The sequence below is a fragment of the Arachis hypogaea genome, chromosome 17, assembly GCF_003086295.3.
Source record: "Arachis hypogaea cultivar Tifrunner chromosome 17, arahy.Tifrunner.gnm2.J5K5, whole genome shotgun sequence".
In the NCBI taxonomy this organism is placed as follows: Eukaryota; Viridiplantae; Streptophyta; class Magnoliopsida; order Fabales; family Fabaceae; genus Arachis; species Arachis hypogaea.
The window spans coordinates 101,302,571-101,374,659 of record NC_092052.1 but is presented as its reverse complement, the minus strand read 5'-3'; the positions used below and the strand labels follow the sequence as shown (position 1 = coordinate 101,374,659).

The following is a 72,089-nucleotide window of genomic DNA, read 5'->3' as shown; positions in this document are numbered from 1 at the left end:
ATGAATGCCAAAGAGCTGGAGGATTGACAAAAAGGAATGAGATGCCTCAAAATTTCATCTTGGAAGTAGAGCTATTTGACCTATGGGGCATTAATTTCATGGGACCTTTTCCCCCTTCTTACTCTTTCAGATACATCTTGGTAGTAGTAGAGTATGTCTTAAAGTGGGTGGAAGCCATAGCCACAACCACTTGTGATGCACAGATTGTCCTTCAGTTCCTTAAGAAGCAGATTTTCACTAGATATGGAGTGCCCAAGGGCCTTGTCAGCGATGGTGGTGGTCACTTCTGTAACAAATAAATAGAAAAAATCCTCCACAAATATGGAGTAATCCATAAAGTAGCCACACCATACCATCCTCATACTAATGGCCAGGCTGAATTAGCAAATAGATAGTTGAAGAAAATTTTAGAAAAAATAGTGGGAAGCACAAGAAAAGATTGGGCTAGGAGGTTAGAAGATGCACTCTGGGCATACAGGACAGCGTTCAAAACTCCCATTGGAAAGTCCCCCTTTCAGCTATTATATGGAAAATCTTGTCACCTCCCTGTAGAGCTTGAACATAAAGCTTTTTGGGCCACTAAACTCCTCAACCTTGATTCTCAAGCAGCAGGAGAAAAGAGGCTGCTACAACTAAATGAGTTGGATGAGTTTAGACTAGAAGCTTATGAGAGTGCTAAGATATACAAAGAAAAAGCTAAGAGGTAGCATGACAAGAAAATCTCAAAGAAAGAATTCAAGCCAGGTCAGTAAGTGCTCTTGTATAACTCAAGGCTCAAGATCTTCCCTGGCAAGCTCAAGTCCAAATGGACAGGTCCGTATCTAGTAACAAAAGTTTTTCCTTATAGAAGTCTTGAGCTGCTAGATAAAGCTACACAGAGCCACTTCATAGCAAATGGGCACAGAGGAAAGCCTTACTTAGGAGGACAATGAGACAAGAAAAAAGAAGTTCAGAATCTGAACTGAACAAGCATAGAGGATGTTAAGCTAGTGACAATAAAAGAGCGCTTGTTGGGAGGCAACCCAACCTGAGGTAGTATTCTTTTCATAGCTATTTTAATAAAAAGGTTAATTAGCCTTATCTGTACTGCAAGAAGCTAAGTTTGGTGTTGCACACCAAAACAATATAAGAGAGAATGAAGGATTCTAAGTTTGGTGTTCCACCAAAATCTCATCATGAAACATATTCTCACCTTTTGCATAATGCTAGCTTCACGCATTTAGATAAACTAGTTAACTATTCTGCTGTTTTCTAGTTATTAGTTTTATTGCTTTTGAAAAAGAAAAAAAAGATTTCACATATAATTTGTTGCATAAGAAACACTGACAAGGAACTAAGTTTGGTGTTCACACACCAAAGTAAGTCCAAGAGCCCACACATAAGTTTTGCAGATTAACTGGATACCTAAAGGAGTTAAAAAGCAAGCAACATTTGAGGAGTATGCAGGAAAATAGCCAACAGATCAAGGAACATTTACATTATGACTCACAAGGAGCAAACAGAAGGAAGAATGAAAAGCTGCAACCCAACAGGTTGTATTTATACTTGATCCTTGTTGATTGTGTAATGATTTAATTCAGAGATTCCTTTATGTCTGGCTGGAATAATCATTTAGTTGCAAGTGGAAATACATGCTAAAGAAAGCTATCTGCATAATTTTTGCTTGAAAGATTTTCTGCATAATAAATGTCATCCTTCATTAGCTTGAATACTTTGCTTTGTTTCCCTTGCTGTTTGAATAAAAGAAAGATGTTTGATTTGGAAAAGTAATTGTTCAATGTTGCAAAAGTTAGAATGAAAGTTAGTGGTGGTATGTGCTTGATTTAATTAATAGCTCATAGAATAAATGCTACAAAATGACTTGTTACTTGAAGCTTAAGCTAGTTTGCTGCTATGATCCTTCAATTAATGAAAATCCCTTGAAAATAAATCAAAACAGAAAGAAAAAGAAAAGAAGAAAAGCCAAAAGTTGGCAAAGAAACAAACAATAAGGCTAGACACCAATAGCTTGGACCCTAGGACACATGCCTGTGGTGTTTTTGTACTAGGATATGCTTGGACAAGTAAGTTCTAAGGAGTATTTCAAAACTTGGCCACTTAGATCAACTGATTTGGGATTGCCAACTGAAAGTCCATAATAAAGAGCAACCTAGCTACAAAACACTTAGTTATCCAAAGAGATGCTGGGCATCAATGACCCTAGGAAGAAAAAGGTGAGCCATGTGTCTGTGGTGAAGAAATGTTGAGTGAAATTAAGCCAAAGGCCACTACAATATTTGCCACCAAGCCTTCAATAAGTGATAAGCTCTTTAAGCAAAAGAAAGAAGAAAAAGCTAACAAGGGAAATAAGCAAAAAGTAAGGAATAGTAGCAGCAACCTTGGTGAACCCTTAAGGAAACATTGTTTGTTTTGACAGCAAGTAATAAATGAGCTACTATTGATCTGCATAAAACCCCATAAACCAAATTCAACTATCTACTTAATAAGGACATATATACTTCTCTATTTCATTCTATCTTCTCTTATGTTTAATGCTTGCTTGGGGACAAGCAAGTTTTAAGTTTGGTGTTGTGATGACAAGTCATCTTAGCCTAGTTTTACTAGTCTTTTTCTTTGTTTTTATTAGGTTTTATGCACCTTCTTGCATTATAAGTAAGTAATTTGGAATGAAAATGTATAGTTTCTTTGAATCAAACAACCACCATTTAATTGATGCTAAATCATGAGGTTCAAGCTAAATTTAATTGATTTTTAATGATTTATAAACCTTGTGAATTTGGTGATACTTTGATTGGTTATTTTGATTACTTGAAGGAGAAGAAAAGAAGAAAATAAGAAAGCGTGACTTAAGAAGTGTGGCGCAAGGAAGAAAAGAGTGTGGCAAAGGAAACAATGAAGGATGGCACATGGAAGGAGGAAGCATAGTGCTCTCTTCAGGAGCGGAGCACTCTCTCAAGGAAGCATAACAAAGGACCAAGAAAACAAGGCTTAATGCTCTGCTCCCCTTGAGAGCGGAGCACAATTTGAAGGCAAGAAACAAGGGAAGGAAGAACAATGCTCCGCTCTCCTTGAGAGCATTATCGGGCTTCCACCAAAATAAATCAAAGGAAATTGTTTGCCAAATGCTCTCTCCAAGGATCGAACCAAGCACCTAAGGGGGAGTGGGGAGCGCTACTCACAAGTAAAATAAGCCAAAAATTGGCCAAAAGCATCCTCCAAGGTTCGAACGAAGCACCTCAAGGAAAAGAGGAGAGAGAGGCGCTATTTCATTTACAAAGAAAAGGAGCCAGCGTGCCTTCACCAAGGTTTCGAACTTGGGACCTCACCCAAGCAAAACCAATGCTCCGCTCCCAAGGAGAGCAGAGCACTACTCCTTGGTGCAATGCATGCGAGCTTGACATGGCCAGGACTTGGTGTGCGCATCATGACACGGGCAAGGAAGCAAGGCGCGCAAGACATCCCCCACACCAAGCCAATGCTCCGCTCCCCACAAGAGCAGAGCATAATCCTGGGAGCAATTTTCTCATGGGCTGAAAATTCAACTAAAAATCCAATTAAATTCAAATCTTCACCAAACTAAAAAGCCCATCCAAATTCTTAAATCCAAGAATGGAAAGTGTATAAATAGAAGCTAGTTTGATTTAGTTAGGAGACCTTTACTTCATTTTTTAAACTTTTACCTTTTTGCTTCTTAGAATTTCTATTTTTGTAATTTTGAGCTTTTACTTTGAACTTAGATCTTAGAGAATTGGGAAGGGGAATTGATCTCTCTTCTTCCTTGTTCTTGCTTGAGCACTCTTTACTTTTCATCTTGGATCTTGGGTGGAGAATTGAAGAACTTCTGTTTCAATCTTACCTTGAGATCTCTTGTTTACTTTTCTACATAATTCAATTTCCATTTTTGTTTACTGCTTCATCTTCTACTCTTTCTTCAATTTACTTTTCTTTATTTCTTTCACAATTGTTCTTGTTGGATCAAGGAAGGATTTGAGATCTAGACTTATTTTCTAGTCTCTTCCACTCCTGAGATCTTCAACATTCTTTTAAATTGCTGCAATTAAGCATTAGTCACTTTCTGGTTTACTTCTCAAAGCATTTTACTCTTCTGTTTGAGATCTACTTCAATTCAATTCATATTTTGCCTTTCCCCTTAATACAATTTACTTCTGCTTGTTTAAATTCTGTAATCCCAACTCCCAATTCCTTTTACAATTCAAGCAATTTACATTTCTTGCACTTTAAGATTCAGTCATTTACATTTCTTGCAATCTAAGTTTCTGCAATTTAATTTACTTATTCTTTAAGATTCAACACTTTTACTTTCTGTTCTCTTTAATTTACTGCAATTCTTCCCTCTCTCTTTACAATTCATGCAATTTAGTTTCTGCCAAATACAAACCACTCAACCAATACTTGATTCGCTTGACTAAATCAACCACTAAACTAAAATTGCTCAATCCTTCAATCCCTTTGGGATCGACCTCACTCATGTGAGTTATTATTACTTGATGCGACCCGGTACGGTGAGTTTTGTGTTGTATTATTTTCCACACATCAACACCTGAAGAAGCCCAGAAACTCATTGAAATGGTTGCAAATAACCAATTCATGTACACTTCTGAAAGGAATCCTGTGAATAATGGGACAACTCAGAAGAAAGGAGTTTTGGAGATTGATATTCTGAATGCCATATTGGCTCAGAATAAAATATTGACTCAGCAAGTCAATATGATTTCTCAGAGTCTGTCTGGAATGCAAGCTGCATCAGGTGAAGCTTCCCCTGAAGGAAAAGCTTATGATCCTGAGAATCCTGCAATGGCAGAGGTGAATTACATGGGAGAACCCTATGGAAACACCTATAATCCTTCATGGAGGAATCATCCTAATTTCTCATAGAAGGATTGATAAACCACTATTTTATCGTTTATCTTGTGCTCAATGGAGTGGTTTTTATCAACTCTTTACCCACTTATGCATACTATTTGCATGGTTTTACGTTTTCCTTCCTGATTTCGTGCTATGATTGAAAACATGCTTTTTTGGCCTTATATTTGCTAATATTAATCCTCTCTTATTACCATTCGATGCCTTGATATATGCGTTAAGTGATTACAGGGATTACAGGGCAGGAATGACTTAGAGGATGGAAAGGAAGCATGCAAAAGTGGAAGGAATACAAGAAACTGAAGGAACTGCTAAAGTTTTCCAGCCTGACCTCTTAGTACTAAATTGACCATAACTTGAGCTACAGAGGTCCAAATGATGCGGTTCCAGTTGCGTTGGAAAGCTAACGTCTGGGGCTTCGCAACGATATATAATTTCTTATAGCAACCCCGAAGTTAGGTGACGCGGATGCGTGGATGACGCGCACGTGTCGCATCTACGAAATTCAACCCATGCAAACGCGTGGACGACGCTTCCGCGTCACTTTGCTGCGACCTGTACGTACCAGAAATCATTGGAAGCAATTTTTGGGCTATTTTTGACCCAGTTTTTGGCCTGAAACACACAGATTAGAGGCTATAAAGTGGGGGAATGCATCCATTCATGATACAACATACATTCACACAATTTTTAGGATTAGATGTAGTTTTAGGGAGAGAGGTTCTCTCCTCTCTCTCAAGTTTAGGATTAGGATTTCAACTTCATTCCAAGTTTAATGTTCCTTTAATTTATATTTCTCTTCTACTTTTATTTACTCTAATGCTTTTATTTGTATCTGACTTATGTTGCCCAATTGGCTTATGAACTTTTCCATGTTAGGTTTGAATATTCTATTTAATATTAATTGAGGTATTTCAGATTAATGATTGTTTTATTTATGATGCTTTCAATTCAATTTAGATTTATTTTCCCCTTTTGGCTTTGGTTAAGTAATTTATAACACTTGAGTTATCAACTCAGCTGTTGATTGAAATTGAAATTCTTTGCTGGTCAATTTGCACTCCAATAACTCTAGTCTCTCCATAGGAGTTGACTAGGACCTGAGGATCAAATTAATTTGTCCACTTGACTTTCCTTTGTTTAGCAAGGGTTGATTAAAAGTGGGAGAAGAATCCAATTCTCTTCATACCTGAGAAGGATAACTAGGATAGGATTTCAAATTCTTATACCTTGCCAAGAGATTTTTATTATTATCAATTTATTTTCCTTGTCATTTAAATTATTTTCCCCCTTATTTTCAAAAACCCAAAAATATATCTTTTTACATAACCAATAATAAATCATACCTCCCTGCAATTCCTTGAGAAGACGATCTGAGGTTTAAATACTTCGGTTATAAATTTTATTGGGTTTTGTTACTTGTGATAACCAAACTTTTGTAAGAAAGGAATTCTTGTCGGTCTAGAAGCTATACTTACAACGGGAATTTATTTGTGAAAATTCTAGATCGCGCGAGAGTTTCGTTCTTCAAAATGGCGCCGTTGCCGGGGAATTGCAAACGTGTGCCTTATTATTGGTTTTTGTAAATATTTTATTTTACTTGTTTATTTACTTTTATTTTTGTTTTTAATTTTTATTAGCTATTATGAGTTCTCACCTCCGTCGCTTTGAGTTTGGTTCCAATGTTGTTGTAAGGAATGGAAACTATAACGAAAATAGGCATCAAGGTTCGAAGAATCAAAGATGGGAGGAGCCACAAGGATTTGATCAACCCTCTTGGCAACAACCCCCTCCAATGCGCTATAACCAACCTCCACCAAATTACTATGGTCAAGAGCCATTCCAGGGAGCGTACCGAGATGATGAATATGATGGACCCCCTTACCAACAAGTCCCACCATATGCTTATGAACCACCTCCTCAACACAACTCTGGACCACCATACTCACAAGCCCCCTACTACCAAACACCATCACATGATTCTAACCCTTATCCACCATATCAACCACCCTATGAGCCATATGAGCCATACATAGATCCACCCCAATTCCAACCCAGTTATTCCCAAGGACCACCACCTCCATATACACCACATCTATATCCATCAATCCAAGAGCCTTATGATCCTACTTATGATATCTGAGCAGAACAAGAGTCAAGGGATTGTATCAAGGAAACAATGGATCAATTTCAAGCAACCCTGCGTCAGTTGGACCGAGCGGTAAACCGAATGGCACCCGAAGTTTTCATGGCTAAAGAATCTCAACTTGAGAACAAGGAATTAAAGTGTGCTATACAAAAAGTGGAAAAGATGGAGAGTGATGAACCACCCTCTTATCATGAACCTTTCCTCTCAAATAATGAGCCCTCACATCCACCTCAACCTTCAATGCATGATACTATTGGTGTTCTTCTTCAAGGGCAAGAAGATATGAAACGGCGGGAAGTACTAGAATTCACGACTGCCTTTATCAAGGTAGTAAATTGATTAGCTTCCCAATATTTGAGCATTCAAAGTACTCCCATGGCTACATGTGGAAAATCTAAAGAAGAGCGTAGCATGAAGGAGACACTAGAACTTCCGGTGGACAATAAGGAACATGGCTTTGTATTGGAACAAGTGGAGGAAGCCATAACAGTTGCAGAGGAAGAAGTGGTTGAAGATTTAGGAGATGCTGAACCTCCATGGGAATCTAGAATTGTAGAGTACCCTTCCAATAGGATTGAAATTGATGTCAAGAAGGCCAGTGCACAACCTCCATGGCATATTCCTTATGAAAACATGGATGGTATAGATCAAGAAATAAGTTCCCTTGGTGATGAGAATCATGCATCAAGTCCTCCCAGTGATAAATCTACATCCGCAAACGAACTCCTTGAGTATGAAGACTCTTCTCTGATTGAGTCTACAAATGATGTGGAAGTAGAAGCCCTTCGAAAAGGATGGACGGGAGTTGAGTACGCTTTGTCAAGAACGTTGGAGACTTCTCCACCTAGGTTGTCATCTACTCCTTCACTTGAGTGGGTAAAACTTATCTCTGTTCATCTTCCTATCCCACTTGAGTACGGTATTCTTGAAACAGACGGCCAACTCAAGAAGATTTGTGGCATAAAGCGTAAGAAGAGACTGCTTAGTGGTTGGAGTTACAAATCAAGGCTCATCAAGGTTGATATTTCAAGAGATAGATGTAAGGGCTCAACTGGTGATAATTTGGTTAGATCTAAAAGAAGAGTTTGGTACTCCATAGAGAATTCAGATTGCTTGCTACCCGGTTAGAACAATGATGATCAACACAAAGACGGGTGCAAAGGCAAGGTCTGGGATCCCGAAATTCATTCTACTAATCAACTCTCATGGGGCCTTGTCACGCGCTTTAACTTGCTTAAAGGCTTTCTACGCCTAGTTTGGGATCCCGAAGGCCATTGGAATCACAAACATTGGTGGAGATTCCTGGATGAGTTCAAGCATAAGACACCATAACAAAGGACTCCCCAAATGTCCAACTTAAGGACTTTAACTAAAAGTGCTAGGTGGAAGACAACCCACCATGGTATGATCGTTCCTTTTTCAATTTTAATTTTATTTCATTTTGTTTGTTTTTGAGTTTTATTTTATTTTATTTTATTTCATTGAACCTGGAATTACTCATAACATCCATATCAGCATTGCATTTGCATCTACAAAATAATAAAAAAAAAAGCACGCACGCAACGCGGCAGCGTCGCTGATGTGTCTGCGTCACCAGTGCGTTTTGAAGAAAAAAGAATTGGACAGAGAGTCACGCGAAAGCGTGGCTGGAGGCGTGCCTTAGGCACAACTATGATCATGCAACCGTGTCGCTGACGTGTTCGCGTCGTTTGCAAAATAGCCTCCCTACGCGTCCGCGTCATACACACGAACGCGTGGCCCTGCAAATTCGACGTAAATGGGTATATGGCAGAGAGTTATGATGGAGCTGGGCTGGACTCATGCTAGAAGCACAAGCCCTCCCACGCGAACGTGTGTCCCACGCGTCCGCGTCGTTTTGCAATTATGGCCATTCACGCGATCGCGTCACCCACGCGAACGCGTCACCCAAAAATTTTGGCAAAATGAGTTTGAGACAGAGAGTTGCGCGAGCGCGTCGCTGCTCTCGTGCCATTCGCACAAATCAAGTCACGCGACCGCGTGACCCACGCATTCGCGTCGCATGCGGCGCACAGATTATCCCCATCAGCCAAAATATCTTATCTTTTCTTCACCAAATTCTTATTTTTGTTTTCCCTTATTATTATTTCTTTCTTCTCTCTTCTTCCTTCTCTATTCTTTCTCACTTTTTACTTTTCCCTTTTTCTTTTCTTTTTACATCCACTATCAAGGTTCTTTTCTTCTTCCTTATTTACTTCTTCATTATTATTCCTTTTCTTTTATTCATGTCTTCTTATTACTTTCATTATGCATATCTTCTTTTTTTCCTTCTTTTTATTCCTTTAATTAGTGTTGAAAATTTATTTGGGTCATTATTTATTTCTGTATTCTGTTTGTGGATTTATATATTGTTTGACAATTAATATTACTTCCTTAAAGGGTTGCTTGCATGTTCTATCTTATATTTTCCACAACATATTTACCATGCATGCTAAGTGTTTGTGAAAAAGCCCGTATGGTATTGTGTATTATTTTAAATTACTTAATTCTACTATGTTAATGCCTATTTTTCACAAAACTCCTTTTATATTTTATTTATTTAATCTAATTGTTAATACAAACAGATTATTAGTTTGAAAGACTTGGTAATCTAACTTGGACATTGAATGCTTGATCTATGCTACTCATGCCTTTGCCAGCATGCCAATAACACATCTTGCATTTAATTGCCATCACATGCACTTGCTATATTATCTTTGATGAACTTTTCACATGCAGTCTAGACCATGTGTTAACGACATCCTCCTTACAGTGCATTGATTACCACCATAATGTTCGCTCCCTTGCTCGAACCCTTAGCTTTACATGTTACTTTCTTTTTTCCTTTTTAGGATGGCCATCAAGAAAGGTAAAGAGAAAGCTACTCTCAAACCACCAGTAAGGAGAGGAACAAAAAGAGCACTAGCTGCGGAACCACCCATCCACTTGAACATCTTAGCATGCCCCGAGGACGGTGCAATCTTTAAGTGCGGGAGGTCGATACCGATCTCCGTGGGTTAGTACCTTCCTGTCCCAACACCAATGTTTAAATTTTCTTTGTAGTTAGTTGTTGTATTCGCATGTTTGTTTGATTTTGTGCATATTTTACCACCACTTGGTTAAAGTAATATTTTCTTTTTCAAGAAATTATTTTATAATATTTTACTAATTTGAATTAAAATTTTTTGTTAAACTTGTTTGAAGAAATATTATATTTGAACATGGTTTAGAGCTCGAACACACAAAACCAGTGAGATTTTGAGCCTATTTGGATTGGTTGCATTTTATCAACCAATATTTTATTTTTAGTGTGTTGTTCTCTCTAAAATTGTGATCTTTGTCTTGCTTAATTCTATATTTCCATGGTTTGATGTATACATGCACTTATATGATTGAGGCCTTTGTTTCACTGAGCTTACATACCCATATGGCCTTACCCTTTCATTATCCTTTGCCAACCAATTTGAGCCTATTTTATCCCTTTGTTCTTTACTTTAGCACATCATTAACTCTAAGCGGAAAACAATAATATCCTTAATTTGAATCCTTGGTTAGCTTAGACTAGTGAAAGTGCTCACGAATTAAGTGTGGGAAAAAGTGGGTTTGGAAACGTTTGGTTTAAGAATTGGGTGTTATATATATTTATTAAAATGTGAAAAAAATATTTAGGACATGTTCATGCATTCAATACCTTAATCATATGCATTGAGAAAAAAATAAATAAATAAATAAATAAATAAAGAGAGAGAGAAAAAGAAAAGAAAAAATAGCAAATAATAAAAAAGGGGACAAAATGCCCCAAAGTAAATGGTGAAAGCAATGCATATGTACTATACTCGAAATTAGGATGCATGAATATGTGGAAAACATGGTTAATGGATAGTTAGATGTGGATTATCTAAAGCTAGGTGGGAAAAGTTTAAGTTAATTAAGGATTCAGATTTTAGTCCACTTGACCAAATACAATCCTACCTTGACCCTAACCCCATTACAACCCTTAAAAGACCTCTTGATATGTGTATTTATGCATTAATTTTTTGTTGATTGGTAGAAGAAAAGCAAGCCTTAGAAAGCAAGATTAGTAGAGAATTGAGAGAATCGAACCTTAAACACTTGAGTGATTAGAGTGTATACACTTCCAGTGAGGGTTCGATGCTCGATTCTTTGTTCTCGGCTTTCATGAGCTATCTTCTTCTTGCAAGTCTATTTGTACTTCATTTTATGATTTGAATTAGTGAAATCCAGTTCATATTTGTTCTTGAAGAATTTGTTTACTTTTAACCAAGTAGGAAAAAGCATTCTGCATTTAGTTGCATTCATAGGTTGCATTTCATACATTCTACCATTCCCCTTCACTCTTTTAGTTCTCTTAAGCTTAGCATGAGGACATGCTAATGTTTAAGTGTGGGGAGGTTGATAAACTACTATTTTATGGTTTATCTTATGCTCAATTGAGTGGTTTTTATCAACTCTTTACCCACTTATTCATACTATTTGCATGGTTTTACGTTTTCCTTCCTGATTTTGTGCTATGATTGAAAACATGCTTCTTTGGCCTTATATTTGCTAATATTAATCCTCTCTTATTACCATTCGATGCCTTGATATGTGCGTTAAGTGATTACAGGGATTACAGGACAGGAATGGCTTAGAGGATGGAAAGGAAGCATGCAAAAGTGGAAGGAATACAAGAAACTGAAGGAACTGCTAAAGTTGTCCAGCCTGACCTCTTGGTACTAAATTGACCATAACTTGAGCTATAGAGGTCCAAATAATGTGGTTCTAGTTGCGTTGGAAAGCTAACGTCCGGGGCTTCGCAATGATATATAATTTGCCATCGCTGCCTCGAATTTAGGCGACGCGGACGCGTGGATGACACGCACGCATCGCATCTACGAAATTCAACCCACGCAAACGCGTGGACGACGCTTCCGCGTCACTTTGCCGCGACCTGTACGTACCAGAAATTGCTGGGAGCAATTTCCCAGCAATTTCTGGGCTATTTTTGATCCAATTTTTGGCCCGGAACACACAGATTAGAGGCTATAAAGTGGGGGAATGCATCCATTCATGATACAACATACATTCACACAATTTTTAGGATTAGATGTAGTTTTAGGGAGAGAGGTTCTCTCCTCTCTCTCAAGTTTAGGATTAGGATTTAAACTTCATTTCAGGTTTAATGTTCTTTTAATTTATATTTCTCTTCTACTTTTATTTACTCTAATACTTTTATTTGTATTTGACTTATGTTGCCCAATTGGCTTATGAACTTTTCCATGTTAGGTTTGAATATTCTATTTAATATTAATTGAGGTATTTCAGATTAATGATTGTTTTATTTATGATGCTTTCAATTCAATTTAGATTTATTTTTCCCTTTTGGCTTTGGTTAAGTAATTTATAACACTTGAATTATCAACTCAGCTGTTGATTGAAATTGGAATTCTTTACTGGTCAATTTGCACTCGAATAACTCTTGTCTCTCCATAGGAGTTGACTAGGACCTGAGGATCAAATTAATTTGTCCACTTGACTTTCCTTTGTTTAGCAAGGGTTAGTTAAAAGTGGGAGAAGAATCCAATTCTCTTCATACCTGAGAAGGATAACTAGGATAGGACTTCAAATTCTTATACCTTGCCAAGAGATTTTTATTATTATCAATTTATTTTCCTTGTCATTTAAATTACTTTCCCCCTTATTTTCAAAAACCCAAAAATATATCTTTTTACATAACCAATAATAAATCATACCTCCCTGCAATTCCTTGAGAAGACTACCTGAGGTTTAAATACTTCGGTTATAAATTTTATTGGGTTTTGTTACTTGTGACAACCAAACTTTTGTAAGAAAGGAATTCTTGTCGGTCTAGAAGCTATACTTACAATGGGAATTTATTTGTGAAAATTCTAGATCGCCCCAGAGTTTACTTCTTCAAAGATCAACAGAAGCCTAATCAAGGCTTCAATAATAACAATGGTGGAAGAAACAGGTTTGGCAATAGCAAACCGTTTCCATCATCTTCTCAGCAACAGACAGAGAATTCTAAGCAGAGCCACTCTGACTTAGCAACTGTAGTCTCTGATCTATCTAAGACCACTCTCAGTTTTATGACTGAAGCAAGGTCCTCCATTAGAAATTTGGAGTCACAAGTGGGTAAGCTGAGTAAAAGAGTTACTGAACTCCCTCCTAGTACACTCCCAAGCAATACAGAAGAGAATCCAAAAAGAGAGTGCAAGGCCATCAACATACCCCACACGGCCGAACCTATAGAGGAGGGAGAGGCAGTGAATTCCATTGAAGAAGACCTCAATGGATGTCCACTGGCCACTTAGGAGTTCCCTAATGAGGAACCAAAGGAATCTGAGGCTCATACAGAGACCATAGAGATTCCACTAAACTTACTGTTACCATTCATGAGCTCTGATGAGTATTCTTCCTCTGAAGAGGATGATGATATTATTAAAGAGCAAGTTGCTCAATATTTAGGAGCAATCATGAAGCTGAATGCCAATTTATTTGGTAATGAGACTTGGGAGGATGAACCTACATTGCTCATCAATGAACTAAATGATCTGGTTCAACTGAAATTACCTCAGAAGAAACAGGATCCTGGAAAGTTCTTAATACTTTATACCATAGGTACCATGACCTTTAAAAAGGCTTTATGTGACCTGGGGTCAAGTATAAACCTCATGCCCCTCTCTGTAATGGAGAAACTAGGGATCTTTGAGGTGTAAGCTGCAAGAATCTCACTAGAGATGGCAGACAATTCAAGGAAACAGGCTTATGGACTTGTAGAGGATGTCTTAGTGAAGGTTGAAGGCTACTACATCCCTGCTGACTTCATAATCCTAGAGACTAGGAAGGATGAAGATGAATCCATCATCCTTGGAAGACCTTTCCTAGCCACAGCAAGAGCTGTGATTGATGTGGAAAGTGGAGAGTTAGTCCTTCAAGTGAATGAGGACTACCTTGTGTTTAAGGCTCAAGGATCTTCTTCTGTAACCATGGAGAGGAAGCATGAAAAGCTTCTCTTAATACAGAGTTAAACAGAGCCCCCACACTCAACTTCTAAGTTTGGTGTTGGGAGGCCAACATCAAGCTCTGAGTCTCTGTGAAGCTCTCTAAGAGCTTCACTGTCAAGCTATTGACATTAAAGAAGCGCTTATTGGGAGGCAACTGAAAGAGCTGAATATTGATGGTTTAGAAGTTATAGTAAACTCTTGTTGCAAGTATAGTTACTAAACCAAGCAATCAACCTTTCTTGCAAAAGTTTTGGTTGTCACAAGTAACAAACCCCTAAATAAATTGTTAACCGAAGTATTCAAACCTCGGGTCGTCTTCTTAAGGAACTGCAGGGAAGTATGTTCTTATTATTGGTTATCGAGATTTCAAATTTGGAGTTTCAAGAATGAGGAACAAATATGACAACTAATTTAATTGGCAATTAAAAATAAATAAATACTGTAAAGCAAACTTTTGGCAAGGGATGAGAAATTGGAAGTCCAGATTAGTTACCTTTCTCAATAATAAAGAAGATTGAATCTTAATTCCACTTAGTTGACCTTTACTAAAGCAAAGGAAAGTCAAGGGACTAATTAGCTTGATCTTCGAATCCTATTTATTTCCTAAGAAAAGGTTGAGATTATTGAAGTTCAGTTCAATTAGCAAAGATAACAGTTATCAATTATATTGAGCTAAGATAACTCCTGAGTTACTGATTTCTTAACCAAGACCAAAAGGGGAAAAGTAAATCTATTGGAATAAAGATGTCTTCAGAGTAAAAGCAATAATAGCATAAATAAAAGAAAGCAATATTAAACTGAAATACCTCAAATAACATTAATTCAAATAATCTGGAACATAGAAGAATTCATAAATTAAATGGCAAAGTAAATAATCAACTAAAGTAATGAAATGAATAAAAGTAAAGGGGAAGCTTAAAATAAAGGAACATTAAACCTGGGATTGAGAGTCACTCCTAAAACTAAGAGAAGTCTTAAATCTTAAGAGAGAGAGGAGAGAACCTTTCTCAAGACTAACCTAAATCATGAGAAGTAACTAAATTGGCGAGCTCCTCTTGAATGGATGCATTCCCACACTTTATAACCTCTGGTCTATGCCTTCTGGACTTAGATTTGGGCCAAAAAGGGCTTCAGAAATCGCTAGGAGCATTTTCTGCAATTTCTGGTGCGTGGCCTCTGTCACGCATCCGCGTGGGTCACGCGGTCGCATCATTCGGAGCTTTTCTTGTCACGCGGTCGCGTCAGTCATGCGGCCGCGTCATATGTGTTTTGCTTAAAGCGCGCAGTCGTGTCAGTCATGCGGCCGCGTCGCTGTTGATTCGCACTTGGCATGCGGTCGCGTCGTCCATGCGATCGCGTGGATGCCAGTTTCTTCAGAAACTCCGTTTTGTGCTTTCCTTCCATTTTTTTATGTTTCCTTTTTCATTCTTTCCTGCCTTAGAAGATCTGAAACTACTCAACACACTAATCACGGCATCGAATGGAAATAAAGGTAATTAAAAATAATTAATTTTAAAGCATAGAAAACATATTTTTCACATACATCACATAATAAGGAAGGGAAAGTAAAACCATACAATTAATATGAATAAGTGGGTGAAGGATTGAATAAATCACTCAAATTAAGCACAAAATACATCATAAAATATGGGTTTATCAACCTCCCCACACTTAAACAATAGCATGTCTTCATGCTAAATCCAAGGTAAAAAGTAAGGTTAAAGTGGTGGAATGTCATGCAATGCAATCTAATCTAAGTGCAACTACCTAGATGAATGATGCCTCATGCAATTCCAATTTTTATTCACTTGTATATAAAGCTTGCATGTAGTTAAATTAATTCATATTCTCAAGGAGTCATGTATATATATAGCCAAGCCTTAGATAGTGATAAAGTGCCTTTACAATTGAGATGGGAGAGAAAAACATTTTAAAAACTTGTAAGACAACTAACAATTTAAACAGAGATAAATATTAATGAGCTATTGAATCCTCACTGAATTTTGTGTTTACTCTCTAATCACTTAGTGTTTATTGGGTCAATCACTCTATTCTTCTTTTTATTCTTACTTTCTATAACTTTGTTCTTCATCTAACCAATCAACAATCATAGAATATAGTCATACCAAAAATCATGAGGTCTTAAGTAAGGTTGTAATGGGGCTAAGGTAAAGGTAAGGGTATATGTATAAGGCTAAGTGAGCTAATAAGTGAATCCTTAATTAGACTAAGATCTCACCTAACATACATACTTTCTAAATCAAAGCTTCTTTACCTATTTTCCCATATTTTCCCACTTTGATGTTACATGCTTATGCCTCAATATTTATTTTTATCCCATGTGCATTGCTTTATTTGCATTTGGAGGATCCTTTGGTGTCCCCTTTATTCAAATATTGAAAAATAATTAAATTTTTTTTAATGCACATGGTAATTTAATTTCTTTTCACATGAGCATGTTTCCCAAAAATTCTTATTTTGAAACATCTTTATTCTTTTTCAACATTCTACCCTTTGTTTCTATCATCCATGTTCCCAATAGGTTTCCCCATATTTAAACAATTACACAATTTCTATCTTAAGCTAACCAAGGATTCAACTTGGGATTTTATTTTGTTTTTCTGCTTAAGGCTAGTAATGTGGCTAATAGAATAAAAGGGGATTTAAAGGCTCAAGGGGGCTAACAAGGGTGATGTAAAAGGTAGGCTATTTTGGGATTAAGTGAGCTAAAATCAAATAATGGCCTCAATCACTCTCTTGGTATGTATCTACATTCTATAATCGGACATATAGATTAAAACAAAGTAAAGAACACCAGAATATAAAAGAAGGGCGGAACATACAGGAATAAAAATTATGGTTTGAATGTAACCATACAATTAAGCTCAAAACTCACAGGTTGTGTGTTCTCTAACTCAAAAAATCATATATCAGTTATATATGTCATGCAAGTAAAAATTAAGAGTTCCTATTATTCTCAATGTAAATCTTAAGGTGGCTTTAAAGTTTTAGTGTTTCTCCTTGATGAAATGTTGTTAACTAACTAATATGTAATGCTATATACAATGTGTGTGGATTGTTTCTATTATGTTAAAGTCTCTAGTTTACTACCTTTTTATATTTTTAATTTAAACTAAGTTATCTTATGCTAAAAAGGGTAAACTATACTAATTAATCCACATTTTCTATAACTAATAAGTTAGAATTGCAACTAAACTAAATGGATAAAATATGAACTAAAGTACAACATACAGAAATATAGTAAAAATACATGGAAATAGCAATGTATAAGTACTGAGAAAATAAAAAATAAAAAGAAAAATACAGAAAAGTAGTCAAATAAAGTAAAAGAGTCTGTAGTGGTTCACCAAAAAAATACGCCAGAGATGGCGACCTCCCCACACTTAAAATGTAACCATACAATTAAGCTCAAAACTCACAGGCTATGTGTTCTCTAGCTCAAAAATCATTTATCACTTATGTATGTCATGCAGGTTTAGTTAAAAATTCCCATTTATTCTCAATGTAAAACTTAAGGTGGCTTTAAAGTTCTAGTGTTTCTCCTTGATGAAATGTTGTTTAATTAACTAACATGTAATGCCATATATACAAGGTGTGGGTTGTTTTGATTCTGTTAAAGTCTCTAGTTTACTTCCTTTTTCTTTTCAATCTATTCCGAGTTATCTTATGCTAAAAAGGGTAAACTATACTAATCAATCCACAATTTCTATAACTAGTAAGTTAGAATTTCAACTAAGTGGCTAATGAACTAAAAATGCAAAATACAGAAATAGAGTATAAATACATGAAAATATCAATGTATAAGTACTGCAAAATAGAAATAAAAAAGAAAAATACAGAAAAATAGCGAAATAAATAAAAAGAGTATGTAGTGGTTCACCAAAAAGAATGCTAGAGATGGCGACCTCCCCACACTTAAAATGTAGCATTGTCCCTGATGCTCAGTCAAGTAGGGTGTGAAGGGGTGTCATCACTGGAAGGCTGGGTAGCTGGAGTCTCTGTGGTGGTGATCTGAGGGTCTGACTGCTGTGGAGGGGGTGCTGACTGAAGAGGGATCTCAGGGTCTACAGCCTGAACCTGCAGCAGAGCCTCCTGATGGTATGCTGTCTGCTGGGTGCCTGCCTGCTCTGCCTCCTGCTGTGGGTGGGTCTCTGCCTCGGGCGCATCCGCCTCCTCCTCAGATGCCTCAGATGGTGTGTCGGGGCTCGGAAGGGATGTCGCCAGATCGTATCATCAGCTTCAGGTGCTCATAGCGTCGCTTGTTGTGACGCTCCATCTGGTTAAGCCATCGAAACAGGCGGTGCACTAGATGATAGATGGGCTCTGGGGCAGGTGGAGGTGCAGTGGTGGTGGCAGGTGTAGCTGTAGAGGAAGAGGGGCCGGCAGATGGTGTGGCAGTGTCACTAGGAGCAGTGAGGACTGGAGGTCTGTAGCCCAAGGCCAGAAAGTTCCTGCTGTGCGGGATGATCTTCTTGCATTCTGCAGCAGGTGGCCTCTCATCAGCATCCTCCCAAGGCACGTCAGCTCGACGGCCTAGCTGTGTGATCAAGTATGGAAAGGGAAGAGTGCCTCAGACGTGGACCCTGGCCATGTAGAACCGGATAAAGCGTAGCAGGTACAGTTTCTTACCCTCTATCACACACCATAGGAGGGTGATCATAACGGCAGGTATATCGGTCTCGTGAGTACTCGGCATAATGAAGTTGCTAAGTATCTGATGCCACAGCCGAGCCTCATCATTCAAGTATGCCCGCTTGATTCCCTTGGGCATGGTGGTGTTCTGACCCATAATCCAAGGAACGGTCGGGTCAAGGGCTATCCGGGCCTTGACTGCATCCCAATCAATCTTTAGAAAGCGCATGTCTTCCTCAGCTTTCTGATAACCATCTGGCTAATCAGATTTAGGCAGAAGCTTCAGAACCTCTTCTATTGCCTCTTTAGTAACCAGAATCTGCTTTCCTCTGAGGTTCACTGCATCTAGGGAGGTCTTGAAGTAATTACAGTAGAATTCTCTAACCCAAGATGCATTGACCTCAGTCAGGGGTCTCTCCAGGAAGAACCAGCCTCTTTGTTTGATCTTATCAGAGGTGTATTGCTGAAGTTCTCCTGGGATCTTCAAAGTCCTTTCCAGGTATAGGTTCCTGGAGTTTGCAAACACCGGATACTTCAGCTCACAGTATCAGTTTGCAAACTTCACTGGGTCATTAGCAGGGAGCAACTGGTCAGCCTTCTCCTGCGGGGTGAAGTTTTTTCCTGCCAGGAGGCATCATGCATGAGATCTATGATAGACATAGATGATTCTCCTCTTTTACGTTTGCCAGTGGTAGCCTTTCCTTTTCCCTTTGTCTGGGAATCCGACATCCTAAAAAACAGAGAACCAGGATATAATAAAAATAGGAAAACAAATAGGCAAACAGTCAAAAGAAACACAAAGTGGCAAAGGAGAATTAGAAGGAGGTAAATGAGTTAAGTAAATGTGCATTAACGATTGTATAGGAGTTAAAAGGTCGAAATGAAGAATGCACAATCCAAAATGTAATTGAATTCATGTTAAATAGAAAAATTATCATTATACCACGATTAGAGGGTTAAAACAAAGTGAAAGAAAAGCAGAGGAGAAGTTTGAAAGGTTAGGTTGGTTAGAATTGAAAGTGTTTAGAAAGTTAAAATTAGGGAGTTAGTGAAGAGTGGGTTAAAGTAAGTGGCATAATGAAAATATTCCAAGTAACAAGGATTCACAGGTAGGGACTATAAGTAACTCATAACCAAACAAGGAAAACATGTTGATGCTGAGTCAAATAGATATAGAGAAAGCAAAAATTGGAATCAAACATCAAAAATGCAATATATGAACCAGGAAATCAAAGAGAATAAGAATGCGTGCCTGGCATTCATGAATGGGTTTAGGTAAAGCAGAGGAAAGCAGATTTCAAAATGCCAAAACCAAAACATGAATAAAAACATTTTACAGAAATTTGGGCAGCATTCCGGCTAAAATTGGATTGTCCCGGAAAATAAACAGCAGTCAAATAGTTTATATGAATTAAAATTAAAGCTTGCAATTACATATAAGGAATATAATCATGAAAATGCAGTGTAAAGAGCAGCATGAAATAAGAAATCACATCATATGAACAAACATCACAACAACAGCAGAACTGCAAATTTGAGAAAACAGAAACATGAACAGTGCAAGTAAACAGGCCTAAATCCACTAACCACATCCTAGGCTACCTAACAACCTAAAATCCACTACAACATGCATATCTAACTAGCCTAAACATGAACATAAACAGAAAATAATGAAATAGCGACTAAGGAAAGAAGCGTGGCGTTCGTCGGAACCTAGTAGGCCGAATAAGGAGAGTGGGCAGAAAGGTGGATGGGGTGGTGGTGACGGCGTCTGGCGCGGCGGCTGGCGGTGGTGGCTCGGCTGTTCGGGGCAGGGGGAAGAAGGGTTGGCTAGTGGGGTAGGGGGTAAGAGGGGAAGGGAGGGGGTAGGTGTGTGTGTGGTGGATGGGGGTGGCGCGGCTGGGACGGGCGGCGGCGGTGGGCGGTGGTTGCGAAGGGGGCAGTGGCGGAGAGGGGAGGAAGAAGAAGAAAGAAGAAGGAAGAAGGGGGAGGAGGAAGGGGGGTCGGTGGCGGCGGCGTTTGGGGGTGGCGGTGATGGTGGTTGGATGGTGGTGGTTAGATTGGAGGGGAAGAGAGGGAGAAGAGGGTTTCAGGGTGGGCGCGACTGATAGGGTTTGCGTGGTTTGGGGGTTATAAATTTGAATCCACACGGCCGCGTGGGGCACGCAGTCGCGTTGCTTGAGCAAAATGGGGGGGGGTGACGCGATCGCGCGGGTGACGCGATCGCATGGAATGGCTAAAAGAGTGAATGACGCGATCGCCTGGGGCATGCGATCGCGTCACTGGGATTTGTGATAAACGCACGAATCCAGCGTCGTTTCAGCGCAACTCTCTCCCTCCCTTGGGGTGTTCGTGCAATCCATGCGACGCGGTCGCATGGGGTTGGCATTGTGCAAGTGACGCGATCGCGTGGGTGACGCGATCGCGTGGGTCATTTTTGCGAAACGCACAATGGCCGCATGATTCCAGCCTAACTTTCTGGACGTTGGATCTTTACGCCAATCTCCAGGTCACGCGGCCACCTGGATGACGCGGTCGCGTGGGTAGTGTTTTTCGCAATATGACGCGATCGCATGAGTGATGCGGTCGCGTCGCGTACCCCTTTTTTTTATCCAGTATGCAGAATACAATGATTAATATGAATGCGATGCAAAGTTCCAGGTTCAATATTATAAAATAAAATAAAACTTGAAAACAAGCAAAACGAAATAAAAATTGAAAAATGAACGATCATACCATGGTGGGTTGTCTCCCACCTAGCACTTTTAGTTAAAGTCCTTAAGTTGGACATTGGAAGAGCTTCCTGTTATGGCGGCTTATGCTTAAATTCATCTAAAAATCTCCACCAATGCTTGGAATGCCAATAGCCTCCGGGGTCCCAAACTAGGCATGTAAAGCTCCTGAGCAGCTTCAAACAAATTTTTAGGCTCCCGGAATGACGAATGTCGGAATAGATTCCAGGATCCCAAACTTTGCTTTTAAATCCGCCTCCGTCTTGATCTATATTTTTCCATCCGGGCGGTTTAGAAAGTAGATTCTCAACATGGTGACCAAACGTTTTCCGAGATCCATTCGATTGAATATGATACCAATCCGTGCACTTCAAGTTGAAGCGTGGAACCTTATTGAACCTTGTGCACCAGCTCTGAGCACGAGCCATTTCCCTCTTACTCTTAAAGCCGCAGATAGCTCTAAGCTGGCCATCTGTTTCAAGCAAATCGTATTCAAGTGAAAAAATGAAGTTAGAGGTTAAGGATTGTACCCACTTGAAGCTTGTATTGGGTGGTAATGGCCTTGGGGAAGGTGTTTCCGGTGGTTCTGTAAGTTCTACTCCCTTGTGCTCTTCTGTGAATTCCTCCACTTCTTTGCAAGGTTCTTCAAATGCATCTGTGTCCTGGTCAAAGTCTCCTGTGTCTTCCTCATCACTCGAGTCATAGATTGGAGGTTGAGAGAAATCTACCTCTGCATCATCTTCGTATTCATTTGGGGAAGATTCTTCGATCTTAGAGAATTCACTTACGGATGCAAGTTCATCACTAAGAGAACTTGACTTGTGACTATCATCATCAAGGGAATTTGTGTCCTGGGTTATTCCGTCTAGTTCTTCATAAATAACTTGCCTTGGGGATTGTGCACTGTCCTTCTTAGCATTAACTATAACGTCCTTGACGGAGTTCTCTTCAGCTCGGAATTCCCATGGAGGTTCAGCGTCTCCTAGATCTTCAACCAACTCTTCTTCTTGCGTAATGACAGCTCCTTCTACTTGTTCTAGTACGAATTCATTCTCTGTCTTGTCCACTGGAGTTTCTAGTAATTCCTTCATGCTACGCTCTTTGTTAGATTGTCCACATGGGGCTGTGGTTGGTCCTTGAATATTCGAACGTCTAGAAGCTAATAGAATTACTGCTTGCTCCAGTTGTCGAATAGTTGTTTGAAGTTTATTTACTGTTTCCTTGAGGCGAACCTCTGATTCTCGGGGTGATGGATTTGGACATGAAACATAGGGAAGTGGTGGTGCTTGGGAGTGATTGGATTGGAACTGGGGTAAATAGGGATCATGTGGTGGCGAATGGTGAAGAGAAGCTTGTGAGTGTGGTGGTTCGAGGTTATGTTGAGAGATGGTCTATAGGCACGGGGTGGGGCTTGTTGGTAGTTACAAGGTTGTCCACCATATCTATCAGCTGGGTATGCATTATAGAATGGTCATTGTCCATGATATCTTGGAGGGTGTTGTTGCCTAAAGGGTTGATTAGATCCTCTTGGTTCCATCCATCCTTGATTGGTTTGACCTTGATGCATATTCCTGCTGTAACTTCTATTTCCTTCAACAAAGTTAGAACCAAACTCAAAGCGAGAAGGGTGAGAGTTCATAGTAGCAAATAAAATCAAAAAGGGAAAACAGAAATAAATAAACAAGTAAAAGAAAAATATTTACAATAACCAATAATAAGGCACACGTTAGCAGTCCCCCGGCAACGGCGCCATTTTGAAAGAGCTGAAGATTGATGGTTTAGAAGTTATAGTAAACTCTCACTGCAAGTATAGTTACTAAACCAAGCAATCAACCTTTCTTGCAAAAGTTTTGGTTGTAACAAGTAACAAACCCCTAAATAAATTGTTAACCGAAGTATTCAAACCTCGGGTCGTCTTCTCAAGGAACTGCAGGGAAGTATGTTCTTATTATTGGTTATGGAGATTTCAAATTTGGGGTTTCAAGAATGAGGAACAAATATGACAACTAATTTAATTGGCAATTAAAAATAAATAAATACTGTAAAGCAAACTTTTGGCAAGAGATGAGAAATTGGAAGTCCAGATTAGTTACCCTTCTCAATAATAAAGAAGATTGAATCTTAATTCCACTTAGTTGACCTTTACTAAAGCAAAGGAAAGTCAAGGGACTAATTAGCTTGATCTTCGAATCCTATTTATTTCCTAAGAAAAGGTTGGGATTATTTAAGTTCAGTTCAATTAGCAAAGATAATAATTATCAATTATATTGAGCTAAGATAACTCCTGAGTTACTGATTTCTTAACCAAGACCGAAAGGGGAAAATTAAATCTATTGGAATAAAGATTTCTTCAGAGTAAAAGCAATAATAGCATAAATAAAAGAAAGCAATATTAAACTGAAATACCTCAAATAACATTAATTCAAATAATCTGGAACATAGAAGAATTCATAAATTAAATGGCAAAGTAAATAATCAACTAAAGTAATGGAATGAATAAAAGTGAAGGGGAAGCTTAAAATAAAGGAACATTAAACCTGGGATTGAGAGTCACTCCTAAAACTAAGAGAAGTCCTAAATCCTAAGAGAGAGAGAGGAGAGAACCTCTCTCAAGACTAACCTAAATCATGAGAAGTAACTAAATTGGTGAGCTCCTCTTGAATGGATGCATTCCCACACTTTATAACCTCTAGTCTATGCCTTCTGGACTTGGATTTGGGCCAAAAGGGGCTTCAGAAATCGCTGGGAGCATTTTCTGCAATTTCTGGTGCGTGGCCTCTGTCACGCGTCTGCGTGAGTCATGCGGTCGCGTCATTTGGAGATTTTCTTGTCACGCGGTCGCGTCAGTCATACGGCCGCGTCATATGTGTTTTGCTTAAGGCGCGCGGTCGCGTCAGTCATGCGGCCGCGTCGCTGTTGATTCGCGCTTGGCATGCGGTCGCGTCGTCCATGCGATCGCGTGGATGCCAGTTTCTTCAGAAACTCCGTTTTGTGCTTTCCTTCCATTTTTTTATGTTTCTTTTTTCATTCTTTCCTACCTTAGAAGATCTGAAACTACTCAACACACTAATCACGGCATCGAATGGAAATAAAGGTAATTAAAAATAATTAATTTTAAAGCATAGAAAACATGTTTTTCACATACATCACATAATAAGGAAGGGAAAGTAAAACCATGCAATTAATATGAATAAGTGGGTGAAGGATTGAATAAATCACTCAAATTAAGCACAAAATACATCATAAAATATGGGTTTATCAGCAACCCATTGTTATTTAATTATATTTAATTATTTTCCATTGTTATATTATGTTTTCTTTAGGTTGATGATCATGTGAAGTCATAAAAACAACAAAAAAATCAAAAACAGAATGAAAAATAGCATCAAAAATAGATTCCATTCATAAATAGATTTTCTTCCCTATGAGTTCTAGTCTCAATAAGAATACTAGTTTTTACTGTTCATATGTTATGATTTGAATATATCACACCAATTCGTTATGTATGGATGATGAGATTCCATTGATACAGAGCCAATCGTTCTTTTTTCTCTAATAGATGGTCAGAACTGCATCTGGGTTCGAATCCTACTGAGAGGTCTACTAGAGATCAGAAATTGCTGAAGAAAGAATAAGATGTTTCTTTTGTTCGTTCCGAGCGATCGGAAAGTAAGGAGGATAGGCTTACTAGCGTTTAAACGCCAGTAAGGATAGCAGAATGGGTGTTTAATGCCAGTAAGGATAGCAGAATGGGCGTTTAACGCCCAGCCTGGCAGCATTCTGGGCGTTAAATGCCAGAATAGGCAGCACTCTGGGTGTTTAACGCCAGAAAGGGCTGTCTGTCACAGGCTGGCGTTAAACACCAGAAATGGGCATCTAACTGGCGTTTAACGCCATAAATGGGTAGCAGAGTGGCGTTTAACGCCAGGAAAGGTAGCAGGACTGGCATTTAATGCCAGGAGAGGTAGCAGAGCTGGCGTTAAATGCCAGATTGGTGCAGGGACTCAAATTCCTTGACACCTCAGGATCTGTAGACCCCACAGGATCCCCACCTACCCCATTTCTTCTTCTCTCCTCTTTACACCTTTCCATAACACTCTTTCCCAAACACTATTGACCAATCCCATCAAAAACCCAAGATCCCTCACCTATCAAATGCTACCCTCTTCTCCATAATCTCTTCACTACTCACATCCATCCATCATTAAGCCCCACCTACCTCACCATTCAATTTCAAACCATTTTCCTCCCAAACCCACCCACACATGGCCGAATACCCTCTCTCCCTTACCTTATAAATACCCTTCCTTACCACCTTCATTTTCACACAACATACACACTTCGCTCCCTCTTGGCTGAAATACATACCCCCCTCTATCTCCTCTATTTCTTCTTCTTCTACTCCTTTCTTTCTACTTTTGCTCAAGGACGAGCAAATCTTCTAAGTTTGGTGTGGGAAAAGCTAAAGCTTTTTGTTTTTCCATAACCATCAATGGCACCTAAGGCCGGAGAAACCTCTAGAAAGAGGAAAGGGAAGACAATTACTTCCACCTCTGAGTCATGAGAGATGGAGAGATTCATCTCAAAGGTCCATCAAGACCACTTCTATGAAGTTGTGGCCAAGAAAAAGGTGATCCCCGAGTTTCCCTTCAAACTCAAAAAGAGTGAGTATCCGGAGATCCGACATGAAGTTCAAAGAAGAGGTTGGAAAATCCTCACCAACCCTATTCAACAAGTCGGGATCTTAATGGTTCAAGAGTTCTATACCAATGCATAGATCACTAAGAACCATGACCAAAGTGTGAACCCGAATCCAAAGAATTGGCTCACAATGGTTCGGGGAAACTACTTGGATTTTAGTCCGGAAAATGTGAGGTTAGCATTTAACTTGCCAATAATGCAAGGAGATCTTTACCCTTTCATTAGAAGGGTTAACTTTGATCAAAGGTTAGACCAAGTCCTTAGGAACATTTGTGTGGAAGGCGCTCAATGGAAGAGAGATTCAAGAGGCAAGCCGGTTCAACTAAGAAGGTTTGACCTCAAACCCGTGGCTAGGGGATGGTTGGAGTTTATCCAACACTCTATCATTCCTACTAGCAACCGATCTGAAGTTACAATAGACTGGGCTATTATGATCCATAGTATCATGAATGGAGAGGAAGTAGAAGTTCATGAGATCATATCTCTAGAACTCTACAAGGTGGCGAATAAGCCTTCTACTTTGGCAAGGTTAGCCTTCCCTCATCTCACTTGTCACCTATGTAATTCAGCTGGAGTTGTCATAGAGGAAGACACCCTCATTGAAGAAGATAAGCCCATTACTAAGAAAAGGATGGAGCAAACAAGAGAGCCCACTCATGGACCTCAACAAGAGCATGAGGAAGTTCCTCATCATGAAATCCCTGAGATGCCTCAAGGGATGCACTTTCCTCCACAAAACTATTGGGAGCAAATCATCACCTCCCTAGGAGAATTAAGTTCCAACATGGGACAACTAAGGATGGAGCACCAAGAGCATTCCATCCTCCTCCATGAAATTAGAGAAGACCAAAGAGCCATGAGTGAGGAGCAACAAAGGCAAGGAAGAGATATTGAGGAGCCCAAGCACTCCATAAGATCTTCAAGAAGAAGAACTAGCCGCCATCACTAAGGTGGACCCGTTCTTTAATTTCCTTGTTTTTAATTTTTCTGTTTTTCGAAAATTATGCTTTATGTTTTGTCTATGTTTGTGTCTTTATTACATGATCATTAGTGTCTAGTGTCTATGCCTTAAAGCTATGAATGTCCTATGAATCCATCACCTTTCTTATATGAAAAATGTTTTAATTGCAAAAGAACAAGAAGTACATGATTTCGAATTCTATCTTGAAATTAGTTTAATTATTTTGATGTGGTGGCAATACCTCTTGTTTTCTGAATAAATGCTTGAATAGTGCATATTTTTGAATTTGTTGTTTATGAATATTAAAATTATTGACTCTTGAAAGAATAAAGAAAAAGGAGAAATGTTATTGATAATCTGAAAAATCATAAAATTAATTCTTGAAGCAAGAAAAAGCAGTGAATATAAAAAGCTTGTGAAAAAATATACATATATAAAGAAAAAAGAAAGAAAAAGAAAAAGCAAGCAGAAAAAGCCAGTAACCCTTTAAACAAAAAGACAAGGGTAGAAAAAGGATCCAAGGCTTTGAGCATTAATGGATAGGAGGGGCCACAGGAATACAATCCTGGCCTAAGCGGCTAAACCAAGCTGTCCCTAACCATGTGCTTGTGGCGTGAAGGTGTCAAGTGAAAGCTTGAGACTGAGCGGTTAAAGTCGTGGTCCAAAGCAAAAAAAAAAGAGTGTGCTTAAGAGCTCTGGACACCTCTAACTGGGGACTCTAGCAAAGCTGAGTCACAATCTGTAAAGGTTCACCCAGTTATGTGTCTGTGGCATTTATGTATCCGGTGGTAATATTGGAAAACAAAATGCTTAGGGTCACGGCCAAGACTCATAAAGTAACTGTGTTCAAGAATCAACATACTGAACTAAGAGAATCAATAACACTATCTGAATTCTGAGTTCTTATAGATGCCAATCATTCTGAACTTTAAAGGATAAAGTGAGATGCCAAAACTGTTCAGAAGCAAAAAGGCTACAAGTCCCGCTCATCTAATTGAAACTAATTTTCATTGATGAGTTTGGAATTCATTGTATATTCTCGTCTTTTTATCCTATTTTATTTTTAGTTGCTTGGGGACAAGCAACAATTTAAGTTTGGTGTTGTGATGAGCGGATAATTTATACCCTTTTTGGCATTGTTTTTACATAGTTTTTAGTATGTTTTAGTTACTTTTTATTATAATTTTATTAGTTTTTATTCAAAAATCACATTTCTGGACTTTACTATGAGTTTGTGTATTTTTTTGTGATTTTAGGTATTTTCTGGCTGAAATTGAGGGACCTGAACAAAAATCTGATTCAGAGGCTGAAAAAGGACTGCAGATGCTATTGAATTCTGACCTCCTTGCACTTGAAGTGGATTTTCTGGAGCTACAGATACCCAATTGGTGCGCTCTCAATTGCGTTAGAAAGTAGACATCCTGGGCTTTCCAGCAATATATAATAGTTCATACTTTGCCTGAGATTTGATGGCGTTCAAAGTCAACCCAAGGAATTCTGGCATAAAATGCCCAAACTAGCACCAGAATTGGAGTTAAACGCCTAAACTAGCACCAAAGCTGGCGTTTAACTCCAGGAACAGCCTAAGCATGAAAAAGCTTTAATGCTCTGCCCAAGCACACACCAAGTGGGCCCCAAAAATGGATTTCTGCACTATCTGCACTTAGTTACTCATTTTTTGTAAACCCTAGTTTGTAGCTTAGTATAAAAACTACTTTTAGAGACTTATTTTGGGGGAGGACATTTTTACATTTCGTATTGTACACGTTTGGGGGCTGGCCTCACGGCAATTCCTAGACCTTTTACTTATGTATTTTCAACGTTGGAGTTTCTACACCCCATAGATTAAGGTGTGGAGCTCTGCTGTTCTTCATGAATTAATGCAATTACTAATATTTTTCTATCCAATTCACGCCTACTTCTTCTCCAAGATATACTCTCGTACTTAATTCAGTTAAGTCAGAATAAAGGGGTGACCCGTGTCAATCACCCAATCTTCCTTACTCGCTTAGCCAAGGTCGCGTGCTTGACAACCACAAAGCGATCTACATATATATATATATATATATGGGAGGGAACACTCCAGAACACCAAACCCTTGCCAAAAATTCAATTCTATATAACTTTCAATTCGGAGTTTCGATTGACGAGTCGTAACTCAGCCACGCTTCCCCTAATTTCAAAAATTTGAGGTTTTAATTTTGAGTGATTATGTGATTTGGTGTTTAGGATCCAATTAGCCTTGTGGAATTGCCGAGTCTTATCCCACTATAAAAAACCTTAGTTAAAACATCATTAATATTAAAGCGGTTTTGTGAAAACACACAATATTCATGGATTATGGTAGTTTATGTCACTGCTATAATATATTTGTGAGTCAGGGACATTTTTAGTGATTTTGGCAGTACTAAATGTTGTAAAAGAAATCCCAATCTAAACCTAATTGCGAGTAAAAGAGTAGAGCGTGAGCAATGAGGTTCTCCTCCATTGATGCGAGCTTCTCCTCCGTCGAGCTTTTATGTTTTATGTTGTGCGAGCTTCTTACCCTAACTCGTCTTCTCCGTGTTTGTTCTCACTTCTAGGTTTTTATACAGAATTCTCATCATCTTCTTCTTCATCCTCTTTTGATTCATGATTTGTTACTTCCTCTTTGTTTATTACTATTCTTTCGATTCCTTGTTTTATGTGTGTGAGAGTTGCATTGGTGTGGAAAAATTCGAAAACGACATCACTACTGCTCTGCGAGCTTCTCCTCCATCAATGATTCTTCCCCTCCATCGATGTCATATCCATCAATGCTTCTTCTCTAATGGTACATTTACTTCCATTAATGTGATTTGTGAGGTATTCTATTAGTGTCTGTTCTTCGAGCTTCTCTTCTCCTCATCAACCTTATTTTGTTTGATTCTAGGTTTTGATTGTTCTATGCTAACTGCTACTTATTTTATTTAATTCCAGATTTTGATTTTCTTCCTTGTTCAATTTATTTTTAGGTCAGAAACTGGGGATTGTTAGAAGAAATTGAGTAAGGTCTTCACTGAATTTTTTCATAATTATAGGATTGATTAGAATCATGTGAATACTTGTTTTCTCATGGTACTACGTGCACTGTGAACTGCATAGATGTTCTTTTTCATATTTTCTGTTTGCAGAAAAAGCTTTTAAGGAATTTACTTGAGTTGTTATACTTTTAAGCACATCCACCTGCTCTATCAACTTGTTATAACCGTTCCTTGATCATTGATACTATGCTTTGATTTTTAGGCTAGTATTAAATCATATATATATATGGAGAACATATTTTTGGCGTCTAAATTCTGGTATCTAGTATCATTTTAGTGGCCCTATTAATTATAACAACCCTTCATGTTGGTTTCATAAGTAGAAAACTTAATTTGGCTTCCTTGATATGGCTGATAAACTCATTTCAGCATAAAATGGGAGTAGAATTCCAATTTGCAGTTTATTTAGGGATACCAAGTACTTATTTTCATTGCTACTTCATTATTTCTCTTCTTCAGGTGTAATTCTTGACTTTTTTATTTTTTTCTTACTGCAGATTTGTTTTCAAAGCAGAAAATCTTGGTTGGAAAATATTGTCAATTGCAGTGCCTTCTGCTATGGCTTTGACAACTGATCCTATTGCTTCACTGGTTGACACAACATTCATTGGCCGAATAGGTATATGTTCCACCATTAACTCCAAGTTTCCTAGGTGTCTCATAGCATAAAATATAAAAAAGGAGACAGAGATAAGATAAAATGGTCATGTCTCTATTTATATCCAGGTATCTGTCTCTTTCTTTAAATAAGTTTGTGTCGGTCAATATTTTTGTGTTTCTGTCCTAAGATAGCATAATTTATAACAATTTTAGCATAATTTCTGTTTTTATTGACTTGTCCTTCAATACTATTTTGTTGATATTATTTATATGTATTATTTTTTGTCCCTTCCTGTGATTGTGATATTTAGAGCACTTTGTTGGTGTTAAACCCACCCTATTTGTCACTTTGTTGGTGTTAATCTCTACTCTTTCTTATGTTGTAGATATTTAGAGCACTTGGTTATCTTCACAACAGCATTGGAGTTTGTCACAGGGACATAGAACCTCAAAATTACTGGTATATTCTTATAGAAACTTGTTTATTTGATTTCTCATCATGCAATCTGTCTTATACATGTTGGATTAATTTATTCATGTGTTGTTTGTCTCATAATAGGTCAGTCTTCACATCCACCAGCTGAAGATATGTGACTTTGGAAGTGCTAAAATTTTGGTTAGTTTATTCTTTAACCCGAAGTTCTTAATGTTTGTTTCGAATGATAATATTCTGTTATAACTAAATTATGCATACCTTTTACAAGTAAAAGGTGAACCAAACATATCCTTAAGCTATATGGCCAAACAGGATCAGGAAAAACTTACACTATGGTAAAATTCAATTGAAGTTTTCTTTGAAAAAAATGAGATTTAATTTATTGAGCTTATTCTCATTTAAGTTTTTTAATACGTAGACTAGACCAAAAGAAATCACAGAGAAAAGCCAATGTGTGAACTAAGAAAGGATACTTTCCACTATGATGTTTCTGTTCAAATGATTGAGATATATAATGAGTGAGTGATGAATCCATATTTTATGATATTTATTTGCTCTATTTGGGTGGATTTCATCAACTTTTCTTGTACTTATCCATTAAAATAGCACATTTTCAAGATTTCTTCCTAAATTGTGCTTGAAAGTGAAAACATGCTCTTTAGGCCTTTTAATTGCTAAATTTTATTCACTTTAATCCCATTTGATGCCTTGATGTGTGTGCTAAGTGATTTCAGGTTTCCAAGGCAAGTATGGGTTGAAGAAGTGAGAAAAAAGAGCATGCAAAAGAGAAGAAACCATGAAGAAATGGAGTTTGGAAGTTCCAGCATCCATGTGTGCACACAAGCGATGCGTGCACACGCACAAGTGTGAGCTTGGCGACGTGTACGCGTGACCCACGCGTATGTGTGAGGATGATTTTCGCCAGGTGACACATACGTGTGAACCACGCATATGCGTGACCCGTGTCATGTGAGCTCATTGATTGCAAATCACTGGGAGTGAATTTTGGGCCTCCAAAACTCAATCCAACTCATTTCTGAAGTTATTTCAACCCCAATTCAAGTAGAAGCAAGGGGGAGCAATTAGGTTTAGCTTTTCTATGTTTTTCTCTTAGTTTTCTAGAGAGAGAAGCTCCCCCCTCCCTCTAGAATTAGGTTAGGTTTAGTTAATTTCTCTTTAATTTCAGCTTTTAATTCTTGTTCTAGTGTAGTTTCATTTATATTTTCATGCTTTATTGTCTTAGTTCTCTTAGTTCTTCTTCTTAATTTCTCATTTTTGTCATATTTATGTTTATGGATACTCTTGTTAATTTTAATTTTAATTAATGCAAATTTCTGTTTTTATGCTAATTGTTGCTTCCTTTAATTGTTATTATCATTTTCTTGCTTTTGGTAGTTAGATTTTATTTTTAATGCAATTTAGTATTATTTTATTCTCATGCATACCAAGTATTTGATAAAATGCTTGGCTTAGTTTTTACTTAGTTTTTCCTCACTCTTGGCTTGGAATTGACGACTTTGGTGCTCCTTGATTCATTGATGTCCATTCTTGTTTGATACATTAGAGTAGTTAGTTGATTTGGTTTCTATTGACTCTAAGTCTTCCATTAATAGAGTTGACTAGGACTTATGGGTTGAAATCAATTATGCCTATTTGACTTATCCTCGATGTAGGGTTGACTAAGTAGGATTAACTCTTCATAATCATCATGTGTTTGTGGTCAATGGCTAGAATAGGTAACCTTAGCTCCCAATCTATGCCAAGAGGTTTCTTGCACTTGAATTTTCCTTTCCTTGCTTTATTTGCATTTGGTTATAATTGCTTTCATTGAATTTCATGCATGCTTATTTACTTTATTGCTATTTATATTTCTTTCTTCTCTTGCAACCAAAACCCCCCATTCCCCCATAGCCAATAATTAGACACTTAATTGCAACTCCTAAGGAAGACGACCCGGGACTTAAAACTCCCGGTTTATGATTGTTTTGATTGTGACTATCCTTTGATTTAAATTTGATTGTTGGCCAATTATTGGGTTGGAAACTATACTTGCAACGCCAATTCTATTTTGAGAAAAATTCCTAACCCACTTTAGGCCTCACATCAAGTTTTGGCGCCGTTGCCGGAGAGTTGCAATGGTGTAAAGTTATTGGCTATTGTAAATATGTTAATATGTAAATAGCTTGCTTTTTTGGTTGTCTTTGTTTTTGTTAATGGTTAGGATTGGGATCCTGGAGGACATTGGAAATTCAAGCATTGGTGGGAAAGTCAAGCACAAGCCACCATAGTAAGGCTTTCCCCATTGTCTAACTTAAAGACAATAAATGAAATTACTAGGTGGGAGATACCCCACCATGGTAACACCTTTCTAGCCCTCTCTTGTATATAGCTTTAATTCATTGCATTTTGGTTCTTGTAGATAACTTATGATTAGTTAATTTCAAGCTTAGTTAGGTTAAATTTTAGTTTGAATAACGTAGTTGTGCAATGTTGGATGTTTTGGGGTTAAAATCCTTTTATTGAGCTCAAGTTTGGTGCCTTAGAGTGCTAAAAGTTTTGAGAAAAACAGAGCATGTGTGCCCGCATACAGCTGTGCGCGCGCACACCCAACTCAATTTCTGCACCTGTGCGCATGCACGCACCTGTGCGTATGCACACCCCTTTGCACCCCCTCTGTTGGGAGCGCTCGCACGCCTTGTGCGTCCGCATCCCCCTTCTTTTTGTCTCTCGTGCGTACGCATGGACCTGTGTGCGTACGCACAGATGGCGACTCAGGCATTAATTTTTGACGTTTCATTTTCTTAAAAAAAAATTCAGCCTTTCTGTGCGTGGGCACAGGCCTGTGTGTGGGCACACTTCAAAACAAGGCCTCTGTTCGCGGCATTTGCACACATAGTGCAAACGCACAACCCTTTTCATTTTTCCCATCGACGCATACGCGTCCCTCACGCGTACGCGTCACCTTCCATTATCTCCCTTCTATGCGTACGTGTCGCCCACGTGTACGCGTCGATTCCCATTTTTGCAGCTTCATGCGCACGCGTCTTCCACGCGTACGCGTGAACCCTTGTGCGTGCGCACGGCCCTATGTGCGTACGCACGACCCTGTTTTCTCACTACTATACTTCTCTTCTTCTCTTATCTCTATTTCTTCCCTTCTTTTCTCCCCTCCCCTCTTCTTTCCCTTCTTAAACCACCACTCGCCACTATACTTCACCACCCATCACACTCACCTTTAGTTAGTTTGTTAGTTAGTTTGTTAGTTAGTTAGTTATTTAGTTAGTTAGTTTAATTTTTTGTTTTGGTGCTAAGTGTTGGATAATTGAGTCAATTTATTGATTCTGTTGAGATATGGCTGCTGAATTATTGATATTGTTATTGCTATTTATTGTTTGATACCATCATTGAGGTTATATTTTGTTGCTTGGTATTGAGTTCTTCATGTTTAACTTTGTGCATACTAAGTACTGATAACATTGCCTTTGAGAATGCTTTTGGATTTCTAAATTGCATGTTTTGGCCACCATGTAATTTGATTTCATTATCTATCATTAGGCAATTTATATGTAGTTGATGCATTTTTTTGTTAGGTAATGCTTGTTTATGATTGATTTTTTTAATTTAAGATTGATTTTTTTTTAATTTAAGTCACCTATTTGATGCATTAGCATTGAGAATTATGAAATTGGATCATAAGCTTACCTAATGACACTTTTTGAGCTTTTTAAGCTTTGTGGACTATGCTTGCCATGTTTTCCACTTCATGTCAATTAGGTGTTGCTTCATTATCCATTTCACAATTTCTTGATTCTTGCTTGAATACTTTCATGCCTCTTTATTGCTTGTTTGTTTATCTTAACCTACAAGTTTTCTTTAAAGTATTTTAAGCACATTAGAATGAGTGAAGTGCATGTTCTTTTGTGTAATTGTGACATAGCTTTCCATGCTAGTGTGTGTGTGTTCTAAACCACGCAACTTAGTATACACATACTTGTTTCCTTTATGTCACAAACTAATTCACTCACTCATTTTAGTGATTCTTACCTCATTCCAACATTTTTTGCTTCCTTTCCTTTGTATTCACTCATCTTATTATATTATCTTCTATTTTTCACGAATGAGTCACTATATGCAACAAGGGAAGCGGGAGGAAGAGCAAGCAGCAGCCGATTGATCCACCAACTGAAGGTGGCAATCCGAAGTCACTACACCCCCTTGCTCATCGTGGGTGCACCGCGGACGGTGCAAACCCTTAAGTGTGGGGAGGTCGTCACTAATCGGCAATCTTAGGTGACAATTTCTAATTCCAAACACTTTCACCTTTTATCCTTCTTAATTGTATATATTTTAGAGCTTTAATTACATTCTTTCTTAGTTTATTGCATGTCTTTGTATACATCTAATAAGCTTAGTTAATTTAATAAAATTTTCCAAGAAAAAAAAAACATTCTTGATAGGGCATTGACATCCTAATTGAATTGAGTTGGTATTTGTTTGATTGAAACTTGCTTGAAATATATTGTGGAACGTGTCTTTGAGCTAAGAACACACAACCTTGTGAGTTTTGAGGCTCATTCTGTAGTTACATCATATAACCACTATTTTCATTCCTGTGTGTGTTTATTCTCCTTTTATGATTACAATCTTTGATTTGTTTGATTCTTTATTTCTATTATTTGATGTATATATGCATTTATATAATTGAGGCCATCTTTTCATTTAGCTCACTTACCCAAATAGCCTACCTTTTTATCTTCCTTTGTTAACCAACTTTGAGCCTATTTCAATCCCCTTTTGTTCTTAAAGTTAGCACATTACTAGCCTTAAAGTGAAAAATAATAAATGTCCTATATTTGGAACTTTGATTAGCTAGGCTAGTGAAAGTGTATATCATCTAAGTGTGGGGAAGTTTGGAAACTTTGGTTAAGGTATAAGTGGATTTTTTGTATTTTTGTTGAAAATCTTGGGAATTGGGTACATGCTCATGCATCAAATACTTAAACCATATCCATTGACACTCTTGTATATATGTTAGTTTGAAAAAAAAGGGAGAAGAAAGCAATAAAAAGGGGACAAAATGCCCCAAAGTAAAGTAACAATAACAATGCATATGAGTTGTGATTAAAAAGAAAATGTATGAGTGTGTAAGAAAAGTGAGGAATGGGTAGTTAGGTTTGCTTTAAGTTATATAGGTTGTTATGTAGGTTAAGTGAGAGTTTAAGTTAGTCAAAGATCCAAATTTGAAACTCACTCGACCACATATAACCTTACCTAGACCCTAGCCCCATTACAATCTATGGAAAAGCCCTCATGATATTTGTATGCATACATTGAATAAGTGTTGATTGTTAGACGAAAGACAAATCTTAGAAAGCATGATTAGAAGAGAAATGAGTGAATTGACCCTATACACTTGAGTGATTAGAGAGGATACACATCCGGTGAGGGTTTGATTGCTCAATTACATGTTTTCACCTATACTTAATTCTTATCTTGCAAGTTTATAAATTCTTTTTTAGGACTCAATTCAATTGTGGATTTGACTTGAATTAGATTGCTTTAGCCTTTATGTTCATATATGTATTCTTGGAAATTAATTCATTTTGAGTAAGAAATGCATTCATTAGATAGATTACATGTAGGTAGTTTACTTGCATTGAATAAAAATAATACCCCTTGTTTCTTTCTTGAGTATAGCATGAGGACATGCTATTGTTTAAGTGTGGAGATGTGATGAATCCATATTTTTTATATTTATTTGCTCTATTTGGATAGATTTCATCAATATTTCTTGCACTTATCCATTAAAATAGCACAATTTCAAGATTTCTTCCTAAATTGTGCATGAAAGTGAAAACATGCTCTTTAGGCCTTTTAGTTGCTAAATTTTATTCACTTTAATCCCATTTGATGCCTTGATGTATGTGCTAAGTGATTTCAGGTTTCCAAGACAAGTATGGGTTAAAGAAGTGAGAAAAAAGCATGCAACCATGAAGAAATGGAGTTTGAAAGTTCCAGCATCCGTTCGTGCACTCAAGCGATGCGTGCGCACGCACAAGTGGGAGCTTGGCGATGCGTACGCATGATCCACGCATATACATGAGGATGATTTACGCCAGATGACCACACGTACGCGTGACCCGTGTCACGTGAGCTCATTAATTGCAAATCGCTGGGAGCGAATTTTGGGTCTCCAAAACCCAATCCAACTCATTTCTGAAGCTATTTCAGGTTTAGTTAATTTCTCTTTAATTTCAACTTTTAATTCTTGTTCTAGTGTAGTTTCATTTATGTTTTTATGCTTTATTGTCTTAGTTCTCTTAGTTCTTCTTCTTAATTTCTCATTTTTGTCATTTTTATGTTTATAGATACTCTTGTTAATTTTAATTTTAATTAATGCAAAATTTATGTTTTCATGTTAATTGTTGCTTCCCTTAATTGTTATTATCATTTTCTTGCTTTTGGTAGTTAGATTTTATTTTTAGTGTAATTTAATATTATTTTATTCTCATGCACACCAAGTATTTGATAAAATGCTTGGCTTAGTTTTTACTTAGTTTTTCCTCACTCTTGGATTGGAATTGACGACTTTGGTGCTCCTTGAGTCATTGATGTCCATTCTTGTTTGATACATTAGAGTAGTTAATTGATTTGGTTTTCATTGACTCTAAGTCTTCTATCAATAGAGTTGACTAGGACTTTTGGGTTGAAATCAATTATGCCTATTTGACTTATCCTCGATGTAGTGTTGACTAAGTAGGATTAACTCTTCATAATCATCATGTGTTTGTGGTCAATGGCTATGATAGGTAACCTTAGCTCCCAATCTATGCCAAGAGGTTTCTTGCACTTGAATTTTCCTTTCCTTGCTTTATTTGCCTTTGGTTTTAATTGCTTTCATTAAATTTCATGCATGCTTATTTACTTTATTGCTATTTACATTTCTTGCTTCTCTTGCAACCAAACCCCCCCCCCAAAATTTCTCCCATAGCCAATAATTATACACTTAATTGCAACTCACGACCCGGGACTTAAAACTCCCAGTTTATAATTGTTTTGATTGTGACTATCCTTTGATTTAAATTTGATTGTTGGCCAATTGTTGGGTTGGGAACTATACTTGCAACGCCAATTCTATTTTGAAAAAAATTTCTAACCCACTTTAGGCCTCACATCAGCGAGTCAGGGATTAATTTTGTGGCATGATGCATGTAGTTGTATATATTAGTCATTATTATTGCTTTGAGAAATTTAGAAGCTCGTGAATTGTCATATATACATGAATGGATAATGCAAGCTGGTTTAATTTTGAGGCTTCCTTATTTTGAGAATAATATATTCGCTTTATTTATTTCCTTGTCTTTTTTTTACTTGGTTAAGAGTAGATGGGCTGGAAGATCCTTACTATCTTAAAATATATTCAAAAAAACTCATCAAGTTAATTGAGACATGTCTTGAAGGTTTGATTTATAATTTCATTGGTTAAGAGTAGATGTGCTTGTGCTTGTGCTTGTGCAGTTGTGGGTTGCTCTCACTGCAACTTCTAGAAACTTTTTACCCACTTGCCATGACATGTCAGTCAAAAATAACTTCTTGCTTTTTTCTTTTTCTATGCTCCGATTTTCTTGCAGGTGCAGGATTCACACTATATATATACATATCAGAGATATATTTGTGCTGAATAGAATGATACACTTGTCCCACCCAATTATTTGGTTTGGAAAATTGTGGTGCACACCATATGCTTGTGAAATTGTGAAACCTTGAAACTTGTATCAGCTTACTATATATTAATAATAACTGAGACAAAGACTGCATTATATTCATAGGAAGAAAGAAACAATGAGTGATTCTGCAGTTTTAGAGTGTTTTAGGCCCTTTGTTGAGGCCAAAGCCTGGGACTTTGTGGTTATTTGGAAATATGGGGATGACCCTACTAGGTTGTGGTTCTACTCTTGTTTGTATATTTGTCATTCATTTTGTGCAATTAAGTTTTGTTTATTTTAGGTATCTATAATACTCTGATTATACTTTTTTTTTCTTTTTTTTTTCCTGGGTTTTGTTGTGCAGGTTCATTGAGTGGTTGGGTTGTTGCTGTAGTGGAAGCTGTGGTGAAAGCATTGAGGATGCAAAAAAGCTCAAAGATAAAGAAATGAATGAAAAATAGAACGACATGGATTCTTCTTCCATTTCCATTTGCAAGGATGCACATTTTCAGCATCCAATTAGAACCAAGGCTTGTAAGGCTCTTTCTCAACTTCCTTTGCAATGTCTCTCTATTCTGGGTACCTATCTCTCTTTCTCTCATTCTGTCATTATTGCACTCTTTTGCTTTCTCAATTTTCAATGGAAAAGAAACACTAATGTGAATCTATATCCATAGTTGGTTTCACATATCAAAGTGAAATTCAAAGTGCATTATGAAATTAATTGTAACATTAATGTTGTGCTTTTGAGCTTATTTTGTACCATATGTTGTCTTATCTTTGTGCTTTTAGTCCTTGAACATGTATATTATTTCGTTCGTTGTTTACTTCTAATTGGCCACAAAAAGTTAAGCTTCCACTGTTTTGATCTATATGTTTTTTAATTTCTTAAACTAAAAAATGGAAACTGGAAAATATATAAAGCAAACTATTATCTTTGTTTGCTTTATAGTAGCTTCATCACCCATACCGTGCTGAGTTAAAATTTCCATCAGTATTGCTCTAATTTCCTGTCTACTTTATTTTATTTTATTATGTTCTAGATTATCTAATGTATGTACTACTATATGATAGAGTCTTCCCACCTTTGATACTTGCTTCCTAAAAAAGAAAAGATCAAGAAGAAATTAGAAAAAAATATGTTAATAAAAGTGGAAACTCTGCTGCTTCAAAGCCCTGAATGCTCACTTAGGTAGTTCTTTCAAATTGAGCTTTAATTATATACATTAATTGTACTCGGTTATCTATTAGAGCCTTCCGCCTTTCTCCATTTTCTTGATGAAACACTTGAAAGTGGAACATTAATCAATATAAATGTATTGTTTGATATAAAACAAGAGCATAATTGGAATTAAAAATTAGTGTTTTTAGAGTATAACAGTCATCTATTGACTAGATAATAGATATATTTTTCATAATAATAAAGGTGTTAGTTCTGCACTGATTTACAATAATTTTTAATTCTGATTTTTGTTAATGTAAGTGATGAAGCCAATGATGCAAACTGGAATTTTGTTCACTCTGTGAGAGTTAAAAAATTACATATTAGTTCAACAATTTTCACAGGTACAAATATAATTATCCCCTTTTTTTGTTAACCAATGATCATCTCTTATAATAAGCAAAATATATTTTCATGACAGCACAACAAGGTAGAAATTGAGCACACCGAATATCAATACACATTTTAGGAACAAAAGCAAGTGAAACAAATAAAGCTTCTCAATCTCAATTATTTCACAGGCAAATAAAGGTTTAAATTCCATCTACTGAATTAAGAAAGTCAAATTAAAATATAGCTATTTCCTTGCTGCTGATATGTAGAGTTTATATAGTATTGTTACATTGTATAAGATTCTGTCACAGATTTAAGAATAGGTGGATTTTGTTGAGGTTTTGTCATGAATTTGTGAATGTGAACCATTGATTTGTCTGATAAATTTTGAGTCAGTTAGCAGGGGAATGTGAAGAATTATTGAGGCTTGTCAAAAAGAAGGTATGCAAATTATTATAGAATTAATGTCTCTATGCCTTTGGGAATGGATACTGCATGGCACATAGTTAACATGCATTTAAAGTCTTAACATTCAGATAGTAGCTTCTTTGTTGAATTTTGTATAACTTAACATTATTGTTTATAGGTGATTAGCTAGATAGAAATGACACATTTGAAATAGTTTACTAACGAGAGATGTGACTGTAATATATGCTACGTATATAAAAAATTAGTCACCAAAGTAGTCATCTATATATAATACATTTTAAATATTTATATACAAATATATAGTGATTGAGTTTTAGTGTGCACATACTATTTTTGTATCTTCTAATATAATAATAAAACAAAAAAATATGAGGTCAATGTCATTTAAGCATATTTATTTATAATTAATGTCATTGCATTATCTAGTTATAATAAGAGTTACATACTTTTACTGTTATGACTTATGAATATGTATTAGTCTTTGCCTAGTAATGTGTTCTTACTTTTCTCCATTATTCTCCTTATGGTTCTCTGGTGGCAGCCATACTCTCCTTCTGAAGGCAACGATGCTTGTTTAAAAGCACTGGCAAATATGGCTGGGAAGAAATTGTGGCCTCCATTAGCATTTGGTTCTTCATTTACATCATGGTATGAGCACTTGGGTAGATGCATTTGCTTTCTCTACCGCAGAAACCACAGGATATGGGAGTCTATCCTCAAATTTGTTTAATTTAATCCAGTATTTTAGTCATCTTAATTATGCATATTTTTTTCGTAATAATATTTTGAGCAATAATGTTGTTGCTTAATAATGTTTATCTTAGTGTGTTTAGGGAATATATAATAATTAGTATGTTAGTTACCTCATTTTATGTATGAGATGTATGTGACACACTGTTAGAAATTGGAGCCAATCTAAATGAAGATATTTAGAATTAAAAAATCATGTTATATTTGATACTTTATTTGTATTGGAGTTACTATTTTTTATTTTCAATACTAAAAAATTATATATTATGTTTAACACGATAAAAACGACAGATAAAACTTCTTTTCTAAAGATAAAAAATGTTACTTTTAACCGGTAAAAACAGCGGCTTGTAACTGCCATTTTAAACAATATGAAATGTCATTTTAACATCGTAAAAACGACGATTTCAAATACCGTTTTAAATAATAAAAATGCCACTGTTAGGGTAAAAATGGCAATTCAAAATGCCGTTTTAACCTGGTAAAATTGGCGGTTTCAAACGCCATTTTAACCAACCAAAAATGCCACTCTACCAAGGTAAAAATGGCGATTCATAAATGCCGTTTTAACCAACCAAAAATGCCATTTTTACCTTGGAAATAACGGCGATTTGAACCGCCATTTTAACTAACCAAAAAATGCCGTTTTATTTGGAAATAATGGTGGTTTGAACCGCCATTTTAACCTATCCAAAAACTGCCGTTTTAACTTAGGAAATTGTGACGGTTTTCTGAAAACCGTTGTAATAACCAGAATGTCGCCCTGAATTACGACGCTTTCTAAAACAACCGTTCCTGGTAATAATGGCGCTTAAAACCACCGTAAATACCCAAAAAAAAACTGCCGTTTTAACCAGAATTTTTTGTCGTGTCCCAAATGTCCGTTGGTAAGGTGAGAATTTTCTAACGCTTATGAAATTATTGGTATAGCAAATCCTATGTTGATTTAGTAATATTTGTATAGAATTAGATTAAATTATGTATTGTGGAAGAAAATTGATGGAATTGGAGACTTGGGAGTGAACATTGGAAGCTTGAGTTTGATTCTTTATGGCTAAATTTTCTATTTGGTGTACATTTGGAGCTTTGGACATTTATGGAACGGTGTATTTGTGGCGTTCCAAAATTAGGGAGGAATCGGCCAAGGTATGGTTTTGGTTTCTCGTAGATAATATATAATGTTTCGTGAAAACATAGGTTAAATGACCATTGGATAGGTTGGAAATGTTTGAATATGTTAATGCTTAGTAATCTTGATGTAAATGTGGAATTATATTGAGAATGGATTGATGAACGATGATTTTGTTGTTTGATGAGTTTGAATTTTGATGATGATAATGCCTAATGATGAACAATATTGTTTGATCTTGGGTTGTTTGGAGTAGGAAATTGATATAATTGAGCAATTAATGCAATAGGAAGGTAATGGAATGGCATACACCTGTTTTATACATGATGGGTGTTGTTTTAAGGAATAATGCATTCATATTGAGTTGAAAACTTGGTAAAATTAGAGGTTGGTGAATTTTGAGAAAAACTCATTTTTGACCAAACTTCAGTGGGCCAAAACTCAGCTTCTGGACCACCAATCTTTTTCAAACTTATTTTGAATGAAAATTAGGTCTGTGAAGTTTACGTCGTTCAAAGAATGGACTAAAAATGATATTTAACAAAAAAACTTATTCGCATTAGAAATTTGGTGTGTAAAAATACTTTTCATAACTTAAACAACTTTTTAGCATTTCTAAGAGGCATGCGTATGCGACACACACGCACGATGCAAACGTTTGGCACTGTCCAGACATCTCACGTACGCGGGCGTGTGCATGCATACGCGAGAGGGGGTTTTTAGGTTTGCATACGCGGACATATGGTTGCGTACGCAGGGATTCGCTACTGTTTAGAGTGCTCGCGTATGCAGACAATGGTCGTGTATGCGAGATATCGAATTACACCCTCACATACGTGAGATAAGGCATACGCATGTGGCCATTCATTTCTGTTTAGTGTACTCGCGTACGCGAGACACTCTGTTTTGAGAAAAGTGCCTTTTTGTGATTTTTAACCTATTTTCTAACCTCTAAAACTCTATTTTTACTCTCTAAGATTCCAAAACTTAGCTTTAATCATGGTGAGGGGGTTGAACCTCGAGAGGGTAGTAACTTGGTAGTGAAGGAAGATGTTGAAGTGATGATTTACATTTGAGAATTGCGACAATGCTGAAAATGAGATATGATAAGAATGATTGTGGTATATTGAGATGATGATGACTGATTATGATTGAGATATGTGACCGGGTAAGATGCAGTGATGTTGTCCACTTGCTCCAGGTATGAGTTAAGACTCCGGGTAAGATGCAGTGGTGTTATCCATTTGCTCTGGGTCAGTGATGGTGACGTGTGGGTTGATGAAGGGTGTGATGATTGAAAATGATTAAGAGGACTATGATTATGATTGTAAAATGTGACTGTATATTTTGTTCCATTTTTGTTGCATTACTTTCTTTCTATTTGTAAAGTGTATTGGGCACTATATCCCATGAGTGTGTCGGGCACTATATCCCAAGAGCGTGGCGGGCGCTATATCCCAAGAGTGTAGGAGCACTTTACCTTGAGAAGTGTGTCGGACACTATATCCCATGAGTGTGACGGGCACTATATTCCAAGAGCCTGGCAGGAACTATATCTCAAGAGTGCAGGAACACTTTATCCCAGGAAATACGATGGGCACTATATCTCATGAGTGTGGCAGGCACTATATCCCGAGAGTGTGATGGACACTATATCCCAAGAGTGTGGAGGCATGTCAGAGAGACGATATTCGGGTTAGCTGCCGGATGTGTCGGGTTCTAGAAGTATAACCAACACGTGAGCTCACGGCCAGTAGGAAAGGCATACATTATATGCATTTATTTGTCTTGTTTGAGTTTGCATTACATGGTTTGCCTGTTTGAATATCTATGCTTACTTGCTATATGATTTACCTGCTGTAACTGCATCATATTTGTGTTTTCTCTGCTTGTATTGCTTGTCTGTGCAACTGAGAAGCCCCTTGTTTGGCGGAGGAGTGCGAGGGCAGTTCCACCAGTGTTTTGGAGGGCTGGAGGAAGCAGGATTTGAAGGGTTAAATTAGGATTTGAGTTATAAGACTTAAAAAACGTAGATTAAATACACAAAACCTGGTTTAGCTTATTCTTGAAGTTTTTAATCTGAGTGTCGGAGTTCTAGGATTGCCTCAGGCTTTTCTGGGACCTTATATATTATGTATGTGGGCACCACTACCATGCTGAGAACCTCCGGTTCTCATTCCATACATATTGTTGCTTTTCAGATGCAGGTCGTGAAGCACTGCACTGAGCATTTCTGGAGACTCTTGGAAGCGAAGAACTATCTTGGGACTCGATGGTTATAATTTTGTTTATATTTATATATATGTAATAGATTTTTCACCTTGTATTTTGTATTTTGTCCCTCCTAGAGGTTGACTTGGAGAAACAGGAGTTATGTTTACCTTTTAGTTTATTTTTTAGTTGTATATATATCTATATATGTCTATTCTAGTCGGCCTTTGCTTCACAGGTCGAGTTCAGAGCTTGCTTATGTATCTATCTTTTGAAACTCTGTTTATATACTTGTCTCATTGGTTTTCTGTGTAAGCCTTCTACCCAATCGCCCTTTCAAGTGAGACGTGCTTTTAGTCTTGTTTTGATCATCCTTTCTTCCAAGGCTCCTAGTTAAACTATTCTTCACACACACACACACACACACACACACAGATATATATATATATATATATATATATATATATATATATATATATATATATATATACGTATTTTTGTTTTAGAGGTTGTAGCACCTCACCACCTTTGATTTACATCCTAGGCGTAAAATTCTGTGTGGTAGGGTGTTACGCTCTACTTTGTATATATTTGTATTTTATCCCTCCTAGAGGGTTGACTTCGAGAAATAGGATTTACATTTTGTCTTTTGGTAAACTTTTGGGTTGCATATATGTATATCTATACTCTGGCCGACCTTTACTTCACAGGTCGAGTTAAGAGCTTGCTACTTGTATCTTTTTGGAACTTCATCTATATACTTTATCTTTTCTGTATGTTGTTATCTATTTTCTTTTACGCTTAACCATTTGAGTGTGATGCGACTTTCTAGTTTTATTTTGTTCAACTTTTTCTTCAAGGCTCCTAGTTAAACTTCTTTTCATATATGCCTATGTACACATTTTTACTTTTAGAGGTCGTAATACCTCACCACCTCTGATTTACAAACTTAAGCATAAAACTCTGTGTGGTAGGGTGTTACACCAAGCAAGTGGTTAACACCAAAAATCCATGCATAATCGATTTAAACTTAGCAACTAGCTCGTTATTCCTGTACTCTCGTATAACCAATTCAAGAGTTTGTAACATTTCAAGAATGTTATTCCTCCACTTAATAAATTTTTCACATTAGCAATTATTCATTTGCATCTAGAAGTTGTATGAAACCCAGCATATAATTATTGTCGAGGTATGCATTAGCCCACATACGTCTGTGATCATAAGTCTCATTACACCAAAAGTTGTGACCTATTTCATACTCATACATCGATGCTTCCCATGTTGTCTCAAATTCTTCAATTTCCACATTTGCATAAAGTCACTTATTGAAAAGTTCATGCAACTCATCGTCTTTCACATTACTAGTCACATTCTTCTCCATATGCCATGCACAAAGTTGGTTGGTAGCTTTAGGAAAAATAGCCTTAATCACAACTTCCATTGACTCACAACTTGTGACTACCATCGACGGCTTCTTGTTGTAGATACATCAAGAAAATTTTTGAGTAACCACTTGTATGATCTTAAACTCTCATCTAAAATTAGCCCAAAACCAAAGATTATAGTCTAGTTGTAATTGTTTGAACTAAAGAATATCGCCCGTCGAAAGGTAATATATTCACAAAATACTGATAATCTATCTGATTGTCTCCATCGTCCCAAAACATATTAGCCAACAAGTTAGCCTTCGTTAAGATGAAACTCGCTATGCACATAAGATTGACTACTACCTTACCCTCTGATAACGAGATAATTATTGCCGGTTTAGAATCAATTGAAACAAGGATCAATTCATTAGTAGCATAGTCTAAACCAACAATGAATTCTCATAATCAAATGTTTAATCCAAAGAATATGTCACAATCAAAACACAATTATAACCGAGAGTATTTAGACACCCGGGTCGTTCTCCCTAGGAACTAATGCCAATGAGTGCATACAATTTTGGTTGTGAGAAACAATGAGTTTTCAATTATTGAATGCAAATAATAAAGAGATGAAAGAACAAGACAAAATTGCAATTAATAAACTAATAAAGGGATAAAAGAACTATGTATGTAATATAAACAAGTAATACTATAAAGTGATGGAAAAGTGATTCAAAACATAAATGAAACCTTGACTTGGGATGAGTCATGGAATCCCTTCCTTGCCATAACCACAACTATGATAATTGTGATGGATTAATCTCACTAAGTCAACCCTTAACATCGAAGGATAAGTCAAGTGAGCATAATTGTTATTAATCCACAAATTCTAGTTAACTTACCAAATTAATTGGTAAAAAGCTAGCGTTAGTGAAAACAATAACAACTAACAACCCAAGAATTATCACTAAATGTTGGACATTATGGCTCTAGTAATCCATATACTCGTTTTTCCCCAAGCCAAGGGGTGGAAATTACCCCATAATCAAAATTGGCATTTCATCAAACATCTAATATGCATAATCATAAAATATGGCAAAATTGGGAAAATAATGAAAGCTATGAACCACAAATGATCAAAATAAATAAAAGCAACTCAAACAAACATGCAATAATCATCAAATATCAAATTAACCAACTAGAAATCCAAAATTGCAAAACTATGTATATATTGACAAGAGAAATGAAAATTAAAAAAAAGTGTAGAACAAGTGGTATAATAAAAGAGAGATTAAAGAGATACTTACAATGAAATTGCTATAATCCAAAATCAAACTTGAAGTATAAAATGCTACAAACCCTAATTAAACCTAAGGAAATTTGAGAGAATTTCCTAATCTACACTACTACTCCTACTATGTGTTTTCTATCTAAAGTGAGCTCCCTAAACTAATGCCTTCATATGAGATGTTGCCCCCTTGATATAGCCCTTGATTTCAGCCTCCAAGCCTTCAGAAATGGGCCAAAAGAACCTCAAAATTGTGAGTCACGTGCATTTTTAATGAAGGCACGCACTGGTACCTGTGCGTACGCACAGATGTGTGCGTGCGCACAGGTCGCTAAATTTGCACTTGTGCGTACGCACAGGGAGTTGTACGTACGCACACATGGCTGTGTACTTCTCCTTTGTTTTCTTCATGTTTTCTCCCTTTGTACATGCTTCTTTCCACTTTTGCCTTGCCAAACTTGCCTCTAGGACCTAAAATCACTCAACAAATATGTCATGGCATCGAATGGCTTAAAAGTGGGATTAAAATCACTAATTTAAGCTCAAAAATGTGTGTTTTTTACATTTAGGCACAATCTAGAGAGAAAACACAAAAGTATGCTATTTTAGTGAATAAGTGTGAGTTTATATGATGAAATCCATTTAAATCAAACCAAAATGTATCATCAAATATGGATTCATCATCCTCCAAGAATACAACAGACGCTTTAGAATCTTCATCAACTATCTTAGCATGTTTACTCCTATCTATATAGTTGTGCATCCTTCTTACAAAAACTCATGAAGGAATAGCCCCTGCCTACCCAACCATGTACCCTAAGATTTTAGCCGTCGGTACACCATGCACTTGCATGCCATCAATTTGTGCCTTTGGAATCATGTGGACCATCCCAACCAGAGTTTACACATGATTATGCTCCAAGAAATTTTTCTTGACCTTCCAAATACCACTAACCACATTACAATAAATTGAAAGTTTTGCCTCACAATTTGTCCGAGTTTCCAGCTTATGCTCTCTCCATTGATCAAGTCTATTGTAATGTTTTAACTCCTTTAACCCTGCCCTATTACAGAAAAACCTCCTCCTAATTAACCTTCCTTTGTCATGCTTGCCACACTCACCTTTGTTAATTCCAAATCCATGACATTTACCAAATCTCTTATAAAACTCGTAAGCTACGTCGTCACTATGAAACACCTTCTTCATTATGGCACAACTAGTCAATCTGAACACATCCCATAGTTAGCGACATCATCCTCAACCATATCATCCCCTAAAACTCAGCATTGTCACATGTCTTCTTTTCGGACCAATCTAAATCGTCAGTAAAATCTGCATCATCCTCTGCTCAACCGCTACTAACACCTTCCACCAAATAGTCTATTTGTATGCACATTATAAATACATGATAAGTACGAAGTACCCAATCAAAATATCAAAATTGTGTATTCTTAACAATCAAATAGGATAAATGGACAATACCAATAAAGTCTAAAAGGTATAACAAAGGCAAAAATCATAAGAACTCAAAGCATACGTATTACCAATAAACCAAAAAAGTATATTGTATAGTTTCTGGTGCAAAAATTTTCAAGACTATTAGGTTTAAATTCATCATACCATTATTTCTTTTTGTTTATTCTACATACACCAAATTCCTAAAAACTTGTGATATTTAGTTTTAACTCTTTAAAAATAAGAGTTTCGGAGGCTTACAACCAACTTATCATAATATTTTAAACACTAAACTAAATAATTATAATATCAAAATAGAATTTTTCTTAAGCAACAGAACCAAATATTTACCAAATAAACACAAAAAAATTTCACACAAAGTCTCAAAAAGTTGTTTAACAATACTAATGACTCAAAAATCTTTGGATATACTAAAACTAAACTAATTAAGTGCCCTTATTTTTAATTAACTGATTACTTCTTACATTAACATTATAGTTTATTATTAAATGTTTGTACTTAGAAATAAAATATAAACTATTTTCAAATTTCGAATACACAAAACTAATGGTGTTGAGAATACATTAATAGGTTTAAATCTAAACCTCCATTAAATTAAATTAAAGGAATTAATTGATGTCATATAATTATCCTAAGCTCCTAAACGACGTTGCCCACATAATAAACAACCCAAAATGAAGTCATGTGGTTAGTGTTTTACCAATCTCTTGATGCGATGCAATAGTGCTGTTTTTCTGCTCTGATTCAAAGTCCATATGATAACAAATATAGCAACACACAGCCAACCACCACCACTAAAGGCTACTGTCGCCAACCTAGAAATATCGTACTACACGCAACCAGTCACCTAATATGTGTCACCACTATTAATAGTTATATCCGATTACATAGAACGAAGGATTGCTTTTCGTCTGCACCAGCCAGGCTAGTGGTAGAACATGCCCTAAAGTGAGTTCTTCTCAATTCACAACAATAAACACCTTTGATTTTTCTTGTCTCATATTTCAACTTACTCTATATTGATTTTGGATTTGATTTTTTTCCATATGATTTTGGGTTATAATTTGGGCAAAGATGTTAATTTCAGGCGTTATCAATTGCAGATGTAGGCTTACTATGCCAAGAAAAATAGAACTTAGTTAAACTTGCAACATCCAACAAGTAAAAATCATGAATAACTTTTTTTTCCTTTTTGTTATAAATATTAGGAGTATTTATAGTTTAATAGTATAAAAAATGTATTCAAGTATTTTAGAATTTAAAGTTATAATTTATAAATTATTTGTATATCTTGAGATATTAAATTTAAATTTAAATATAAAAATAAAAGAAAAATGATAAAAAGTGTAAAAAAAATAGGACCTTTATATTAATTTTATGCTCAAAAGTAATTTTGATCATTGTCATCCAAAAAATTCTTCCTACAATAATCATAGTCATAAAAATAAAAAAAATTCAAACACAAATCACGTTGATATTAATCCACTTTTGATCAAAACTAATTTTACACTTTATACTAACATTCATATCAATATTCATTTATAAACGTTAATTCAAACACAAATATAACAATATAATTTTGAGTAAATGCCCTTTCTGGTCCCTAACTATTTGCCCGATGGACTTCCCACCCCCTAAGAAATCTAAATACCCAAATCGATCCCTATCTATTTAGATATCTGTACGTTCCAGTCCCTGCAACCGGTTCCGAGCAGGTCACTTGCTGATGTGTCAGTGACTTATCCACGTGGGTTTCTCTCTTTCATATTTGGGACAAATCGCCCCCTGTAACTTTGTTGAAACGTTGCGTTTCATTATGAGCGTTATTCCATAAAACACCTTCCTCTCCCTCTTCATTTACATTTGGCCCTAATTTTGAAACCTTTCTCCTTCCCTCCAAAAGAGCGTTACGTTGTGGACGTGCGAGCGTGCTGCACCACTGTATGGGAAGACATTGACTGCATTTGGCAAGTTTCTTTGAAACGGTAAGGAATGCTTCGCTCTCTTCTACTTACTTTATCTTTCACTGTAGTCAAGTTGAGGGGTGTGTCAGATAGTGGGAGTGAAATTTGTTTTGATAAATCAGTTCTCCTCTGCATGGTGATTATGGGTGGATGGGGTGAAGCACTAGCTTTGTTTGATGAGTTAGGGTTGTTGCGAAACTATAATAGTGATGTTAACTTTGAAAGTTTCTACCTTTGTGTTTACTGATGAGTTAAGAATTCTTAACTGATAGACATTAAAGTCTATTTGCTGTTGATTAAGTTTGAAGTTTAGCTCTGTTACTGAGTTGTGGTTTGGATTTTTGCAGATGTCTGTGTTTGTTGTCCCTGTTTTTCATCATGGTGGGAAACTCAAGAAAGATCCATATGGAGTGTTACGGTACGTAGATGGAAAGATTAAGAAATTTCCACCCATGGATGTTGATTTTGTCAACAAAAAGGATTTAGAAGAACTCTTCAGGGGATTAGGTTATCTAGAATACAAAGAAATTTACTGGCTTGATCCAGCAGCAAGAAACTTGGAGTTTGGGCTTCATATCCTTAAGGGTGACCATGATATTAATGACATGTGTGAAGCCACTGATGAGCGGACATTTTATACGCTTTTTGGGGATAATTTCATATAGTTTTGAGTATGTTTTAGTTAGTTTTTAGTCTATTTTTATTAGTTTTTAGGAAAAATTCATATTTCTGGACTTTACTATGAGTTGTGTGTTTTTCTGTAATTTCAGGTATTTTTCTGGCTGAAATTGAAGGAGCTGAGCAAAAATCTGATTCAGGCTGAAAAAGGACTGCTGATGCTGTTGGATTCTGACCTCCCTGCACTTAAAGTGGATTTTCTGGAGCTACAGAACTCGAAATGGCATGCTTCCAATTGCGTTGGAAAGTAGACATCCAGGGCTTTCCATCAATATATAATAGTTCATTCTTTGCACAAGGATAGACGACGTAAACTGGCGTTCAACGCCAGTTCTCTGCCCAATTCTGGCGTCCAGCGCCAGAAAAGGATCAAAAGCTGGAGTTGAACGCCCAAACTGGCATAAAAACTGGCGTTCAACTCCACAAATGGCCTCTACACGTGAATTGCTTAAGTCTTAGCCCAGCACACACCAAGTGGGCCCCAGAAGTGGATCTCTGCATCATCCATCATAGTTTACTCATATTTTGTAACCCTAGGCTACTAGTTTAGTATTTAAACAACTTTTAGAGACTTATTTTGTATCTCATGACATTTTTAGATCTAAACTTTGTATTCTCTAACGGCATGAGTCTCTAAACCCCATTGTTGGGGGTGAGGAGCTCTGCTGTGTCTCGATGAATTAATGCAAGTATTTCTGTTCTCCATTCAAACACGCTTGTTCCTATCTAAGATGTTCATTCGCGCTTAACTATGATGGAGGTGATGATCTGTGACACTCATCACCTTCCTCAAATCATGAACGTGTGCCTGACAACCACTTCCGTTCTATATACGATTGAATGAGTATCTCTTAGATTCCTTAATCAGAATCTCCGTGGTATAAGCTAGAACTGATGGCGGCATTCATGAGAATCCGGAAAGTCTAAACCTTGTCTGTGGTATTCCGAGTAGGATTCAAGGATTGAATGACTGTGACGAGCTTCAAACTCCTGAAGGCTGGGCGTTAGTGACAGATGCAAAAGGATAGTAAATCCTATTCCAACCGGATTGAGAACCAACCGGTGATTAGCCGTGCTGTGACAGAATGCGTGAGCGTAGTTTTCACTGGAAGGATGGAAGGTAGCCATTGACAACGGTGATCCACCAACACACAGCTTGCCATAGGAGGACGTGCGTGCGTGAACAAGAAGACAGAGGAAAGCAGAGATTCAGAAGACAAAGCATCTCCAAAACTCCAACATATTCTCCATTACTGCATAACAAGTAACCTTTAATCCATGCTCTATTGTTTATTTGCAATTCAACTGATAAACATAATTGACTTCCTGACTAAGATTTACAAGATAACCATAGATTGCTTCAAACCAACAATCTCCGTGGGATTCGACCCTTACTCACTTGAGGTATTACTTGGACGACCCAGTGCACTTGCTGGTCAGTGGTACGAGTTGTGAAAAGTGTGATTCATAATTCGTGCACCAGCCACCCTAAGTTGTCCAGATAGAAATGAGTTCTACATCTACTTTGAGCACCCGGTAAGTCAACCAATGGCAATTGAACCAGAGCCAGAACCAGAGGAAGAGCCCGTTACGATCACAGATGAATCCTCATCGGATGACGGATATGAGAGTGCCGAGGATGAGGCCTACAAGCCTCCTCCTCCTGGTTATGAGACTGATAGTAGTGATATTGAGTCACCAAAAAGACGTGAAAAAAAAACAAAGAAAAAAGCATCGGTGTCTCCATCAAACAAGAAGAAGCAGTCACCTAAGAAAAATGGTAAGAAATCATCAAAAAGGTATACCGGTTGGAGGAGGAAGAGACATATGCTATACGGTGAATCTAGTAAAGGAAATCGAACTGAGACACCTCCTAGTGGGTTGGGTTCTGGCCAAGGGCCAGTAGAAACAGATATGGGAGGTCCAACAGTGGTTAATGAGAAGAGTGACAATGATGACTACAACTATGAATATGCTTCTGAAGAGTGTCATACCTCGGTATCTTCTGAGGATAAGAGGACAATGCACGGACTTGATTTCAATGAAGAAAATGAATATAAAGAGGTTCAGTTTGAGCTTGGAATGCAATTTTCGAGTATGGATAGATTTAAGAAGGCCTTAAAGGATGTATTTGTCTGGGATGGAAGAGATTGCATATATATCAAGAATGAGAAGGAGAGGGTCAGGGCTAGATGTGCAGAGGAGAACTGCCCATGGTTGATATACGTGGCAAGGAACTCAAAAACAATGGCATTTGAGATAAAAATATTTCACAAGCATACATGTGGAAGGGATTATGGAAGCAACTTGGCCAATAGGGCATGGGTCACAGATAAGCTGGAAAAAAGGTTGGCAACACAGCCTAAGCTGACATCGAGGGAAGCAACAGAGCATATGAAACAGGACTACAATGTTCAGGTCCATCCAAAAATGATCCAAAGGGCTTTGAAAGCAGCTAGGGAAATTGTTGTTGGGAATGACAAGGCACAATATGGGAAGTTGTGGGATTATTTACAAGAGTTGCATAGGAGTAACCCAGGCAGCACGGCTGACATGTGTGTTGACCCAATTCCGCAGTCTCTACCGCTGTTTGACAAAATTTACATATGCTTAGATGCGTGCAGAAATGGGTTTGTTAGGGGTTGCAGACCACTAATAGGCCTAGATGGATGCCTTTTAAAGGGGTATTATGGAGGCCAACTCCTAACTGCAATGTCACTTGACGCTAACAACCATGTATTCATTATTGCATATGCTGTTACAAGAGCAGAAAACACAGAGAACTGGATGTGGTTCTTAACTCGGCTTCAGGGTGATTTGGGAGACCATCAAGTGCACGGATGGAATCTCATGTCCGACCAACAGAAGGTAACAACATTTTCCAACCTATTCTGATATTGTTTCTAATTCTGCAGAATATAGTTGGATTATAGTGTTGATATTGTTTAGATTACTAGAGTGTATAAAGAAGTCTATAGCATATAATTGGGTTACATCAAGTCATATTTAGACTTCTGTTGCACATGTTGGATTATAATTAGATGTTTGTAATAGTTATAATTGGCTTATAATTGGCATATAATTTTTTGTTTTATAAATACAATTCTGCACAATATAATTGACTTATAATTAGTTTATGGCTATAGACTTCTGTTGCACATGTTGGATTATAATTAGATGTTTGTAACAGTTATAATTGGCATATAATTTTTTGTTTTATAAATAAAATTCTGCACAATATAATTGACTTATAATTAGTTTATGGCTATAGACTTCTGTTGCACATGTTGGATTATAGTTAGATGTTTGTAACAGTTATAATTGACATATAATTCGCATATAATTTTTTGTTTTATAAATACAATTCTGCATAATATAATTGACTTATAATTAATTTATAGCCATAGGCTTAAAGTTGTTTATAATTGGTTTATACCAATGACTTCTATTGCCAGCAATTGGTTTATAATTAGATGTCTGTAGCAATTAGAAATGGCATATATTTGGTTTTTAAACCATCTTTGCAGGGACTTATGCGTGTAGCAAAGGAAGTCATGCCCTATGCACACCATAGAAATTGTGTGCTGCACATTTGGAAGAATCTTCAACAAAGATTCAATAACAAGCAGGTAAAGGGACTGTTATGGCATGCTGCCAAGTGCACTACTCAGGTGCAGTTCAAAGCATCAATGTTGAAGTTTAAAAGTGAGTGCCATGGAGGATGGGAGTATATGAATCAATTTGACCCAGGAGTTTGGTGCAAGGCATATTTCAGTCATGGTCCGAAGAATGACAGCCTCACCAATAACATGTGTGAGGTTTGGAATTCTATGATAGTTGAGACAAGGGAGAAGCCGATTCTAACAATGTGTGAAGAGATAAGGTGTACAATAATAAAAAAGATGGCCAAGCACAAGAGGATTCTAGGGAGGTGCACTGGAAAACTGGCACCAGCGCAGCAGTGGAGGCTTGACAGGCACATTAAACCATAGAGTCATAAATGGAATGCACAATGGAGCGAAGATAATGACAGGGTTCTATTTGAAGTTACTAGGGAAAAACAAATTGGGCGTCAATCTCCAACAACATACATGCACTTGCAATGCATGGCAGTTGACAGGTAAACATTAATTATTAATTCTTGTCTTGTTATTTTCACAATTTTTAGCACACCATATTCATGTTTTTGTTGCTGTTGTATAGGGATGCCATGTGTCCACGCAGTTGCTGCTATCTCTAAGTTGAGGATCAAGGCTGCTGAAGACTTTGTGAGCCCTTATCTCACTATAGATGCTGTGAGGAAAACATATGACTTGTGTGTAAATCCAGTGAACAGCGAAGAATTTTAGGAGAAGACAGACCATCCAAAGCCACAACCACACATGATAGTAAGACCAACTGGTCGTCCAAAGAAATGCAGGACTGAATCCGGTGCACCCCCTCCCCCTCCCCCAGTGATTGGCGACAAAGTGAGAAGAACTTTTCAGGTAACGTGTAGCAAATGTAAGGAGAAGGGGCATTATTATAAAACATGCAAGGGAGCACCAGCTAAACCCGACTGGCAACCAAAAAGGAAGAAGGCAAAAGCGGCTAGCAAAGCTTTGGTTGTGATGACTGAAAATGTAGCTCCTGCCCCTCCCCCTATAGGGAATGTGGCTGGTATTGATGGTGGTGTAAATAACATACCTGTTGAAGAACCTGAACCTATTAACCTGGACCCTCTTGTAAGTTTTTTTTAGACAAGTATTTTGTAAGTCGTATACATTTTGGGTTGTGTCATTGAGTATTCACAATGAGTTAATATTTGTATACATATGTGGCTGCAAAACATGTTTCTGTCATACAGGATATGGCTAGGAAAAACAAGAAAAAATGCCAAAGAGGCCGCATGTAGAGCCAGATGAGATAAACATTTCACAAACTGCCCCAACTGCAGAGGTAAATAGAGACACCATATTTCTTAACTTTTTTTTTTAACACAAAAGATGTAGTTTTGGAGCCCAAATGTGATTCACTATTGTTTTACCAGGTTCCAGAAACTGATCAAACTACTCCAATGAATCAGGCCACAACTCAGGCTCCAAAGGCTCAGCCCTATTCTGCAGCTAGCTCCAAAGTTTAGGCCCAAACAAATGGTCAGAAGGGCCCCAGGTCCTCCAGTGCAGTCCAACGAACCTCCTCACAATGTACAGGCCCAACCAGAAGGACAAAGCTTACAGAAAATCTCTCATGCAATCTCCACTGAAACTCTGGCAGTAGCTAGCACTGGGACCTCATCAAGGCTATTCAAGTTCATTCTAACTCCAGGAATGAAGCCTCCACCAAAAAACCAGTGAAAGAACTTGCTATGTGGATATTATGTTGTTTAGGGAATGTAGAACTTTGGTTTAGGGGAGACTCTATCTTAGTTATTTTGGTTATAGTGTTGATGTTATGATTAGGTTCTGATTTGAAGTCTACATAATACTCAGTATTGATTTAGAGATACTCATATTTTGGAGTGAACCTTTTGTAAAACACTCATGCTTTGGTTTGTGAATCACTGAATCGCTTTATATATTGGTTTCAACTTCTATGAAACTCTCAGGAATTGGAGTGTAATTCCAAATGTGTCATATATTTGAATATTTACATTGTTATCTTCATAGACATGTGTTTCACAAACTCATAATAATACAATATGATAATATCTCAATATACTATTTTAAATTCTAATAACTACATGAAATAAAATAAATTAAGTATCACTAAATTAGAGTAAATAATCATAACATGAGTTGTTGTCTTCATAGAAGCTATGAATTTCAACCATAATACATTAAGTAGTTGTCTTCTATTTACATAACTTTGCACACTAAATCAAATTCACATTTTTCTCAATTAACCCACTGCAAATTGATGAAATTATAAGTGTAGCTGCAATTCCAATTAAAAAAGTGGTTAAGGTTCTGCATTTAGTGTTGCCTCCAAATGTTTTTTCAATTTCCTGCTTCGCCATCATTACTTCCAGTGCCTCCAATCTTTCTTCCATCGTCTTTAAACTTTCAACCATACCATTCTGATTGACATCAGCTTTATGTGAATATGACTCAACATATTCATCAAGCCAAGCAAAGTATTTGCAATGTGGAGTTGTGGTCTGCAACAAACAACACTCCATGGTAATGACAATGAATTTTGAAACAAAACTAAAATTGAAAAATGATTACCTTAAACATTGAGCAACAAAAAAAGAGCCTGTTCGAATTTTCTGCAGTGCTTGATTGAAACAATATTGCATATGTGCCACAATGACATCTGGGTGCTACAAATCTTTTCTTGCCTTGGTTTGTCTTTTCCCTTATACTCCCAATGGAACCCAGAGTCGGACTCCAGCACAAATTCTTCCCAGCTTCACTGCTTTCCTCCACGGTTCGTGAAGAAGAGTCTCTGACTTTCATTGCCATATTATTCTTCAGGAGAAAAGTCCTTATCTTCACTCCACACACAACAAAGACAATGAAGAACAAAGAAAAAACCCTAAATAGCTATGAACACCCAGGAGATAACTGCTCATAATGAAACGCAACGTTTCAACAAAGTTACAGGGGGTGATTTGTCCCAAATATGAAGGAGAGAAACCCACGTGGACAAGTCACTGACACATCAGCAAGTGACCTGCTCGGAACCGGTTGCAGGGACTGGAACGTATATCTAAATAGATAGGGATCGATTTGGGTATTTAGATTTCTTAGGGGGTGGGAAGTCCATCGGACAAATGGTTAGGGACCGAAAAGGGCATTTACTCTATAATTTTTTATAATCAGTATCCATGAAATACATTATAAAAAAATATTACATGTATTTTATTGTCATTATCAATGAGATAAGTAATAAAAATATACATATCTAGTTACACATATGTTATAAAAAAAATATAACATATTTCATTGTTACCACAAAAAATATTTTAAATGTAAGTATATATGAAAATTAAGAGATAGATATGTGTATTTTATTATCTTGTCACAGTAAAAGACAAAGGTAATATGAGAGAAAAACTATAAATAATTTTAAGAAAGAATATATTAGTAAATTAAATAATTTATTTATTTATTAAAAATCCATCATTTTATCATTTTATGTTAGAAAGATCAGTAAAAAATATAAAAATAATAAAATATAAAAATAAGAAAAGTAGGAGAGAAAGAGAGAAGGTGATCTGAAAGGAATGGCTTCCGTTTCGTGGTTCTGTTGTCTTCAAATGCGACCTACGCCATGCCACTCCACCACACCCTTCGCCGCACCCATAACAACACTTCACCAACAACACCACAACCCATCTTCACTGTAAGAATCCATTTCTCATGTCTATGTTTCACGCATAACATAAGCAACGTGCTAACTTCATTATATTATTTCTTTATTCTACTCTCTAGTTCTTCTACCGGAGAGGAAGGATCATCACATGGTGTTCATAGAAGACAGCTACTTGTTCACACGGCAGCCGCAGCTGCATTATTAGCACCCGCAGCACTTGTTCCAAATGCATCAGCACTCAATGGTACGATGAGTTCTGTTTCTTAATTTGTGCTACTGTTTTTGGCAAATGATATGAACTTGTCTTAGATGTGTCTACTGAGGAGGATGTTCGTATTTACACTGATGATGTCAACAGGTTCAAGATAGCTATACCCCCAGGTGAATTCAATTCAATTCCAAGTTTAGCACTTCTTCATTTTCAGGTGCTTATAATAAATCATTCTATGTGTGTTTATTAGATTGGCAAGTAGGAACAGGAGAGCCCGATGGGTTTAAATCGATTACCGCTTTCTACCCGCAAGAGGCTTCCAATTCCAATGGTATTCATTCTGCCACATCATCATATCATTGAACTTCTTCTTAAGAGTAATTGTTGGTACCAATATGTTTCAGTGAGCGTTGCCATCACAGGGGTGGGTCCGGATTTTACTAAGATGGAATCGTTTGGTAAAGTGGAAGAATTTGCCGAGACCCTGGTCTGATTTTTTTTTTTTTCACTTCACTTCCGATTTTTTTTTTTCTTTAATTCTTTATTTCTTCTTTGTTCCATGTAATGCTAAATTTCTCACTGTGAATATGAAAATGAACAGATTGGTGGATTGGACAGAAGCTGGCAAAGACCACCGGGTGTGGCTGCCAAACTCATAGATTGTAAATCATCCAAGGGTGCTTACTTCTACTCTTAATTCCACCTATTTCATTATGATATATATGAGTTTTTGTCAAGATTGTGTTATGAAGCATCAATTTACATTTCTTCTAGCTCCATTTCACATTGTCCTATGATATGATATGTGCTAATGTGAGAGAATAACTTTACCTAGTTGTGAATATTGAAGCTTCAGCAATGAAGCCTAACTCAACTCAAAAAATGGCTTCAGGGTTTTATTACATAGAGTATTCGCTGCAAAATCCGGGTGAGAGTCGCAGAACCTTATATTCTGCTATTGGAATGGCATCAAATGGTTGGTATAACAGACTCTACACGGTGACAGGACAGGTTTGAATTTTGATGGCCACATAATGAGATACATTGTTACTTTTATGTGCTGATTTCTGACTCTATCTTACTTCTGCATGCAGTTTGTAGAAGAGGAAACTGACAAGTATGCTTCCAAAGTGAAAAAGGTCAACTTCCGTTGTTCTATTCTTTCGGTTAAAACATACATAGTTCAGTTTGAGCGTCTAGCTTGGTGCTTTCAAACTAACTCAATTTCACCTAAACTTACACTTGCTTTCTGCAGGCTGTTGCATCATTTAGGTTCATATGAACAAAGAGTTCATGAGGGAGATATTATCTATCTTATGTTCCATGTGGACGGATGTGTCTACCTAGATATACTCTTATAAGATCCCTCGATGTTAATATTATTCCTTTTTTTCCCCGTGATATAGTAACATTGACATTATTTCTAAGCTAGAAATGGCATCCTATATACCACACTGGTATGATACTTACCACAACATTTCCTCCAATATTGTTAATGAAGCAGCATGCTTACTCTCAAGCAGAAATTCGACAGTTAATGTAGCGAATCTTGATGCACACCAGTCATCGATTTATCTTCACTTTTATTATCATACCAAAGTTTTTTAAGTCGCATCTAATAAGCGATTTCCGGTTCTGAATTCCAATATACAAGGTTTTAAGTTATATATTAAATTAAGCAGTCAAGAGTATTAGAAAAAATCTCTCAATTCAATCCATTAACAAGTTATTTGTAGATTCAAATTCTTTGTTTTGTATGGTTCACAGTTATAGCTTCGTTTTTGGTCCAGTCTTACAACTTATGGACTTATCTTGTTGAAATATGTAATATCACCCCACGTAAAAAAATTAAGATAAAAAATAAAAAAAATCACACCCCACACGTGTCATACAAACTTCCACTATAATTTTTTCTGTCCCTCTAAAAATTAGAGGAACGTTCACAAATAATAGTTAGCAACAAGATTCCGTTACATCATAATATCGTACATATACAATGCTGACTACTGTGACGCAGAATTAATATTTAGACTTGCTAAACCTAAGAACTTGATAGTCATCAATTTGTCTTTACACCATTGCCTTTGTGCGTTCTCCAGATTTTGGTGCAGATTGCTTTTGAAATAAAAGAGAAAGCTGATCAAGGAAAAGCAAGTTCTTCATTTGCTCCAACTGCTGGCATTCTTTCTCTATCATCAAGTCTGAATTCTCAAAACGAAGAAGCTTGTCTTGGATATTTTTCATCTGTACAACAGAATATCCATTATTCAGCAAAGGCTTAGCTGCATAGAGCATTATGGTAATAACTTAACAAATTACAGACCTGAACTTCAATAATCTCAGAAATTGCCTTTTCCACATCTAACTCTTCTTTTTCGAGCAGTATATTTGCATGAAATCGAGATGCTTGTGATGAATCTGAAGAGGTACCACCATTAGATGCAATACCAGCTTCTGCATCAGAAACAAAGCCATAATTATACTGAGAAAAATGAGTTAATAACTTAAATTCTTCACTTTCTGTTGAGAATCACATGAACATACTATATCAGCTCCAGAAGAAGAGGGGAGGAAGAAAAACAAACGGAAAAAATTGCAGCACAATGTATAGATTCACATAATTTAGAAAAACACGTTTCAGAAACTAGTCCAATAAGTACATGATGAAGATTGATCCATCCATTTCAAGATAATCTCCATTATGACCATTACCTTAATTGATTCAAAAGCTCGTAATCTTAAGCCAAAGATATTCATCATTCTCACCTTGTAGTGATGTGTTTCTTGGGAATGATCGATGATTTTTAGTTGTTTTGTAAGCCTCCGAGAGAGTTGCCACTGCAGCTTGTGCAGCAGAATATGCAACCTCTGATCCAGCCAGAGCTGACAGAAAAGCAGCCTGCAAATTTGAATAAGATACCTTAAACAGTTAAATAGAGATTCTACAGAAATTATTTTGTGAAGCACATAGGCAATTCAATACTGGCAGATCATTCTTCAGCAGTCCAGCAGTCACAATCCCCGTCAAGAGTTTAACAAATACTCCTCTATATAAATTGAAATCAACAAAAGAAAAAGCAGCACGACTCCAACCAAGAAATCACCTGAGCCATAATAGGGTTGCTTGCATCGGCAAGAGGGGTGAGTCGCATTCTTTTACTATGCTCGGCTGCACCACCAGCTTCTGAATCGCATTCGGCTACAGCAGCATTCTGCCTCAGCTGATTTGCAGTGTCGTCAGTCGCACCGCCATCTCGATAACGCAGGAACTGGTCCCCAAAAGGAAGCTTGATGAAATGAGCAACGCAGTCCTTCTCTGTCCTGCCACCAACATGCTGGGAAACTCTCTTCCAGTCATCACCATAATGCGTAACGGCTTCCAGAAGATTCAGAGTCTCCTTCTCACTCCAATCCGTCTTAGTCTCTTCACTTATCTCAACTCGCCTAAAATCCGAAGAACTCACACCCACTCTATAATTCCCACGAACATAGCATCTCGCACACAGAGTCAAATCATACTACACCAACCAAAAAGCAAAGGAAATTCAAAAGTTTCAATCTTTATATTCCCATTAATCCATCTTCATTGCAAAGGAAAGAGGCAAAGAAGTTACCTTATCACAAGCAAAGCAAGCAATGGTGCAAACGGCTTTGCATCCGCTGCAGATTCTCTTGGTGTTTTCTCGAACAGGTGGTGGGGGTTCGGCAGTGTTGGATCCAGATTCGGATTTGGACTCTTTGTCGTCCCACTTCAAGGGCTTGTTCATGGACGAAGACGGAAGGTAATTGATCAATCCCCATGCTTCGAGGAAATCGAAGACTCTGCGGATGGAACCGACGTCACCGACGAGGGTTTTCCTGACGTCGGTGAAGGTGATTTTTCGGGAAGGGTTGTAACGGAAGTACTTGACTATGGAGTTCCTGTAGTACTTGTAAACCCTAGGGTTCTTGGAGGAGGAAGAGGGGGAGTCAAAGAACTCGGGGAGGTGGCGGACCTCGCATTGGTGAATGGAATGTAAGGAGAACCATCTCGAGTGACTGGGGACCAGCACGAGGGTGGCTTCTGTGGAGGGTTTTGAGTCAGACAATGGGGCTTCGGGCTTCGCCGGAGAAGGTGAGGGCTGTGGTGGTTGCTTGGGAGGGGGCGGTGTGGTTTCGGTGGAAGAAGAAGGAGGGTCACCCGGTTTGGGTGGAGGCGGAGCTGTGGCGGGAGAGTTGGTGGCCATCGGATTTTAATTAGCGGTTGGGCCTTCTTTGGGTTCTTTCTTCTGTTGCAGCAACAGAGACTAATTAGCCGGTGTTGCCATATACAACTCTTTAATCCTACATCATATTACAGAAGTAGTAAGTACTATTTATGATTTTATTCCTACACTTAGGGTGAACGGTAGATCGGCCAGGATATGACTAAAAATTCAATTCGATCCGTATTAAAATTATCGGATTGAATTTAATATTTGCAATTTTTAAGTTTGGATTTGATATGTGCAAATCGGATAGAATCTCGGATATATTCGCAAAATATATAAATATTTTAAAAAGTTTATTTTTATTTAAAAATATCAATAAAATACTATATTTTTACTCTTTTAAATATAATTACTCTTAAATATACTTTTTTTAAATAATAAAAATAAAATAATACAACATATATGATAATTATTAGTTGAAATAAAACATAAAAATAATATTTACTTATTTATTTATTTATTTTTACGGATCTACGGATATGCGGATCGGATATACAGATACCTACATAAAATCCGCAATCCGATCCGATAACATTGTGGACCAGATCCGATCCGATCTGATAACCTTGTGAATCGGATCGATATCCACAATTTTCGGATTGGATCTAAATAAATACCACGAATATGCGGATCGGATCCAATCAATAAACACTCCTATTAGTACACTAGACTAAATTGCAACTAATATTTTGGATATAATAATCTCGCATATTAAAGTTATACTTGCATATTAAAATGCAATTTGAAATTTTTAATTTACTCGATTTAGTGTTTAAAGTTAGATATTTATTGTTTACTCACTCACATTAGTCTTTCGAATATTTTTTATTAACTATATACTGATGTGGTATATTGATATAGACCACATATAATAGAATGATGATGATGTGATATATTGATATAGACCATGTATAATAGAATGATGACGCGTGACAAAATACGAGTTGTCCACATGTTAGACTAAATTCTCAAAGTGGTACTTGAGAATTATAACTTTTATTATCTTAATTATTTGAATCCAAAATTTACTATACCAGTTTCTAAGATTCAGTTTCAGACACCATATTGGTCCGTAGACCCTTTTTAGCACTGAATCAGCAAATAGAATGCTGCTCATGTTCTGACTTGCCACAATACACACAAGACTAAACAGTATTATTTCGTTTTGGCGCTTAAACAAGGCAAAAACGAAAAGACGAAGAAGATTTTATATAATGTGCAAACTATTTTATCTGCCTTCATTCTCCAAAATGACTTTATTTTTGCTTTATTTAAGCGTAAAAACGAAACAATATTGTTTAGCCACGTGTCTAGCATGGCAAATCAGAGCTAGCTCAACACTTTATTTGCTGACTCTGCGTTGGAAAGGGCCTGCAGACCAATATAGAGTCCAGAGTTAGATCTCAAAGACTAGTATAGTAAATTTTAGATTTGAGAAACTAAAATAGTGAAAGCCGTGAATCTCGGGAACTACTATGCATATTTAGTCCCACATGTTGCTTTGGTGTTACGTTTCTTAACATTATTTATCTATAGATCAATGACATGTCATCATTACAAAAGACTCAAATTGGTCCTTAAATTTTACAAGCAACTTTGCTTCAGTCGGTCTCGAGGCAGGGGATCTTATGTTTGGAAGAGTATATGTCGAGTTTGGGATATGCTGAAGGAAAGTTTTATTTAGTGTATTGGGGATTTGGAACAAAATCTTTGGTTTTCTAAATGAAGAAGAGAGGGGCGACTGTGTCATGAGATGGATTATGTTCACATTTTTTATTCGGATCTTCGGATCTTGGACATTTGGTCATCTGGACAGTGAAACCTTGAGACTATCTATTCTCCTCTGAATTAGTATCTGCAAAGCAATATTAACTCTTACAACCCGGATGTTTAAGCTAGTTTAGTGGTCGGTTGGTGTTGGACTGGTGCGGCTTCAAAGGTTTATGATGCTCAGTGATTATTTGTGGCTTAGTAAGAAGATGTTTAGTTGGGAGGATAGGGAAAATTGGCATTGACTTTGGCGTCAACATGTTCCAGAAAAGCACAAATTCTTGGCCTAGCTATGTCTTCGGGAGGCTCTTCCTACTGTTGCATTTCATTTTAGGAGAGCCATTTCGCACATGGATAGCTGTCCACGATGTTTCTCACATCGGTTTTACATTGCATTCGGGATTGTCCAAAAGTCCAGCTAGCTTGGCAAGCTTTAAAGATCTCCAGTCAACCAGTGGATTTGATGAGTTGGTTCTTACATAATAGCAAACAGCGCTCCTTTAGATTATTTTCTGGTCTCTGGTGGATTTGGCGTTCAAGGAATAACGAGATATTTCATCCCCACGAGCCTTAGACCACAGACAAGGTGACTAGTATGGCTTTGTCTTTAGAAAAGGAGCTCCGGAATATTTTTGAGTTGCAATGAGTTCTATCTCCTCCACCATTAGTGGTTCTTGGATTCCTCCCTCAGTAGGTGCCTTTAAGATTAATTGTAATGCTAGCTATCCTAGCAATGGTGCTCGGGTTGGTTTTGCTTGTGTTAGTAGAGATTGGAAGGGAATGTGGCAACGAGACTGTTTGGGAACAATTGAGAGTCATAGTATTCTGTAAGGAGAGTTGTTTGCTATTTGGAGAGGCTTTCTTTTAGGGGCACGGATTCAGTACACGGAAGGAGTTTGCGCACCAAAATGCCAAAAAGCTGTTTGGCGCACTAATCAACTAAAATGTATCAAAATCAAAATGTATATTTTTGTGGGGTCTTCTTCACAATTACACATAAAATAGGATAACTTCTTTTAATTTTTTTAAACGAATATATTTTACTTAATTGTTAAAAGCTGCCTCCTCTTTTAGGTTATCTTCCTCTTCTTCCTTTGCCGTCCCCCTTCCATTATCTCCACCGCCAACAACGACGGAAAAAAAGAGCTAAAGCTCCACCATTCAACACTGTGAATCTCGGTGCTTCCTTGTGTAGAACCAGAAACGCACCATGACCAATGATCCTATTAGCATTGAAACACCTTTATACACAGTACCAAAAGCACCATGACCAATGATCCTATAGCATTGAAACACTTAGTAGCAGCCTTCAACTCCTTATAACTAAACTGATTAGGAATCTTAATAATCTCAGAACCAAGTGTATCCAATTTCTTAACACGCTTGAATTTCTTAGAATAAACCCAAATCAAAACACCAGCAAATAAAGCAAGAACAAAAGCACCAGCAGTAACAACACCGGCAACCGCACCCAAATTTTCTTTACACAAACCATTGTGGCAAGAAGACGTCTTACTCTCCTTTTGTGCCACTGAAGGCGCAATTGATGGTGGTGGCGACAACGACGACGAAGAACCAGCTGAATTAGTGGTGCACGAAATTGTGATGTCCAGGCTCGAACAATCCCTGGTAATGGCTCCAGAGCTTGGTGCTCTGATCTTAATTCATAATTGTCACAACTTCGATACAACTAACCAGCAAGTGCACTGGGTCGTCCAAGTAATACCTTACGTGAGTAAGGGTCGAATCCCACGGAGATTGTTGGTATGAAGCAAGCTATGGTCACCTTGTAAATCTCAGTTAGGCAGATATAAGGTGATAATGGTGTTTTCGAATATTAATTAATAAAATAGGGATAGAAATACTTATGTAAATCATTGGTAGAAATTTCAGATAAGCGAATGGAGATGCTTTCGTTCCTCTGAACCTCTGCTTTCCTGCTATTTTCATCCAATCCGTCTTACTCCTTTCCATGGCTGGCTTTATGCAAGGGCATCACCCTTGTCAGTGGCTACATCCCCTCCTCTCAGTGAATAATATGCTCACGCACCCTGTTACGGCACGGCTATTCATCTGTCGGTTCTCGATCATGCTGGAATAGGATTCACCCTCCTTTTGCGTCTGTCACTAACGCCCAGCACTCGCGAGTTTGAAGCTCGTCACAGTCATTCAATCATTGAATCCTACTCAGAATACCACAGACAAGGTTTAGACCTTCCGGATTCTCTTGAATGCCGCCATCATTCTAGCTTACGCCACGAAGATTCTGGTTAGGAGATCTAAGAGATATTCATTCTAGCTTAATTCATGTAGAACAGAAGTGTTTGTCAAGCACGCGTTCATAGGGGAGAAGGATGATGAGCGTCACACATAATCATCACCTTCATCACGTTCTTGGGTGCGAATGGATATCTTAGAAGCGAAATAAGAAGAATTGAATAGAAAACAGTATTACTTTGCATTAATCTTTGAGGAACAGCAGAGCTCCACACCTTAATCTATGGAGTGTAGAAACTCTACCGTTAAAAATACATAAGTGAAGGTCCAGGCATGGCCGAGATGGCCAGCCCCTCTGATCTAAGAACCAGGCGTCCAAAGATTGTCAAAAAGACGTCTCATACACTAGTAAAAGGTCCTATTTATAATAAACTAGTCACTAGGGTTTACATGAGTAAGTAATTGATGCATAAATCCACTTCCGGAGCCCACTTGGTGTGTGTTTGGGCTGAGCTTAAGTGTTGCACGTGTAGAGGCCATTTGTGGAGTTGAACGCCAGTTTCTGTGCCAGTTTGGGCGTTCAACTCTGGTTTTGGATCCTTTTCTGATGCTGGACGCCAGATTTGGGCAGAATGCTGGCGTTGAACGCCAGTTTACGTCGTCAATTCTTGGCCAAAGTATGGACTATTATATATTGCTGGAAAGCCCTGGATGTCTACTTTCCAACGCAATTGGAAGCGCGCCATTTAGAGTTCTGTAGCTCCAGAAAATCCACTTTGAGTGCAGAGAGGTCAGAATCCAACAGCATCAGCAGTCCTTTTTCAACCTCTGAATCTGATTTATGCTCAAGTCCCTCAATTTCAGCCAGAAAATACCTGAAATCACAGAAAAATACACAAACTCATAGTAAAGTCCAGAAATGTGAATTTAACATAAAAACTAATGAAAACATCCCTAAAAGTAACTAGATCCTGCTAAAAACATACTAAAAACAATGCCAAAAAGCGTATAAATTATCCGCTCATCACAACACCAAACTTAAATTGTTGCTTGTCCCCAAGCAACCGAAAATCACATAGGATAAAAAGAAGAGAATATACTATAAATTCCAAACTATCAATGAAACAGAGCTTCAATCATATGAGCGGGACTTATAGCTTTTTGCCTCTTGAATAGTTTTGGCATCTCACTTCATCCATTGAGGTTCAGAATGATTGGCATCTATAGGAACTCAGATTTCAGATAGTGTTATTGATTCTCCTAGTTCAGTATGATGATTCTTGAACACAGCTTCTTTATGAGTCTTGGCCGTGGCCCTAAGCACTTTGTTTTCCAGTATTACCACCGGATACATAAATGCCACAGACACATAATTGGGTGAACCTTTTCAGATTGTGACTCAGCTTTGCTAGAGTCCCCAATTAGAGGTGTCCAGGGTTCTTAAGCACACTCTTTGTTTTTGCTTTGGACCTTGACTTTAACCGCTCAGTCTCAAGTTTTCACTTGACACCTACATGCCACAAGCACATGGTTAGGGACAGCTTGGTTTAGCCGCTTAGACCAGGATTTTATTCCTTTAGGCCCTCCTATCCACTGATGCTCAAAGCCTTGGGATCCTTTTTATTTGCCCTTGCCTTTTGGTTTTAAGGGTTATTGGCTTTTTCTGCTTGCTTTTTCTTTTTCTTTTTTTTTTTCGCCTATTTTTTTCTTTTTTTTTCTTTTTTTTTTCTGCAAGCTTTGTTCTTTGCTGCTTTTTCTTGCTTCAAGAATCATTTTTATGACTTTTCAGATTATCAAATAACATGTCTCCTAGTCATCATTCTTTCAAGAGCCAACATATTTAACATTCTTAAACAACAACTTCACAAGACATATGCACTGTTCAAGCATACATTCAGAAAACAAGAAGCATTGTCACCACATCAATATAATTAAGCTAAGTTCAAGGATAAATTCGAAACTCATGTACTTCTTGTTCTTTTGATTTAAAACAATTTTCATTTAAGAGAGGTGATGGATTCATAGGACATTCATAACTTTAAGGCAAAGTTACTAACTACTAATGATCATGTAATGAAGACACAAACATAGATAAGCACATAACATAGAAAACGAAAAACAGAGAAAGCAAAAACAAGGAATGAATCCACCTTAGTGATGGTGGCGTTTCCTTCTTGAGGAACCAATGATGTCCTTGAGCTCTTCTATGTCTCTTCCTTGTCTTTGTTGCTCCTCCCTCATTGCTTTTTGATCTTCTCTTATTTCATGAAGCATGATGGAGTGCTCTTGATGTTCCACCCTTAGTTGTCCCATATTGGAACTCAATTCTTCTAGGGAGGTGTTGATGTGCTCTCAATAGTTTTGTGGAGGAAAGTGCGTTTGAGGCATTTCCGGAATCTCATGGTGATGAGCTTCTTGCGCCTCTTGAGCTCCATGACTGGGCTCTCTTGCTTGCTCCATCTTTTTCTTAGTGATGGGCTTTTCCTCTTTAATGAGGATATCTCCCTCTATGTCAATCCCAGCTGAATTGCATAGGTGGCAAATGAGGTGAGGAAAGGCTAACCTTGCCATAGTGGAAGACTTGTCAGCCACCTTGTAGAGTTCTTGAGGTATAATCTCATGAACTTCCACCTCTTCTCCAATCATGATGCTATGGATCATGATGGCCCGGTCTATAGTAACTTCAGACCGGTTGCTAGTGGGAATGATTGAGCATTGAATAAACTCCAACCATCCTCTAGCAATAGGCTTGAGGTCCAATCTTCTTAGTTGAACCGGCTTGCCTTTGGAGTCAATCTTCCATTGAGCTCCTTCTACACATATGTCCATAAGGACTTGGTCCAACCTTTGATCAAAGTTGACTTTCCTTGTGTAGGGGCGTGCGTTCTCTTCCATGTATGGCAAGTTGAACGCCAACCTCACATTCTCCGGACTAAAATCTAAGTATTTCCCCCGAACCATTGTAACATAGTTCTTTGGATCCGGGTTCTTACTTTGATCATGGTTTTTGGTGATCCATGCATTGGCATAGAACTCTTGAACCATTAGGATGCCGACTTGTTGGATGGGATTTGTTAGAACTTCCCAACCTCTTCTTTGAATTTCATGTCGGATCTCCGGATACTCATTTCTTTTGAGTTTAAAAGGGACCTCAGGGATCACCTTTTTCTTGGCCACAACATCATAGAAGTGGTCTTGATGGGCTTTGGAGATGAACCTTTCCATCTCCCATGACTCGGATGTGGAAGCTTTTGTCTTCCCTTTCCCTCTTCTAGAGGATTCTCCGGTCTTAGATGCCATCAATGGTAATGGAAAAACAAAAAAGCTATGCTTTTACCACACCAAACTTAGAATATTGCTCGCCCTCGAGCAATAAACAAAAGAATAGAAGAAGAAGAAGAAGAAATATGGAGAGGGAGAGGGAGATGTGGTTTCGGCTAAGGAGAGTGTAGAGGGGTGTGTTGTGTGAATTTGGTGAAGAATGGAGGTCTTTATATAGGGAAGGGAGGTGGGGTATTGGTTCGGCCATATGGGTGGGTTTGGGTGGGAAATTGGTTTTGAATTCTGAAGGTAGGTGGAGTTTATGAGGTAGGTTTATGGGGAAGAGTGGGTGGATGTGAGTGGTGAAGGTTTGGTGGGGAAGAGAGATTGAGGTGATTGGTGAGGGGTTTTTAGGGAAGAGTGTTTATGGGGTTATGTGAAAGAGAGTGGTGAGAAGAAGTGAGTGGAGGTAGGTGGGGATCCTGTGGGTCCACAGATCCTGAGTGGATCCTGTGGGGTCCACAGATCCTGAGGTGTTCAAGGAATTACATCCCTGCACCCCTTAGGCATGTAAAAATGCCTTTGTATCCAACTCTGGGCGTTCAGCGCCAGGTTGGTGGCCATTTTGGGCGTTCAACGCCCATCTGTGTGCCATTTCTGGCGTTGAACGCCAGAACCATGCCTGTTCTGGCGTTCAGCGCCCAGAAGCTGCCCATTTTGGGCGTTCAGCGCCAGAACCATGCTCTGTTCTGGCGCTGAACGCCAGACAGATGCTCCTCCAGGGTGTGATTTTTCTTCTGCTGTTTTTGATTCCGTTTTCAATTTTTCTATTTATTTTGTGACTCCACATGATCATGAACCTAAGAAAACATGAAAAATAAGAATTAGATAAACATTGGGTTGCCTCCCAACAAGCGCTTCTTTAATGTCAATAGCTTGACAGTGGGCTCTCATGGAGCCTCACAGATGTGCAGAGCTTTGTTGAGACTTTCCAACACCAAACTTAGAGTTTGGATATGGGAGTTCAACACCAAACTTAGAGTTTGATTGTGGCCTCCCAACACCAAACTTAGAGTTTGACTGTGGGGGCTCTGGTTGACTCTGCTTGGAGAGAAGCTTTTCCTGCTTCCTCCTCATGGTTGCAGAGGGAGATCCTTGAGTTTTGAATACAAGGGAGTTCTCATTCCATTGAAGGACTATTTCACCTCTGTCAACATCAATCACAGCTCTTGCTGTGGCCAGGAAAGGTCTTCCTAGGATGATGGATTCATCCTCTTCCTTTCCAGTATCCAGGACTATGAAA

The 72,089-nt window shown here is 37.5% G+C and overlaps 2 protein-coding genes, 1 long non-coding RNA gene and 1 other non-coding gene across 7 annotated transcripts; 3 read left to right on the top strand and 1 right to left on the bottom strand.

Moving 5' to 3' along the window:
- The first annotated feature begins 38,479 nt into the window (after positions 1-38,479).
- Positions 38,480-41,877, top strand: LOC112767240 (uncharacterized). 3 transcript variants are annotated; one of them, XR_011875400.1, is made up of 3 exons: positions 38,480-38,684; positions 39,295-40,926; positions 41,456-41,877. It is a non-coding gene; the product is annotated as an uncharacterized protein (transcript). The 3 variants fall into 3 exon arrangements; XR_011875401.1 differs by having other exon boundaries at positions 38,669-39,164; XR_011875399.1 differs by lacking the exon at positions 38,480-38,684 and having other exon boundaries at positions 38,691-40,926.
- Positions 41,878-58,899: 17,022 nt separating this feature from the next.
- LOC112764601 (psbP domain-containing protein 3, chloroplastic) lies at positions 58,900-60,826 on the top strand. 2 transcript variants are annotated; one of them, XM_025810278.3, is made up of 9 exons: positions 58,900-59,107; positions 59,197-59,321; positions 59,387-59,458; positions 59,539-59,619; positions 59,693-59,775; positions 59,890-59,965; positions 60,181-60,299; positions 60,383-60,427; positions 60,544-60,826. In XM_025810278.3, exons 1-9 carry the CDS (start codon positions 58,989-58,991, stop codon positions 60,568-60,570), a joined length of 747 nt encoding a protein of 248 aa, XP_025666063.1. In that variant the 5' UTR covers positions 58,900-58,988; the 3' UTR covers positions 60,571-60,826. The 2 variants fall into 2 exon arrangements, with proteins under 2 accessions (XP_025666063.1, XP_025666064.1); XM_025810279.3 differs by lacking the exon at positions 59,387-59,458 and having other exon boundaries at positions 58,905-59,107.
- A 346-nt stretch (positions 60,827-61,172) lies between these two features.
- Positions 61,173-63,514, bottom strand: LOC112764600 (SWI/SNF complex subunit SWI3B). The gene is made up of 5 exons (XM_029294534.2): positions 62,903-63,514; positions 62,393-62,806; positions 62,055-62,187; positions 61,612-61,742; positions 61,173-61,532 (listed from the first exon to the last, which is right to left on the bottom strand). The coding sequence occupies exons 1-5, from the start codon at positions 63,512-63,514 to the stop codon at positions 61,359-61,361; spliced, it is 1,464 nt and encodes a 487-aa protein (XP_029150367.1). The 3' UTR covers positions 61,173-61,358.
- On the top strand, positions 61,388-61,981 carry LOC140180983 (uncharacterized). The gene is made up of 2 exons (XR_011875398.1): positions 61,388-61,587; positions 61,672-61,981. It is a non-coding gene; the product is annotated as an uncharacterized lncRNA (long non-coding RNA).
- Positions 63,515-72,089: the final 8,575 nt, after the last annotated feature.

Bases quoted from the DNA above. Each gene is read 5' to 3' on its own strand.
- LOC112764600 (XM_029294534.2), bottom strand. From the start codon at position 63,514: ATGGCCACCAACTCTCCCGCCACAGCTCCGCCTCCACCCAAACCGGGT. The intron at 62,188-62,392 runs GTGATTTCTTGG...TCAAATTTGCAG, and splicing joins GCAACCCTATTATGGCTCAG to GCTGCTTTTCTGTCAGCTCT. The intron at 61,533-61,611 runs GTCTGTAATTTG...TCTGTTGTACAG, and splicing joins CTGAGATTATTGAAGTTCAG to ATGAAAAATATCCAAGACAA.
- LOC112764601 (XM_025810278.3), top strand. From the start codon at position 58,989: ATGGCTTCCGTTTCGTGGTTCTGTTGTCTTCAAATGCGACCTACGCCA. The intron at 59,459-59,538 runs GTGAATTCAATT...TGTGTTTATTAG, and splicing joins CAAGATAGCTATACCCCCAG to ATTGGCAAGTAGGAACAGGA. The intron at 59,776-59,889 runs GTCTGATTTTTT...GAAAATGAACAG, and splicing joins AAGAATTTGCCGAGACCCTG to ATTGGTGGATTGGACAGAAG.